Here is a 72089-nt window from a genome sequence, read left to right as displayed (position 1 = left end):
GTGTAAAAGAGAGACAATCAATCAGTAACTTCAACATGTTGGACTGTGTAACAGAGAGACAATCAATCAGTAACTTCAACATGTTGGACTGTTTAACAGAGAGACAATCAATCAGTAACTTCAACATGTTGGACTGTGTAACAGAGAGACAATCAATCAGTAACTTCAACATGTTGGACTGTGTAACAGAGAGACAATCAATCAGTAACTTCAACATGTTGGACTGTGTAACAGAGAGACAATCAATCAGTAACTTCAACATGTTGGACTGTTTAACAGAGAGACAATCAATCAGTAACTTCAACATGTTGGACTGTGTAACAGAGAGACAATCAATCAGTAACTTCAACATGTTGGACTGTGTAACAGAGAGACAATCAATCAGTAACTTCAACATGTTGGACTGTGTAACAGAGAGACAATCAATCAGTAACTTCAACATGTTGGACTGTTTAACAGAGAGACAATCAATCAGTAACTTCAACATGTTGGACTGTGTAACAGAGAGACAATCAATCAGTAACTTCCACATGTGATACAAAATATTGTAGGTTGTAAAGCTCCCACTTTACAATAAGCACCCCTCATACCTGTGTAATAAAATGGCAGTTACGCAGGAATGTACAGCGTCATTACAATAATTACATAGTACTTAAAACTGGTATACCTGTTCAAATGGCTTTCATGCTATTGTGATGTCATTTGCAAATCTTTAACATTTTGCAAATCAAAACCAGGTATTACATGTTGTTACACTGCACCCCTGTATGTAACTACCAGGTATTACACTGTACCCCTGTATGGAACTACCAGGTATTACATGTTGTTACACTGTACCCCTGTATGGAACTACCAGGTATTACACTGTACCCCTGTATGGAACTGCCAGGTATTACACTGTACCCCTGTATGGATCTACCAGGTATTACATGTTGTTACACTGTACCCCTGTATGTAACTACCAGGTATTACACTGTACCCCTGTATGGAACTACCAGGTATTACACTGTACCCCTGTATGGAACTACCAGGTATTACACTGTACCCCTGTATGGAACTACCAGGTATTACACTGTACCCCTGAATGCAACTACCAGGTATTAAATGTTGTTACACTGTACCCTTGTATGTAACTACCAGGTATTACACTGTACCCCTGTATGGATCTACCAGGTATTACATGTTGTTACACTGTACCCCTGTATGGAACTACCTGGTATTACACTGTACCCCTGTATGTAACTACCAGGTATTACACTGTACCCCTGTATGTAACTACCAGGCATTACACTGTACCCCTATATGGAACTACCAGGTATTACACTGTACCCCTGTATGGAACTACCAGGTATTACACTGCACCCCTGTATGGATCTACCAGGTATTACATGTTGTTACACTGTACCCCTGTATGTAACTACCAGGTATTACACTGTACCCCTGTATGCAACTACCAGGTATTACACTGTACCCCTGTATGCAACTACCAGGTATTACACTGTACCCCTGTATGGAACTACCAGGTATTACACTGTACCCCTGTATGCAACTACCAGGTATTACACTGTACCCCTGTATGCAACTACCAGGTATTACACTGTACCCCTGTATGGAACTACCAGGTATTACACTGTACCCCTGTATGCAACTACCAGGTATTACACTGTACCCCTGTATGGAACTACCAGGTATTACACTGTAACCCTGTATGGAACTACCAGGTGTTACACTGTAACCCTGTATGTAACTACCAGGTATTACACTGTACCCCTGTATGTAACTACCAGGTATTACACTGTACCCCTGTATGCAACTACCAGGTATTACACTGTACCCCTGTATGGAACTACCAGGTATTACACTGTACCCCTGTATGCAACTACCAGGTATTACATGTTGTTACACTGTACCCTTGTATATAACTACCAGGTATTATACTATACCCCTGTATGGAACTACCAGGTATTACATGTTGTTACACTGTACCCCTGTATGGAACTACCAGGTATTACATGTTGTTACACTGTACCCCTGTATGTAACTACCAGGTATTACACTGTACCCCTGTATGCAACTACCAGGTATTACACTGTACCCCTGTATGGAACTACCAGGTATTACACTGTACCCCTGTATGTAACTACCAGGTATTACACTGTACCCCTGTATGGAACTACCAGGTGTTACACTGTACCCCTGTATGGAACTACCAGGTATTACACTGTACCCCTGTATGTAACTACCAGGTATTACACTGTACCCTTGTATGGAACTACCAGGTATTACACTGTACCCCTGTATGGAACTACCAGGTATTACACTGTACCCCTGTATGGAACTACCAGGTATTACACTGTACCCCTGTATGGAACTACCAGGTATTACACTGTACCCCTGTATGTAACTACCAGGTATTACACTGTACCCCTGTATGGAACTACCAGTTATTACACTGTACCCCTGTATGGAACTACCAGGTATTACAAAAGTAGACCTGCTATAATACTTTGCTGTTACTGTCTACATGCATGTAGCTTACAGGCACAGCAAGCTGTCTACAGCAGTGGCTATGATCATACAACAATGTAGCAGTTGTATGAAGCTGGTTGAAGCGAGGGGGGAAGGTTGAGCAGGCTGCAGAGCTGTGTGGTGCACAGAGGCTGGCGTCACGTCACATTTACATTTTCATCATTTAGCAGACTCTTATCCAGAGCGACTTATATACATTTTCATACTAGTTCCCGTGGGAATCGAACCCACAACCCTGGTGTTGCAAGCGCCATGCTCTACCAACTGAGCTACACGGGACTACATCACTGTTATGGATAGCATACAACACAGCTGTGTGGGCACCAAGACAGCAGGCTTTAGTGTTGTGAACAGGCCTACCTGCACACTTTGGACCCTGAGCTTGTGGGCTCGCTGACGTGGATGGGACGGGGATGAGGAGAACATGGAAGTGGTGTAAATACAATGTGGTTGATGAGGGGTTGAGGTTGAGTGACGATCAGCGGGATGCAACATTCTGTACGTCTGCTCTAAGTGATCTGAACGTTCTGTAAAGTTGCACCCTGCTGAATGTGACCCAGGCATGTACTTATTTTGCGTTGTGACAGAATGCAAGTGCTAGTATCTCACAGAGACATTGCAATGTTTGGAGCTCACCTATTCGGAGCAGCAGTCATCACCACTCTCTGAAATAAAAACAGAATCCATTGATAAATAAAGCTTCTCAATCACATACCAATAAACTACACACACTTGTACACACACACGCATACTCACACAAATCAATATCCGTAATGTTTTACATATCAAATTGTACAAAATTCTCACTCACAGCCCTAACAAGAGAGACGTGCTCCTCTGATCGGCTGAAGTTGCTGCCGATCTCCATCACACTGACGGCTCCATCCTGACATAAGTTAACCCAGGCCTGGTACTCGTCTCTCTCAGGTAGACGGTCCCAGAAGATCTTGAACGCCTCCCATACAGTCTCCTGACACACTGGGCAGCACACAGACACAGGACTGGGTCAGAGACTAGCGTTCACACCCGGACTTTTTTGGTGTACTTCCTGATTGGACAGAATTTCAATGGAATTGACCCCAACCCTGATTGACACAGAGACATGTGACACAGAGGTCGCACTCTGTGACACAGATGGATGTAGAAGAAGACCCGCTTTACGTATATGAATATTCAATCTAGATTTAAATAATACCGTGTACTACAAGGACATGGAAATCAAAACAAACATTGCCATTTAGCTGACATTTAGCCAGCGATCCTGACAGGAAAAATCTCTCCAATGGACAGCTATGAAAAATGAAGGCAATAAGGGAAATGTGAGGTCATTTTTTGATCCATACACACATACACTCCCACGTTCCAGACAGCATCACCATTTCACCACCACTGCTGACATTGAAATTACTTCTCAGTTCAAGACATGTGGTATTGCACGTAATTTTCACAATGTACCAGTACCTCTGCTTTGGAACAAAAAAAGCTGGCAAAAAACGTTAACCCCCTTTCTTTTTCTCTCAATCTGTGGCCACATCTGTAGGCTACATTTCAGGTTTGGAGACTGAGGACAACCAGAAATCCCTTGGTAGAGGAGCTAGCGGGAGCAGGCCTGAGGGCTCTCATATTTTCCTGGCAGCATGGCTCATCTGATCAATGTCTAGAGGACTACTATTTCGGTAGCGAGGCAGGGTTCAGACCGAGGACCGGGGCTTTCTCTCTAAGCTTCCCCAGGTGGAGCACCACGTGTTCGGGTTGACCTAACAGAAGGTCACCCTGGTGCAAGGCTGTCTGGTGCCTGGCTCTCTGCCTGGCCTCATCTGAAATCTGTCCCTTACCTGTATCAATCAGTCTATACCAAAATGAGGTTGGACGTTTGACCTTAAACGTTTCTCAGCCTCCATGACTGACTACTATAACTATAGCCCTTGAATCATGATAGATTAGTTACTGTTGTTGATTGACTTCTAGTAATTTCCCTTGAGTTCCAACAAGGTTCTGAACCATTGTTTCAAACAAACCACTGATAACACAGGGTAACATAGGGCTATATTTCAACGGCTGAAGTCATGCACGTGGACGACCATAGGGCTTTAATAAAGAGGCTGGAAAAGTACTGGTTACTGCATGGTTCATGTTGGAGGTGATTAAAGAGCACACATTTACATGATAAACATCTATTTATCTTCCCCACCTGTCCATTCCCAATTAAATATGAGATCATCACAGAAAGTTGTACTCACTTTGATGGTATATAATAGTTGTGTTATTACAATAAATGCATATAAAATCTGTAATAAGTCATAGACGGCCATATGATAAAAGGAGTGAGCGTAGCCTACTGTTACCTCCTCTCTTAGAAAAAAAGCCGCTATCTAGAACCTAGAAGGGTTCTTCGGCTGTCCCCATAGGAGAACCTTTTGAGGAACCCTTTTTGGTTCCCGGTAGACCCCTTTTGTTTCCGGGTAGAACCCTTTTGGGTTCCACGTAAAACCATTTCCACAGAGGGTTCTACAAGGAGCCCAAAAAGGTTCTACCTGGAACCCAAAAGGGTTTTACCTGGAACCAAAAGGGTTATTCTATGGGGACAGCCGAAGAACACTTTTGAAACACTTTTGCATAAGAGTGTACGCATCACAGGAATTAAATTAATTTGGCTGAACAACAAAGATTGTAGATGAATAGACTCCAGGTCATAATGAATCCCCAGTGCCCATGAGCTACAGTAGTGAAAAAGCTTACCTCGCTGGTGAAAGTACTTCAGGTGGTTTTCTATCGCTTGGTCTACAGTCTCTTGAGAACAAAGCTTCACTCCACTGGGAAAAAGAATATTCCGCTTTCTTCTAGAAATAGCACCCTTTCCTTTGTATGTCTTGAGGGTCAAAGCTTCCAGACCTTCATCTGACTCCAGTTGGCTTGAAATCCCAGAGGGGTCTTGAGATTTCAAGTGTTTCACTACCAAACCACTATCCATAGCAACCCCGTGCGAAGCATCTGTAAAAGTACATGAGACAGTTATATATGTGATCAGAAGTCAAACAGTCATCATTAAATCCTCTACTGTACCTACCCGTGTCAAAGTATCCTGTCAGAAGGATGGCAGACACAACCCAAAAAACACAGTTCCTTGTTAGCCCCGGCATTTCTGAAAGAGCCAAGATCCAAGACGCAGCTCCAGTCTAGATGAAATCTTCTCAATCCTTCTCAGTTCATCAACAAGAGGGTTTTGTATGCTGTCCATCCACTTGATAGCATTGTGTAAAAATAGGGCTATTCCTCTGGTTATTCCTCATGGGGCTAGGCTATCCCCCCAGTGTAACGTGATGTGGTTACAGTGCTGAAGACAGCTCCCCAGCCTTACTCAGGTAAGCAGATGGGACTTTGGCAAGAGATTTTTTTCTGCTTCCTAATCCTATTTGATAAGCTTTAGTGGTGCCTCTGCAAGACTTTAGTCTAACAGTGCATGGTTGTTTAACTTGTGAATAATCTGTGTAGGCCAATGTGGGGAATAGGGATAGTGATGGTCCTTTTATTTTTTACATAATTGCATATTTTCGCAGCTGCAAAACATGCAATAACAACTTATCCTACTTGGACACACTTTATATCCTATAAGTTGCTAATGTAAGTGATATGATTGGCTTGGTCTGCTTATTAAATTATTAAAACATTAATTCATTACTTACTCATTCCTTTTATATTTACAGTATGGGAGAGATTCACACTGTGAAATGTGATTCTCACGGTGACATTATCAACAAATGTGAAATGCATTCAAAATCACCACAAATTGATTGTGGCCTTCATTTAAGCTAGAGAGTCTGTGAATGTGTCCTTTGTCTCTGTCTTTCATGGCAATCTTGAAACCTCTCTGCCCAATGCCATTACACACAGCAGTAAGTATAGGTAGGTCAGTATAAAATTCAGGTGAGTACAGATGTAGGATCTTAATTTGATCACTCTTTTGTTGCTGAGAATTTTTCCACGCAGCAGGAAATGCAAACTTGTAGTTTATTCAAGTTTTAAAAAGGCTTCTAAAGTTCATAATTTCCACTTTAAAATGTATCGAACCCTACAAGAAATGTCCATTCATTATAATCCACATAATTCAAATGTCCTGTTTCTCCAGGATTATTTTCCTGCTGTAGCAAACTGGCTCCAATTAAGATATTACATCTGTATGTGTAGGTGAGTCAGTAGAGGTCAGTGTTTGTGGAACCTGCTGTACCACAACACAGACATACAATCTTCCCGGCAGGCTGATTTGGTGGTGAGTAATGAACATTGCTGCCAATAAGCTCGTCTGACCTGTAGCAGGACAGTGCAGCTCAGGGGGGTAGACCCAGGTGACTAGATGCTACTTATCCTTTCTGACAGGAAAGGTGCTTATTCCCTTCAGGACCGAGGAAATCAGAACAGAACAGCAAACGGAATTGTCCGTCTGTCTATTGTATTCACAACGTGTAACATTGTTGTGGCAGACAATTGACATCTGTAAATAGGACTTCAAATAAGGGTAAGTGTTTGGAATAGAGCATTGGATTCATTCCAGTATCAATCAAATGTATTGTGAGCGGACCAAGTCATTTGGTGTCACTCTGAAGTGGAAAGGTGGAATAAACGAGTCCAGAGTAGGTTATCTTGATTCAACACAGTTCTCTATTGAGGGATTTCTGACAATACAAACACTCCAACACAGTCAATGAGAATCTCCAAAGGAACAACATACATCTTCTTTAGATGACACAGGATCACATTACGATTATCTTCAAACTATAACAACAATCACATATTCGTCACCGTCTTAATGGCTCTTCATGGATAGCACCTCGCTCTCCGTAGCCATTCTCCAGAGATAGTTTATCTTCCCCCTTTTCTTGCTGGTTCCATCCTCTCTCTTGTAGGGGAAAGAGAATCTCTCATTAGTACCGTCAGCTGTGCTTAATTGACTCTGGTTACCTGGTCTCACATGCCTTGTTGGGCTACTATCAGTGAGCCCAGCCTGCCCTCTGGTGGTCCTTCCACATACCTCCCCCCTCAGGACCGGACCGGAGGGTCGGGCGCCAGACGCACCGTCTTGGTCGCGTCGGGACAGCGCGTCTGCATTCCCGTTCCTCGATCCGGCCCTTTGGATGACATGGAAAGAGAACGGTTGTAAAGCAAGAAACCATCTGGCTATTCGGTTGTTATTGTTTCTCTTACCAGCCATCCACGTGAGGGGCGCATGGTCCGTAACTAATGCAAACCTCCGACCCAGTAGGTAGTACCGGAGATAATCGAGGGCCCACTTAATGGCTAGGGCCTCTTTCTCTACGGTAGCATATCTCTGTTCCCGATCGCTGAGCTTTCTACTTATAAAGAGAATCGGCCTCTCAGCTTCGCCTTCACCCTGAGCTAGTACAGCCCCGAGCCCCGTATCCGAGGCGTCTACCTGTACAATGAACTCTTGTGAGAAGTCCGGAGCCTGTAGGACGGGATCAGAACACAGGCCCTCTTTTAGCAATTGAAAGGCCTCCTCCACCTCATCTTTCCACTCTGAGGTTTGTGAGGGGGTTGGCAATGGTTGCATATCCAGGGATAAAACGGCGATAATATCCCGTTATCCCTAAGAAGTCCCGAACGTCCCGCTTGGTCTGGGGTCGAGGCCAGTCCCGAATTGCCCTGGTCTTCTCTGCCTGTGGGCGTATTTTCCCATTCCCCACGGTGTACCCCAGGTATTCCGCTTCGGACAGACCCAGGCAGCATTTTTTTGGATTGGCCGTCAACCCTGTGGCTTCCAGACTCATGAGCACCGCCCGTAGTCGTAGGAGGTGACTATCCCAGTCCTCGCTGTGGATGACCACATCGTCTATGTACGCCGCTGCGTACTCTTGATGGGGCCGTAGAATGGCATCCATGAGGCGTTGGAAAGTTGCAGCAGCACCATGCAGTCCAAAGGGCATCCTCACATACTGAAAGAGCCCCTCCGGTGTGGCGAAGGCGGTCTTTGGGCGGTCCTCTGGAGCCACCGGCACTTGCCAATATCCCTTCGTCAAATCCAGGGTGGTGATGAACTTGGCCTTTCCTAAGCGCTCCAAGAGTTCATCCACGCGGGGCCTGGGATATGCGTCGAATGTAGAGATTGCATTCACGCTCCTAAAGTCGTTGCAGAGTCTCATACTACCATCGGGTTTGGGGACCAGGACTATGGGACTGGACCACTCACTCGTCGATGGCTCGATCACACCCATCCTCAGCATCTCCCTTACCTCGTTCTTGGCGATGACTCGGCGGGCCTCAGGAATCCTGTAAGGACGGATATGCACCTTCTTGCCGGGTTCAGTGTGGATATGGTGGAACAAGACATCTGTTTGTCCTGGGAATGGAGAGAATACCCAGCCGAAGTGAATAATCAGCTTGTCTAGCTGTCTCGACTGTTCCGGCAAGAGAGTTTGGCCATGGCGCACCTGTGGTAGAACCTCCTCTTTTCCTTGGCCCTCCATGGCCATCAAAGCCACCTCCTCCTCTCTTCCATGGTACTTCTTCAACAGGTTTATGTGATAGAGTTGGACCTTCTTCCTCCTGTCGGGTTTTTTCTTCTTTCCTGTCCCCCTTCTTCCCATGCATAACGTCATCTGCCGCAGCTCTTTATATAGAGGACAGTCTCTCCCTATCAATAATGGCACCTTCAGCTGGGGTACTTTCCCTGCCCTGACTGTACACCTTCCTTTCGGAGTGAGAATAGACAGATTCACGGTGGGGTAATAGTGGGTGTCTCCATGGATACAGGACACGGCTACTTTGTCTGGTAGCAGTGTTGCTGAAGTCACCATCCGCTCCTCTACTAACGTAACCATACTTCCCGAGTCGAGAATGGCTACCACATCTTGTCCTTCTACTCGAACCGGAATCTCTGGGGCTGGGGCTATTTCTGTTAACCAACAGTGTTGATCATGTCCTCTCGAACCGGGATGCGTGGGGATGGGCAGCGATGACTCCGTGACCATGGACTCGTCCTTGCTAGGACATTGTGAGGCATAATGGTCTGGAGACTGACATTTATAACACCGACCCTGCTGTGTGGGGGATGACTTCTCCCACCTCCGGAGGGGGTTTGGAGGTTTCGGTGGCGGACGTGCCGGGGCGAGTCGTGGTACGGGATTTGCAGAATCCTTCCGTTCCTTCTTGTCCCCTTTTAACAACTCCCCTGTAGATCGGTATGTTTCCACCGCCTGGGCTATGTCGTCGGCTGACAACGGGTTGGTTTGACCCACAACCCTTTTTAAGTCACTGGGTAATTCCCTCAATATCTTGTCCACAACGAGGGTCTCTATTACATGTCCTACTCCCTTTCCGGGTTCCAGCCACTGTTTCATCAGTCGTATTAGAGCGAAGATCTGGGCACGGACAGGTTGGTCAGCCATATAGGTCCACTGATGGAACTTCACAGCTCTATCTCTGGCAGTCAGCTGGTACCGGGACAGGATCTCGGTTTTTAGTCGGCCATAGTCCGCAGCTTCGCGGGAATCCAGGTCAAAATAGGCTTCCTGGGCCACCACGGTCAAAAGAGGGGCTAATACGCTCGCCCATTCTGTGGGCAGCCACTCTTCCAAGGTGGCCGTCCTTTCGAAGGTCATGAGGAAGGCCTCGATATCATCCTCCTTGGAGAGACGAGGTAAGATGGCATGAGCAGCCGCTCTAGGCTTCACTCTAGGTTCTTCTCGCCCACTCAGCTGTCGTTGCAGGAGTTCTATGGTTGTCTGCTGTGCCGTGATCAACTGTTGTAGTAGGGCGTTGTCCATCGTTCTTGAATGGTTCCTCTGTCTACTGGAAGAATCTTGATTTACTCACTTATCCTTGTGTCACTCGTCCACCTAGTGCCCACATTCTCCACCAATGTGAGCGGACCAAGTCATTTGGTGTCATTCTGAAGTGGAAAGGTGGAATAAACGAGTCCAGAGTAGGTTATCTTGATTCAACACAGTTCTCTATTGAGGGATTTCTGACAATACAAACACTCCAACACAGTCAATGAGAATCTCCAAAGGAACAACATACATCTTCTTTAGATGACACAGGATCACATTACGCTTATCTTCAAACTATAACAACAATCACATATTCGTCACCGTCTTAATGGCTCTTCATGGATAGCACCTCGCCCTCTGTAGCCATTCTCCAGAGATAGTTTATCTTCCCCCTTTTCTTGCTGGTTCCATCCTCTCTCTTGTAGGGGAAAGAGAATCTCTCATTAGTACCGTCAGCTGTGCTTAATTGACTCTGGTTACCTGGTCTCACATGCCTTGTTGGGCTACTATCCGTGAGCCCAGCCTGCCCTCTGGTGGTCCTTCCACAGTATTTATAAAGCCCTTCTTACATCAGCTGATGTCACAAAGTAATGTACATGTATATACCCAGCCTAAAACCACAAACAGCAAGCAATGCAGGTGTAGAAGCACGGTGGCTAGGAAAAACTCCCTAGAAAGGCCAGAACCCAGGAAGAAACCTAGAGAGGAACCAGGCTATGAGGGGTGGCCAGTCCTCTTCTGGCTGTGCCGGGTAGAGATTATAACAGAACATGAGTTATAGATCTGTCATTCTCTTGGAAAGAAAGTCTAAGAAGTGGTAGATCTGTTCTGCGTGTGCTATTTTTATGCTTCCTATTCTTAAGTTTAGGTTTTGCATCTTTTACTTTCGGTTTTGCACACCAGCTTCAAACAGATATTTCAACAGCGGTTTAGATGGTACAATGATTCTCTACACTATACTTGCTTGTTTTGTCACATAAACTGAAATTAGGCAAACTATTAGAACTTTAGCAACCAGGAAATGGAGCGATTTCTGCATAGTGCAACTTTAAACTAACACTTCTTTATTATAAAGACCTCTTGTCACTCCACTATGTCTTCCTGTGTTTCAAAACACAAGGAGAAGAAAACAGGAAGTGATCTGGCCCATCAGAGGGATGATTCACTTATCTATTGGCGTCATGGCATTCACATCATTGGAGAAGTACTGCATGATCACATCATTGGAGAAGCACTACATGATCAGATTTGAGCTACACCCGATGACCTTTCCATTAGTCCTGAATCCCAAGCAAATGCACAGCTGGTTGATAAATCTCCTCTTTGCATGGTAACATAACTGGCGTGCATGTAGTTCAGTGACTCGACTGTGTCCTAACTGGGACCCCTTAGTAAGACTGGATAGCACTGTTTTCTATCGGTGCTATGGATACTTAGAGACTATGCGTGGGGGGAGCTGTTATTAAAGCCATTGTGGTTTTGGAAGTAGAATGGCATAGCTAGCATATCATCCAGTGGAAGTCATTTTCTATGTCATTGGGGAGTCCATTGAATATGCCGTAATTTTCCTGTCCACGCATGGGTTCACTTGTCTGAAGGTTCCATAAATGATCTAGACAAGAAGTTGACACCCAATAGTGCCGTCGTACAGAGAAGAAGAAGAAATCAGAGGGTTATCCTTGTTTCCAGGGGGGTGGAGTAAAACCACTGAAAGATCTCAGAGGGGATATGGGTGTTCCATTCAAGGGTTAGGGTTGAGCTAGGGTTAGGGTTATGGGTATGGTTGAGGCTAGGATTGAACAGGATGTGGACATGAAGCTAGGGTTAGGGTTGAACCAGAATGTGGACATGAAGCTAGGTTTAGGGTTGAACCAGGATGTGGACATGAAGCTAGGGTTAGGGTTGAACCAGGATGTGGGCATAAAGCTAGGGTTAGGGTTAGAGGTAGGGTTAGAGGTAGGGTTAGAGGTAGGGTTAGATGTAGGGGTAGGGTTAGAGGTAGAAGTAGGGTTAGGGTTAGAGGTAGGGTTCAATCAATCACATTTATTTTTAAAGCCCTTCTTACATCAGCTGATGTCACAAAGTGCTGTACAGAAACCCAGCCTAAAACCCCAAACAGCAAGCAATGCAGGTGTAGAAGCACGGTGGCTAGGAAAAACTCCCTAGAAAGGCTAGAACCTAGGAAGAAGCCTAGAGAGGAACCAGGCTATGAGGCGTGGCCAGTCCTCTTCTGGCTGTGCCAGGTGGAGATTATAACAGAACATGGCCAAGATGTTCAAATGTTCATAAATGACCAGCATGGTCAAATAATAATAATCACAGTAGTTGTCGAGGGTGCAACAAGTCAGCACCACAAGAGTAAATGTCAGTTGGCTTTTCATAGCCGATCATTGAGAGTATCTCTACCGCTCCTGCTGTCTCTAGAGAGTTGAAAACAGCAGGTCTGGGACAGTTAGCACGTCCAGTGAACAGGTCAGGGTTCCATAGCCGCAGGCAGAACAGTTGAATCTGGAGCAGCAGCACGGCCAGGTGGACTTGGAGACAGCAAGGAGTCATCATGTCAGGTAGTCCTGAGGCATGGTCCTAGGGCTCAGGTCCTCCAAGAGAGAGAAAGAAAGAAAGAGAGAAAGAGAGAATTAGAGAGAGCATACTTAACTTTTAAGGTATAGGGGGCAGTATTTTCATTTTCGGATGAAAAGCGTGCCCAGAGTAAACTGCCTAATACTCAGGCCCATTAGTAGATTACTGCCTAATACTCAGGCATATTATTAGTAGATTTGGATAGAAAACACTCTGAAGTTTCTAAAACTGTTTGAATGATGTCTGTGAGTATAACAGAATTCATATGGCAGGCAACAACCTGAGAAAAATCCAACCAGGAAGTGGGAAATCTGAGAATTGTAGTTCTTCTTTGAATCGCTATCGAAACTACAGTGTCTGTGGGGTCACGTTGCACTTCCTAAGGCTTCCATTGGCTGTCAACAGCCTTTAGAAACGTGTTTCATCCTTCTCCTGTTACTGGGCAGAAAATAGGAGCTCAGTCAATGAGGTGACTGCCTATGGACAAAGGACTTAGTGATGCGAAGCCCGCCAGCGTGCCCCTCCTTCTTTTTCTTCTTGAATGAATACGCTATTGTCCGGTTGGAATATTATCGACATTTTATGTTAAAATGACCCTAAGGATTGATTGTAAACAACGTTTGATATGTTTCTACGAACGGTAATGGAACTATTTGACTTTCGTGTCTGGATTTACGCTCGTGCGTTATGCCTTTGGATAGTGATCTGAACGCACAAACAAAATGGAGGTATTTGGACATAAATATGGAGTATTTCGAACAAAAATAACATTTCTTGTGGAAGTAGGATTCCTGGTAGTGCATTCTGACAAAGATCAGCAAATGTAAGAGAATATTTATAATACTATTTCTGAGTTTAGTTGACCCCAGAACTTGGCGGGTATCTGTATAGCTTGCTTTGATGGTTGAGCTATGTACTCAGAATATAGAAAAATGTGCTTTCTCCGTAAAGCTATTTTAAAATCTGACACAGCGGTTGCATTAAGAAGAAGTATATCTATAATTCTTTCAATAACTGTTGTACATTTTATTAACGTTTATGATGAGTATTTTTGTAAATTGATGTGCACATTCACCGGAAGTTTTGGTGGGAATACATTTTCTGAACATCACGCGCCAATGTAAAATGGGGTTTTTGGATATAAATATGAACTTTATCGAGCAAAACATACATGTATTGTGTAACATGAAGTCCTATGAGTGCCATCTGATGAAGATCATCAAAGGTTAGTGAATATTTTAGCTGTATTTCTGGGGTTTTGTGATGCATGTCCTTGTTTGGAAAATGGCTGTGTGGTTTTTCTTGTGAAGTTTATGTCCTAACAATCTAATTTTATGCTTTCGCCGTAAAGCCTTTTTGAAATCCGACAATGTGGTTAGATTAACGAGAAGTTTATCTTTAAAATGGTGTAAAATAGTTGATTGTTTGAGAAAATGAAATTATGAGATCTTTGCTGTTTTGTATTTCGCTCCATGCTATTTCACTGGCTGTTGAATAGTGTGTCCCGCAGGTGGGACGGTCACGTCCCACCTAGCCCATAGAAGTTAAATTCACACAGGACACCAGATAAGACAGGAAAAATACTCCAGATATAACAGACTGACCCTAGCCCCCCGACACATAAACTACTGCAGCATAAATACTGGAGGCTGAGACAGGAGGGGTCAGGAGACACTGTGGCCCCATCCGATGATACCCCCGGACAGTGCCAAACAGGAAGGATATAACCCCACCCACTTTGCCAAAGCACAGCCCCCACACCACTAGAGGGATTACTTCAACCACCAACTTACCATCCTGAGACAAGGCCAAGTATAGCCCACAAAGATCTCTGCCACGGCACAACCCAAGGGGGGGCAGTATACACAGAATATATGCTATAATTAAATAATCTATTGGTTTTCGTTGCCTTGCCATTAGTCTCTTGCCAGACTACAGTTGGACACTCACTCAGCTGATGACGGTGACGTTACGGCAACGGTGAATCAACAATGGTAACATGGTTTATTGGATAATGTGATCAGCAGATGGGCCAGTGTCTTCGTTAGGTCTGGGCTCCTGTCCAGATATCAAGATGATACCACTGTCCTGCAAGGCAAAGAAAAACAACACCCTCTGATTAGACCTGTAATACTAACCTCACAATGAGATATTCACACCGGTCAATGAGTTAATGGAAACCAGTAAGGACATGTAAGGACAAAGTCAAACATAAACATACAAGATTACAACACACCATGGCACGTATTATTGGAGTGCTGATCTAGGATCAGTTTTTGCCTTGTAGATTATAATGAATGGACAGGGTGGACCTAATCAAAAGGTGTCTCTCACCGTGTGAATACTGTATTACCAGCAGCCTTTGACAAATATTGTAATGTAGCAAGGTGAATTATAAAGTTGCCTAAGGTCAACGAGTCTGGACCCCTGCAGAAATGCTTGGATTGGAAGCTGGTTTTCTATGAAGACACTACAGAAGAACAGGAGGGGGGGGGGGCATCGTGTCCAAAGAACTAGCTAAATCTGTCTAATCCAGCAGTCCGGCTCAGATTAGCTTTCCTGTGGCCCCTAGTGGAGCACAGTTACCTCATCATGGCCTAGCCTACTGTCTACAAGACAGAGTATGCATCCCAAATGGTACCCTATCCCCTATATAGTGCTCTGGTCAAAAGTTATCTACTATATAGGGAATAGGGTGTCATTTGGGACGTAGACAGACAGACAAGGCCAAGCCCAGAGAACTGGACTACTACACGTCAACAGTGATTAACGGAAATGCGCCCAATCCTAGCTCAGTGGCTTTTGGCCACAGACCCAACCTCCATTCCATTCAGTCTGTAACTATGGTGACTCACAGTAAGCAAGGACACAGTTGAGAGTGTGAGGCATACTCTTCATAACAATGCTGTCATTAATACTAAATAACAGCAGCTCAAGTCAAATGAATACTTATCAATCAAATGAATGTCATTGATGCCGACAAGGCACCACAAGTAATTTGAAAATTACACAGTTAAATTGTGCTTCTATTCTTTTAAACATAGACTATAATTTACTGTACAAAATCCTCTTAATGAACACTTCCTTTCAGCAAGCGACCCCACTGACCCACCATCTAATGAAATGAGTAGCATTCTTATACAGGCAATGACCTGTAATCCTGCTTGGCCCCAGCAGGGACCCTGCTAATTACCTGGGGATGAACCTCTCCTTCAGCAAGTGTATTCCAAATGGCACCCTATTCCCTTGATAGTGCACCACTTTTGACAAGGGCACATAGGGCTCTGGTCAAGAATAGTGCACTGCATAGGGAGTAGGGTACAATTTTGGACGCCGGTCAAAAGAATGAAGGCCAGAGCCAATAGCAGAGCTCCTCAGTCCCCCAATCCTCTTGCCATCAGAGGTCCCATATGCTCGGTGTTTCTGTGGTTCCCATCTTTGTTGACATGGTTGGTAGGTTCCCGGCTGTTCGCCCCACATGGTCGCACCCCCGACGTCCTGACCTCGGGAAAATAACAGCAGCAGACGACCACCCCCCTTTCAGAGATATCTGGGGTTAAACGTCTTCTACAGCAACCTAATAACCTTTGACCTTGACCACCTGCTGAGGTGGCCAAGATGACAAGATACATGGTTCTTTTGGCCAACACGTCATTGTGTTTTCATCTAAACATGCAAGTTAACAATTATTGTTCACAATGAAGACTTTCACTCAGTCATTTGATGGAGTTTCTTTATTGTCATTACAAAGTAGATTTGATGTAAGCCCATTTAAATGAGTTAAACTATCTGTAAATAAAAACAAAACTAACTTCAAACTGCTTTAACACGGTTCTCTATAAACACGTCTCCAGACTACCTGTTGACTATCTGGACCGGTCTATTGGAAGGACATTGATCTCAGTCCTGATCTCCAGACTACCTGTTGACTATCTGGACCGGTCTATTGGAAGGACATTGATCTCAGTCCTGATCTCCAGACCCTAAACCAATGCATCAGTAGGCTGGAAGGTGTAAGACGAGTTAAGCAGTATGGATGTCCTTGGTTCATTCTATGGAACCATTGAACCCAGCCGTAAAGCCCATCCATAGTGAACCAGTCAACCTATGGCTACCTTAACAGCACAAATGAAATCTTCAAACCGGCTACTGCATTTGACTATACGGCTTTAACTGAACTATAAGACAGAATTAAAGCCAACATAATTATAGTATTAGGATAACAATATGGAAGAATTGATAAACACTCGTTTTTATACTGTAGTAGTGGGGCCATTTTCTGACAGTGGCTAAATCAATGGAGTAGAGATTTGGATGGGGCGAATAGGAAAAGGGTAGCCCAACTAATTTGGGAGGTGTGGGGAGGTGACCTTTACCCTTCCAACAGCAGTAGGGGTGGAGGAGGAGAGCTCTGTCCTGTCTAAGAGGGCTCTGTCTGGGGCCCACATGCTGTGAGAGGCTGCACCAAAGACACCAATTATCTAAAAACGGTCATTCTACCAACTTAACCCAATTAAGTACATATGGTTAAGCACATATCCTATCAGACTTAGTGTTAACGACCCAAACTGAAAAACCTATTAACCGTGCCCGTGTGAAAAACACAATAACAACTTAAAGGTAATATCTGGAATTCTCGCTCTACAATATTGTGATGGTGACAGAAGAGAGTTCTGTCAAGCTGTTGCTAGGTAGACTTGGGGGCATGTTTAATCCAGGAATATACCACATTATAAATACATCATTATAAATATATAATTATATTATAAACATGCCATTAACAAATCAACGTTTACACCATGAAAACAAACAGAAACCCAAATGGAAACCCTTACTGTGTGGGGAGAATGTTATTTCTGTTTCTTATGACAGAGTGAGTCAGGTCCCTAGACTTTCATACAGCACAAACTTAGAGGGGAATTTAGTTCTGCCTGTAAACAGAACAGGGGAGAGGTGCTGTTCTAATCATCATATTACAAGTGGTCATTGTGTAAGCTTACTCGGTGTTCCCCACTGGAACATTGGGTTTTTCTTACGAACTAAGCAGCTACAACATGAGGAGCCAAAACTAAAACACTGCCAACATGTGGACTTGTCTGTAGTGATAACACTATTGTTTAGCAGCTGCAAACAATCATGTGCATATTGAGTCCTCTATGACTGATGGTCAGAAACAACAGCCTGAACAGGAATAACTGAGTAATATTGACTTTAATATTTATAGTGGTTTTAAGTGTGAGTCATTTGAAAAAGAAACCTGTTCTGAGTACATGAGTTACACTTTTGCTCAGCAAACTAGATGTGTGTTCACTCATATTCTTGTGTAATAATGTCCATTCCAAATGCTCTCTTCTATAACATAAAAACTAAACATTACAAATGAACAATTTTATTCAATTTTATGATCCTATTATTTTGTACATTCACATTACATACAAGTGAGAAACAAACATCCTGTGACATTCTATAAAAAAAATAGTAATACAAAAATAGTATAAATATTACATGTATTGTACATTTAAAAAAAAAAAGTCCTTCACAGTTTAGGGGTATTGTAGTAGTAGTGCATTGCTGGTTAGGTACCTTGGCTACCTGCAGCTGCTCCCACCATTGCCATGACGACCGTGCAACTCCATCACCAGGGTCCGGATCTCCTCCCTCTTCCTCCACACCTGTTGCCGTGGAAACCAGCGCTCCAAACGCAGGGGGAGGTCAAAGTGCACCACTGGGTTCTGGAGAAAGTCAGTGAGTCAACCAGAGGTTTGGATTAAGGTGTGATGTCATGCATGGGACAGGCAGTTATCATTTCAGATCAAGCGTTTTAGACAGTGTAGTGGAGTCAGAAAAATGCCAATGAAATGGATGGTCGATGTCAGCTTGTTGTTAAGCGTGGGAGGTTAGAGGGGGAGGGCCGTACCTGCAGAAAGCTCTCCACGTACTGCAGGAGGTAGAGGCCACAGTCGCTGCTGTTGTCCTGTAGAGGGACTGTACAGTGGGAAGCCTTCATACTGTCTACAGTGAAGTCTCTGCGTGTTCCTCTACGCACCTCCCACTCTACATGTAGGTAACTGGAGAGGACAGACGGGAGAGATTGAAACTAGTCTACACACACATATGAACCACACACACACACACACACACACACACACACACACACAAAACAATGCAAGTGCGACAGACACACACAGAGAGTACTCACTCCCGCAAGAGCTTATAGATGCTCTCATGGTAAGAGATCTTCAGGGAGTCCATGATGAGAATGCAGGGTCTACAGAGAGAAGACAACCCAGTGACATTACACACACTGTTATAGATGGAGGAAGTACAGCCAGTTAACTCACAGTTAATGCACTCACTTCTTAATGATGGTCTCCCTCTGACAACCATCTTGGGTACACGCCTTCAAAATTGAGATAATGTCATTTAGAATGGTGCACACATGCTCAAAACATCTGATATTTTTTGTGATTTTTTTATTGTTTTACAAAAGAGGGTGATATTTACTGGTGGGTTGTGGGGCCTCAATGTAGGTGTCCCACTGGCTCCCCCTGAAGTACGTACGTACACACACACACACACACACACACACACACACACACACACACACACACACACACACACACACACCCCTTTTAAATCAGCAGCAAATGTTTAGTTACTTTGATTTTGTTCTGTGGTGTTATGGCCAAATGTGCATGCTCCGTTTCTCAGTGTTTCTTGGCTGGGTATGGAGGGCACGCTAGACCTGCACTATAGCCACCAGGCCAACCAAATAATTCCATCTACAGTTGGGATTCAATTACACACACGCATGAACATGCACACATAACACAAACATCACATCCAGGTATGGCTAGAACCGTTTGTTTTAGAGAGAGCTCATTTTCAGAGGTCTGCAGTTGTATATAACAACATAAGCCCTAACATAGGGTTTTAACGGGGAGTTAGGGACTGACATCGCAGCCTAAACAGCCCCCTAGCTACCTTCCAACAATATCGAGGCAAAATAAAAACGATCGAACCCAACGTTAATTTGATCATTAAAGTTAAACAAAGCGTGTGAACACAACCCGGGCGGATTAGAAACGCTGTTACAGGGCCCTGGTGAGAGAAGTGAGATTCTGCCAAGGTAAATATCACAAACACACAATGCATCGGCGCTGTCCAAACGCACCTGCTCCGTTCTGCAGTTTGGGGTTGCTGGCCTCTGGAGAAGGCCCAGTTGAAGCCTGGGGCTGGCATTTCCTCTTCCCCCCGTTGGCCTCCGCTCCAGCTGGGCCAGACCACTCCTCATGCTGGGCCTGCTCCAGGCCAGGGAAACAGATCACCACAAGGTACCAGTGGGCTCTGGGGAATCAGACACAAGGGAATGTGCAATGTATCATGAATGTGGCTATATGAGAAGTGTTCAATGTGTATGATAAGGGTTACAATGATGTACAGTGTCTATTTTGTATACAGCAGTACTGTGTCTAAGACAATCTTTCCCTCGGGCACATTACAGTTCATCTAATCCTATCCTAGGAGAGAAAGCGTAATGGACTGGGGATACAGAGATCTGTGTTACCATATCTACATTCTCATCTAGATATCTAGACGGATTTGATCATTGCAATACAGAGCAACCGGCAGTATGTGCTGTTTCAATGTGTAAAGATAGAAACCTGTCAGTCTAGTGGAGTAAATGGCATTCACAAGACACTATAGGGAACAGCCGTGTCCCCTGTCCTAGCCTGGCCGTGGCCCCTGTCCTAGCCTGGCCGTGGCCCCTGTCCTAGCCTGGCCGTGGCCCCTGTCCTAGCCTGGCCGTGGCCCCTGTCCTAGCCGGGTCCCCTGTTCCCTGTCCTGGCCGTGGCCCCTGTCCTAGCCTGGCCGTGGCCCCTGTCCTAGCCTGGCCGTGGGCCCTGTCCTAGCCTGGCCGTGGGCCCTGTCCTAGCCGGGTCCCCTGTTCCCTGTCCTGGCCGGGGCCCCTGTCCTAGCCTGGCCGGGGCTCTTGTCCTAGCCTGGCCGGGGCCCCTGTCCTAGCCTGGCCGGGGCCCCTGTCCTAGCCTCGCCTGATTGTCTTGTATAGGAACATACTGGAACATACCGTGTCAGAATATAAATCCGTATCTGGAGCTTAGCCCATTTTCCAGCTACACGTCAGTCGGGAGGTATTGTCATTGATGCTTTTCTATTGAAAACCCATTAAGATATGTACAATAGGTCTGTAGTTGTATATAATAATATATGCCATTTAGCAGGCACAGATATCCAAAGCGACTTAGTGTCATGCCTGCAGACATTTTCCGTATGGGTGGAATTGAACCTACAGCACTTGGCATTGCAAGAGCCACACTCCACGGACTGAGCCAGGGTTCTAAATCATTGTGCCGGGGACAAAGGTACAGTATGTAGACTAAAACCCTTCTACTGTGGTCCTAAAGTGAAGTGGGGAGTTGAGGGAACAGGGAACATGACGCTGTGCAGCACCCCATCCAGACCGTCATCAACCCACAGCCATATGAATGAAGGTACGCACATCCGGCCCTGTCTCTGTCAGGCGTGACAGAGGCTGTTTCAACACCACTGCAGCCTTGAGACTAGTACACAGACAGAGATAGACAGAGAGAGACAGAGAGACAGACAGACAGAGAGAGACAGAGACAGACAGAGAGAGACAGACAGAGAGAGACAAACAGAGACAGAGACAGAGAGAGACAGAGACAGAGAGAGACAGAGAGAGACAGAGAGACAGACAGAGACAGACAGAGACAGACAGAGACAGACAGAGACAGACAGAGACAGACAGAGACAGACAGAGACAGACAGAGACAGACAGAGACAGACAGAGACAGACAGAGACAGACAGAGACAGACAGAGACAGACAGACTACAGCTCAGGCCACATCTCCACTATGCTGGAGCCCTGCCCTGCCTGGACACTGCCTCCACTCCAGTTTAATGTCCCTGTTTTCATGTCTCCTTGTCAGAGCCATGACAGCTAGAGGGAAGGATGAAGAAAAGAGCACCGTTTTCCCCAATCAAGGGAGTGTGGTGTCATGACATGTAGTGTACAGCAGAGTAGTGTAGTGTAGTATAGAGTAGTGTAGTATACAGTAGTGTAGAGTAGAGTAGTGCACAGTAGAGTAGTGTAGAGTAAAGTAGTGTAGTGTTGAGTAGTGTAGAGTTGAGTGGAGTAGAGTAGAGTAGCGTAGCGTAGTATAGTGTAGTATAGGGCAGTGTAGTATAGTGTAGGGTAAGGCAGTGCAGTGTAGGGCGGGGTAAGGCGAGGCAGTGTAGTATAGTGTAGTGCAGAGTAGGGTAGAGTAGAGTGGTGTATTCTGTAGAGTAGTAGTATTCTGTTCCGCTTTGTGAGGTCGACAGAAATGGTGTCGTTATTGGTCCAAGTCTTGGCTCTACCCTCTCTCTGTGTGTGTGTGTGTGTGTGTGTGTGTGTGTGTGTGTGTGTGTGTGTGTGTGTGTGCGAGCTGTGTGCGCGTGTGTGTGTGCGTGAGAGAGAGTGTGTGAGAGTGTGTGTGTGAGAGAGTGTGTGTGAGTGCATGCGTGTCTATGATTCTCACTCACTTGTGATTGACAGGCACAAACAGGTAGTCCTTGTTGAAGATGTCAACATGGCGGGTCCACGTCCTCACCCTCTGGTGCCTCCTGTCCCGGGCCCTGAGAGGAAGGAAAGGGGAAACACTTCACAGCAACGCATACTACTCCTTCCATCACAATCCAGGTAGAATATCTCTTAACAATACTCTTAACAAGAGTAAAATGCTCCTTAACTTCTCTGTCAATACCATCATTAACATCGTTAGCATGTGACTAAGCCACCAGCACACATAGAGCACGCCACCAGGAGCCTAAGGCCAAACATGAGCTCCCCGCGGGGCACCATGTGACGCGCGGTCGAGCCGCCCACTAAGCTGTTAAAAGACACTGAGTGCTGATCTCCTTACGGGATGGCAGCCTCCTCCTCCAGAGACGTGTCCCGGCGGGTCAGCTGCTTGTAGAAGAAGCTGCTGAAGACATGACATCTCTCTGCCAGAGGCCCTGGGGCCCGCTCCAGGAGAAGATACCTGAGGGGACAGGAAGATTCTGAGGTTTTGCTGTACTGTCACATGCTGTGTGGCTGGGCTAAACTAAGGGGACGTGGCTGATTTCCATATATGTTAAATGAAGCTAATGTTAGGGTTTGGTTATGATAATGGTCAGTTTTAGGTTTTGGCTAGCCTGTCAATGGGATGCTGGTCGGAAAAGTCCCCTCAGTCTTGCTTCACTGTACTTAGTTGTGGTTTGAACCAATCAGCATTCAGGATTAGACCCCCCCGTTGTATAATCACAGGTTACACGTCTGCCAGCTGGCTAAGATGTTCACATGACAGGAGAAAACATTGGTCCACAGGCAGATCACTAGAACTCACTTAAGGTAGAAGTCGATGATGACATCATTGAGGAACTGGCCACTGTCCAAACAGTCTAGGTCCTCTGCTGTCACGGTAATTCCTCCTTTAGAAGGGAGGGGTGGGTACTGGATCAACCTGATGATGAAGAGATACAATAGTTCATGTGTAAACAACAACAACTAATACAACAACAACTAATACATACAACAACTAATGTATATTCTACATTGAAAACCATCCATAACAATAAACTGGTGAGCAGCAAGATGTACTGCCCTCACCTGGTGGGCAGCAGGCCCTTGAGTCTGGAGTAAGGCTCTCTGCTTCTGTGGTTCCCTCTGGTCCGACTGGGGCTCCCCTGATCGGAACAAGAACAGAACAGAAAAACATTACAGAATCACCCGTCAGAAGTCATCACCCCAGTCAAACACCTCAGACTTTACTCTACAGATTCATCTGACTGCATGGGGGATTTTCCTCAAATGTATTTTGGACAAGGGGAACAGGTGATCAAATTCAACGTTTTGGTGAGTGATGAGAATGAGGGGGATGGAGATGATAAAGTCAAGGTCTGCTCTGATGATGAACAGCAGAGAGGAAGAGGATGACGCCACTCACTGTGTGTGTGTTGGCCAGACATGCTGCAGACCTGCCAATTCTGTCCAACTTTTTAGAGTACCAGACGCGCGCTGCAAATTGGAGATTCAACTCGCGAGCATAGCACAGCCGAATTGGGGTTTTCTTTCCCCACACGCGCGCTGTTTGTGAGTCTGATCTAAATTATAGAATTGTACCAAATCAAGTCTATAAAAGGTTGGAATACGTTCTTTCTTGACAGCATTCCATTTAATGCCAATATGTTTATATTTATTTTTTATTATACTTTTTTAATGCTTTTTGTGACGTGGATCATAATTAAAGTTAGTCTATCAGGTTGCGTGATCCTCGTAATGTTACGTGAAAATACAACTAATTGGACGCAGAATTAAATGTATATCACAATCGCACATATGCGACTAGTTATTTTTCGTATTTGCATTTAATTTCTTTCACTAGCAAATGCGAGTGAATTGCTGGCACTTTAGAGCCCACTGAATGTCCATCTTATGTTCGCTAACGTTAGCTTGAAACAATTAATGTTTACCTTTCCACAACACACGGAGTTGAAAATGGATTTGTCCAAGTGTTTACCTACACAGTCGGATAACTCAGCATCACAACAAATAGGAGGGGCAGACACCGGGTAGCTGCGTCGAATAATTATGCATTAATCTCCATATCCGTTGACACAAACTCCGTACATGTCTGTGTGTTGCAGCTCGAGAATCGGGATGTTAGATTTACTCAGTGGATTTCTTTTAAATTAAAATGTTAAAAATAAAAATATCGGGCCCTATTCATTTCTTCGTACTTTTAACTGGGATCTTGTACCTGCGTACATGGACAGAGAATTGTGTAGTTGGTACGCAAAATGCTTGCATGTTGCTGCGTCCACAGAGGAGGTCAAGGGAGCCAGCTCATAAAGACCCCAACGAGGTGGCCTACTTTGGTCTATGCCAGCTGGCCCCAAAAACCCTGACGTTCCTGGGCCCTCCCTGGAACAGACACACCACACACACACACACACACACACACAACCCCCTGCCACACACACAACCCCCGTCACACACACAACCCCCGCCAATCACATATCACCCCTGCGGAACTCATCATCCCCACCACACACACACCTTCGCCCACCCAGATCCCTTCTAACTGCCTGTGTAATTCCTCCATCCTTCTAGGACCTGTGAGGCAGTAGAGACCAAGCTCACTTCTGCAGCTGGTTGGGTGTGATCCTACCCCCCCCCTAACTCTGTCCAACAAGCCATCTCCACTAGAGGTCGACCGATTATGATTTTTCAACGCCGATACCAATTATTGGAGGGCCAAGAAAATGCCGATACCGATTAATTGGCCGATTTATTTATTTTTATATATATATATATATATATATATATATATATATATATATATATATATATATATATATATATATATATTTGTGATAATGACAATTACAACAATCCTGAATGAACAATTATTTTAACCTAATATAATACATCAATAAAATCAATTTAGTCTCAAATAAATAATGAAGCATGTTCAATTTGGTTTAAATAATGCAAAAACAAAGTGTTGGAGAAGAAAGAAAATGTGAAATATCTGCCATGTAAAAAAGCTAACGTTTAAGTTCCTTGCTCAGAACATATGAAAGCTGGTGGTTCCTTTTAACATGAGTCTTCAATATTCCCAGGTAAGAAGTTTTAGGTTGTAGTTATTATAGGACTATTTCTCTCTATACCATTTGTATTTCATATACCTTTGACTATTGGATGTTCTAATAAGTACTTTAGTATTGCCAGCCTAATCTCGGGAGTTGATAAGCTTGAAGTCATAAACAGCGCAATGCTTGAAGCACAGAGAAGAGCTGCTGGCAAATGCAGGAAAGTGCTGTTTGAATGAATGCTTACGAGCCGCCTATCACCGCTCAGTCAGACTGCTCTATGAAATCATAGACTTAATTATAATATAATAAACACACAGAAATATGAGCCTTAGGTCATTAATACGGTCAAATCCAGAAACTATCATTTCGAAAACCAAACGTTTATTATTTCAGTGAAATACGGAACCGTTCCGTATTTTATCTAACGGATGGCATCCCTAAGTCTAAATATTCCTGTTACATTGTACAACCTTCAATGTTATGTCATAATTATGTACAATTCTGGCAAATTAATTACGGTCTTTGTTAGGAATAAATGGTCCTCACGCAGTTCGCAACGAGCCAGGCGGCCCAAACCGCTGCCTATACCCAGACTGCTTGCACGGAACGCAAGAGAAGTGACACAATTTCCCTAGTTAAAATAAATTCATCTTATCAGGTAATATTAACTAAATATGCAGGTTTAAAAATATATACTTGTGTATTGATTTTAAAGAAAGGCATTGATGTTTATGGTTAGGTACATTGGTGCAGCGACAGTGCTTTTTTCACGAATGCGCTTGTTAAATCACCCGTTTGGCAAAGTAGGCTGTGATTCAATGATAAATTAACAGGCACCGCATCGATTATATGCAACGCAGGACAAGTAATATCATCAACCATGTGTAGTTAACTAGTGATTATGTTAAGATTGATTGTTTTTTTATAAGATACGTTTAATGCTAGCTAGCACCTTACCTTGGCTCCTTGCTGCACTCGCATAACAGGTAGTCAGCCTGCCACGCAGTCTCCTCGTGCAGTGCAATCGGCCATAATCGGTTTCCAAAAATGCCGATTACCAATTGTTATGAAAACTTGAAATGGGCCCTAATTAATCGGCCATTACGATTAATTGGTCGACCTCTAATCTCCACCACTCAGTCTCACCATCTCTACATCTCCACCCCTCAGTCTCCCCATCTCCATCCATCCATCAATCTCCCCATCTCCATCCATCCAATTTCCCCATCCCTCCATCTCTCCCCTCACTGGACACTGTCACTTCATCAAAACTGAGTCAGGGGCCACTCACACTGTGTGTGTGCGTGCGTGCTGACAGGGCCACTTCTTCTAGCTGGCGCCACTAACTGGCCTTCATGGAACCTGTTGTTATGTTGTGCACCCAGACCTCACAGTGGATTGAATAACACAGACATTATTATAACAGGTTTATCAATTTATACCTCTGAGGCCGAGCCTGCATCTTAAGGCAGAGGGATGGAGAGTTGGGGGGGACAGGGGACGAAAGAGCACAGAGGTATATACACAATGTCAAGCACATAAACACACACAGACACACAGACATATTCACACAGTTCTGAGCTCCTGAGTGACTATACTGACCTTTGCTGTCCCCAGGCCGGGGTCTGCCACCAGGCTCTGCCCCAGCAGGGTGAGGAGGTGGGCGTCCTGGGGACAGCTGTGTATCAGTGCCAGGCCGTCTGCCCAGGACAGGGGGCTCTTCAGGTCGTAGGAGCGGCCCTGACGGAAGGCCTCTACATCCAGCATGGAGGCTAGCAGAGCAGCCTGCAGATCACCCAGCTGTTCTCTTAGGACCAGGAGGAGGAATGGACAGGCCTGACCTATATAGCCACAATAGGAGGGAACACACACACACACACACACATTAACACACGGACAGATGCACACACAGAGACACACAATGTTCCACACGTTGGCAGGTGATGACTTTCCTCTAGAAAGTGTGGTTGAGTCATGACGGTGTGCTGCGTTGTGATCCGCCCACTAACACTCACTAACTGGCCCACATTAAGGACAACACACCACTTCTACACTTTCTTGTCTTTCTTTAGGTTTTAGGAGGCAAAATCTTGGGAAGTTTGTTTTCCTGTTGACCTTCACAGCTTGATTGAACCTTTACTCAATTAATCCACCTCTGGATCGGACGGAACACCAGTCCTAATTTATCCCGCCTCATGCATCAAATTCTCTGCATCTGGTGAAAATATGTTGACCCACTATTCATATTACTATAGATGTATTTATCCTCCATTTAACCAGGGAAGTCACATTGAGATTGACGTCTCTTTTTCAAGTGAGCTCTTTTAAAGTTAACATGTACTCTCAAGTGTCGTCTTAATTCTCCCAGTTGGTACGGTAGTCTTACCAGGCAGTGTAACGGGGTGGAGGGCTGAGAGCTCTGTCTGCACCAGGTTGGCCTGGGCCTCAGACACCCAGAGGAAGAGCAGGGAGGGGGCCGCTCGGCTGGGACAACCCTGGAAGAGACTCCCGTCTTGGGCTAGACCCCCGTCCCACACCGCGTACCCCCTGAGCTGAGACGCCACCAGGCTCACCGACACCCCCCCCTCCTCCTCGGATGACACCCTGGAATCTGTTGGAAAAGGGGGGGGGTGTAATAATTCTGTTTTGATCATACTGGATATCTGATGACAGGGAAGTCTTTTTTGTTGGATTATTTCTATCATTTATTTAAGGGTCTTATACAGTATTTTGGTGAAGTCAGAAAGACTGTCTAATACACTGACTATCAGGGGTTACGACTCCAAGACCCTGGAGTTACTAGCACCATGCTCTCACTAACTGACCACCTCCTGCTCAACATAAGCGTCTTAGGACACTAGTAAGATCCACAGATGCAACCGGAGTCAAGTGGGGTGAAAAAGTTGTGCAAACCAGTATGGCCTACCGTCCCCAAACGTAAATAGAACCCTAAGCTGAGCTTCTTAACCCTAACCCAGTCCAGAGAAAAACAGGTAAGTGTGTAGAGGTGTGTGTGTGTTCAGGTGTAAGTGTGTGTATGGGGGCACGTGTGTGTGACCCTCACAGGGTCACAGACAGTTGACCAGGGTCGTTACATGCTCACCTACAGTAAACAACAGGGTAAGCCATGGGACAATAACAAGAGTAACCGTAATGAGATTTATATAAAGGATTAAAGATGGGTTATCTAAGGGAACGTCAAGCTGGAATTAAATCATTATACATAATTAATATTACAAACTGGGTGGGTCGAGCCCTGAATGCTGATTGGCTGACAGCCGTGGTATATTTCACCATATACCACAGGTATAACAAAACATTTATTTTTATTGCTATAATTACGTTGGTAACCAGTTTATAACAGCAATAAGGCACATCAGGGGGTTGTGGTATATGGCCAATATACCATGGCCTAAGGGCTGTATACATGCACTCCGCGTTGCGTCGTGCTTAAGAACAGAACTTAGCCGGGGTATACAATTGTTTGGCCATATACCACACCTCCTCTGGCCTTATTGCTTAAATATAGAATAGGTTGATCTGATCCTTCTACATGTATATAATACCTGTAAATCATTAACTACAGTTTTTTTGCATCGTACTGGCCGCCTACCTTTCCTTCCTGGACAATGGGTTTCAGCACTACACTTTCAGAACAGAAGTGTGTTTGCCAGTCTGACTTCACTAGCCTGGTTCCAGATCTGTTTGTGCTCTTGCCAACTCATTTGCTTATTGTCAAGCCAAACATGTTTAGCATGACAATGAGGGCCAAGGAGTTGGCACGATGGCACAAACAGACTGCCACTCATGTGCCCGCTGCCCTCCTCATCTGAATACCTTGACCTAAGTCTCATTACAAAGACACCGAGGCCACAATCTATGACGCCAGGCCGCAATCTATGACGGCAGCAGGAAGATGGTGGGTCAGGGAGGCTATGGAGCCCATATGATCCCCCTGGGGAAGGGAAGGACCCTGCATGTGTTGCAGTAAAGACTAAAACACACAGTGACTTCACCCTCTGAGGCTTATTGAGACCTTTTTATCATCTTTCCCCATCTGATCATTAGGCTAGGTCATACTCCACCACACACCTGCAATGTCAAGCTGTCAGTGATTACCTTTCAGCGGTAGAGTGATGCCATCATCTGTTACCTATAAAAAGAGGAGGGAGATGAAATATATTAGGAGGAAAATGCTGACATGTTGTCATTACGGTATGTAATAAGAGGAAGGGAGGATGAATAAAATAGCTAATTAGAGAAGAGATAAAGGAGGAGAAGAGATTGAAGACAGGTGGAGGGAAATTATAAAGCATCCTGTTGGGTTTATATACTAAGGAGGGTAGACTGACCCCTGACCCTCAGTCTTGACCAACCCCTAGATCCTTATTCCCCTAGGCCCTTATTCCCCTAGGCCCTTATTCCCCTAGGCCCTTATTCCCCTAGGCCCTTATTCCCCTAGCCCAGACGCACTTGTATAGATCTGAAAGGATTGAATAGGTATTCACATTGGACATATTTAGCATGGATGCTATGGAAACAATACCAATCATAACAGAATAATACATATTCTGTTTAAAGGGGTTGTCAATAAAAAAAGACCATGCCTCGTTCAACAACAGAAGGAAAGTTTCCAGACATGACAAAAGCAGCTAAATAAATCAATAAATAAAATAGGCAATGGGACTTCCCTGTTGTTTTGCTGATCTCACAGTGGAAAACAACAACAGTTTGACACAGTAATCTATTGACCACAAGGCAACTGCTGCAGACTCACTGACCACGGTTTAATTCACCCCGGGACTCTGTCATTAGCACCACACTATTTCTTAATTGCTTGTTAAAGGATTTTATGGCCCTTGAATGGACTTGATGGGAGTTTGGAGAACACCTGGTGATAAACTGCCGATGTTTCGCCAGTTATAGTCTTGAGTTGCTTATCATGTTATTGTTCCAGCAAGAGACTGGCATGTGGGTTTTTCAGACTGCCAGTGAAGGTTGTGTTCGAAGTGTTCAAAGTAGCGACACATATTTGATCTTCTATTTTATTACAGCTCTCTCCATCCGTCCCATCAGTGTAATATGTAAGCCCTATTTTGTGAGGGCTGGCCCATTAAGACGTTGGACAACACATGTCCTTTATTCAAATATAAACCAGGAACAAAAACTAGTGATGGGCCAATCACATTAAGGGGGAAGCAATCTGGAAGAGAGCATGGAAAGAAAGAAAGAAAGAAAGAAAGAAAGAAAGAGAGAAAGAATGAAAGAAAGAAAGAAAGAAAGAAAGAAAGAGAGAAAGAAAGAAAGAAAGAAAGAAGAAAGAAAGAGAGAAAGAAAGAAAGAAAGAAAGAAAGAGAGAAAGAAAGAAAGAAAGAAAGAAAGAAAGAGAGAAAGAAAGAAAGAAAGAAAGAAAGAAAGAGAGAAAGAAAGAAAGAAAGAAAGAGAGAAAGAAAAAAGAAAGAAAGAGAGAAAGAAAGAAAGAAAGAAAGAGAGAAAGAAAGAAAGAAAGAAAAGAAAGAGAGAAAGAAAGAAAGAAAGAAAGAGAGAAAGAAAGAAAGAAAGAAAGAAAAAAAGAGAAAGAAAGAAAGAAAGAAAGAAAGAAAGAAAGAAAGAAAGAAAGAAAGAAAGAAAGAAAGAAAGAAAGAAAAAGAAGCTGGGTAAATATTGATGTGAAATCAGGACAGTGAGGAGAGAACCTGATTGTTTCTGTCTTACATTCATACAGGCTTCAACTGAGACACACATTTGGAACGCACGTGTATTATGCACAACTAATTTGAATGTGGAGCATAAGCACGCACCTATGTGTACACAAAGAAAGAGTGACCTACACACACACCACTAGCCAAAGTGTCTTACCACCAGGTTTCCATTGGCCTGTGCTCGCACCACCCCAGCGTGCAGTGTAGAGAAGGACAGTTCCATGATAGGAGGCAGTGGCTGTGTGCTGCCAGGTTGGTGCGCCGATACGCTCTGTGACCCCGTGACCTTCTCTCCGACCACAGCCTGCCAATCACAACACAGAGGCACCGGCACACGTTGAGATAATTCACAGCATTGCATAAAACACCTCATATCCACCTTAACTGCTTAAATAGATTTCTTCCCAGGCATGAAACAAAGGACCTCCTGGAAGCAAATGCTTTAAATCGACCACGATTTCCTAGAATGTTTTCAATTGGTGATGTCTTGTCTTTTAGTTGCAACAAGTTACAGTGGATGGAGTTTAAGGTGGAGGCCCTTCAGCTAGGCCCCTCCAGCTACAGTAATGGTAGAAGAGACACTGCACTGAGCAACATAGAAATCCTAGAACAGTAATGGGAAGCTCTGTTCAAGATGCTCAACAACAGGGGTTACATCTGTTCCTCTACAGCGTCTCGAAACACAATAACAAACATGTTGGATCTTAACCAGAGTTACCCGCTTCTACTACTAATTATCTCCCAGCACCAGACTGGTTTCTTTTATTACTTACACATTCCCAGTCCCCACTGTCTGTTAGCTAAACCTCTACATGTGTTACAGACAGGCAGTTAGCTGACAAGAGCTGGCAAACCTCACCTCAGTCGTGATATAGGCTACAATGTTGTCTTCTCCAAGTCTGACCTCTCAATCCAAGTCTGAAATAGCTGGCATCTCTGAGTACTGCATATACAAATGTCCATCTTGATTTGTTTGCTTGAGTTGATGCTCTCTGACTGTCAAATGCTCTAATATTTTTCAAAACCAGACAATATGTTATTTGTCCAGGCAACCATAGAATTAGAACCATATCATTAGAATTCTACTCAATTAAAGTGAATAGGCCTCTGACATGTGATGACGTACCATGATCATTAGAGACACATGCCCCCCCCCCTCATCCCTCCTACCTGTTCCTCTGGGGTGGGTTGGCCTTGCCTGGGGCTCTGTTGTGGGGTCTTCAGCCTGGGGCACTCTTCTTCATCGTCCATGTCCTCCTCATCCTCACTGGAAAGCACAACTGACACACAGACACACTCAACTTAGTATGGTGATTATACACTGTCGTTATACAAACAACGGGAACTGATAATATTACAGGCCAGCGGTCTGTTGCAGCAGCTGGGCGTAAAATGTTGGGCTTAAATGATAAGCAGAAGATAGCTACACCCAGAATATACAAGCCTTTCTTTCAAAATGAGGGAAGAGAGAGAGAAAGAGAAAGAAAGAGAGGAGAAAGAGAGAGGAGAGAGAGACAGAGAGACAGGTGTATACACCAGTCTGTAGGTGAGGGGATTGTACTGTATATAGTAATGTGCCTACACACACTATGGCCGGTCCATGCAAAGGCTGGGGTTGGTGGGCCCAGGGTAATAGGCTTGCCAGGGAGTAATCTGGAGTGTGACGCTCAGCGCTGAGCTAGCCAGAACTGGAGCACCTTGTCCTGCTGTACCACCCATAACTGTTGTATATCTATGGCGCCACCTACTGAGACTGACACCTTGAAGTGACACTGACACCGTTAGTTAGTGTGTCAATGGGGTGGCTTCACGAAGGACTTGCTGGCACACTGACTGTCACTGAAGTTGAGAGCAGGAGGTCCTTTCTGTGCTCTACCACCGACTGAGACTGTCACTTTCAAGTCAGTGTGTTAATGAGTGTGTTAATGAGTGTGTCAGATGCTGGCACACTAACAGTCAGTGAAGGACTTAAGAGGATTGGAGTGGTATCAATTTGTATTCAAGATGATTATGATGAATAATTAGCTAATAAACTGTAGGGAGGATGAGCATTGCAATGGGCCATTATCACAATTTTTAAAGCCCCCAAGCAGTCTTTGTAATCTTATTTTTAAATCACTGTATGTCTAATAAATCAGTTTATTTATTTAATGAAAATAACTCCAACATATATATTTTTTATAATTTACACTGAGTAGACCAAACATCAGGAACTGAGTGCATTTCCCTGAGCCTCCTTCCGCCCTTCAAACACTGTCTGATCATGTGGGCGTTAGGAAACAAATGTGAAGATATTTACATAGACAGCCCTGATTGGCTGATAGGATGGTCTAGAGTCCATCCCCTTACCCAGAAGAACAGTCATTGCTCTATTATAATCAGATCACATTGTGATGTCATGTGGGCCTGAACAAGCTGAAATTCAAGGCATTGTTTTCTAACATCTCTTACACAAAAAGGGCATTATCATCATTATCTTAATTTCAGTGATATTACAACAGTGTGAAAATAGCATCATATTTTTTAAGAATAATCACGTTTTTAACTGCACCTCCCCTTTTACTATATCACATTGATTATGATGAAGTACGCAGCATTAGCCTATATCCTGTTGTTTACCAATACCTTTGACATAAATACAGATTAGTCTACATTGTCCAGGTCCTGACATAGGACCACGGACCTAGCTGGAGATGGCTGTTAGCTGCTCACGCAAAGTCAATGGTTTAATTTATAGGGGGACAAGAAGCTCCTGGTAGCAGCGGAAGGACCCAGAGTCGGAGGGGGAAGTGGAGGGGGGAAGGGGATTGGGTCAGTGAGGGTCAAGTGCCAGTAGACAGACACAGGACTAATGGGCTTTATAGGGAGCTTTGGCTATCCACAGTAATCTGGGTGACTACTTGTCTCCCTCTCCCTCCTCCCCACAACCCTGGTGTTGCAGCACCATGCTCTACCAACTGATCCACACGGGACCTACATATTCCTCTCCCTCCTCCTCCTCCCCACAACCCTGGTGTTGCAGCACCATGCTCTACCAACTGATCCACATGGGACCTACACATTCCTCTCCCTCCTCCCCACAACCCTGGTGTTGCAGCGCCATGCTCTACCAACTGATCCACACATTCCTCTCCCTCCTCCCCACAACCCTGGTGTTGCAGCACCATGCTCTACCAACTGATCCACACATTCCTCTCCCTCTCCCTCCTCCCCACAACCCTGGTGTTGCAGCGCCATGCTCTACCAACTGATCCACACGGGACCTACATATTCCTGTCCCTCCTCCTCCTCCCCTCCTGTCTCATCCCTCTTCTCTCCTCCTCCTCCCACTTCCTGCCGTTTCCCTATCCCTGCCTCCTCCCTCTCCCTGCCTGCCTCCCTCTCCCCGCCTGCCTCCTCCCTCTCCCTGCCTGCCTCCTCCCTCCCTCCCTCTCCCTGCCTGCCTCCTCCCTCCCTCTCCCTGCCTCCTCCCTCCCTCTCCCTGCCTCCTCCCTGCCTTTCCCTGCCTGCCTCCTCCCTCCCTCTCCCTGCCTGCCTCCTCCCTCCCTCCCTCCCTCTCTCCCTCTCCCTGCCTGCCTCCTCCCTCCCTCCCTCCCTCCCTCCCTCCCTCCCTCCCTCCCTCCCTCCCTCTCCCTGCCTGCCTCCTCCCTCCCTCCCTCCCTCCCTCTCCCTGCCTGCCTCCTCCCTCCCTCTCCCTGCCTGCCTCCTCCCTCCCTCTCCCTGCCTGCCTCCTCCCTCTCCCTGCCTGCCTCCTCCCTCATGCATGGAATATTAAAATGTAGGGACAAAGGGGACTGAGAATAACCAATTCTGCTCTCGTTATCACTATGGTCTTTTCCTTGTCAGCACTTTGAGTGCACGTGAAGACACACACACACACACACACACACACACACACACACACACACACACACACACACCTCAAAAACAGTGAGCCACCCCTCTGCGGTGGAGGCAGGCATTAATCTCTCAGCACCGCTGACGGTTTCCCATGCCCGCCTCTGGCTACACATCTCTGACCACAAAGAGCTTGTAAAGCTGGAACTAGGACCCATTAGGAGAAGAGAGAACAAATGCAGACCAGATGAGGATCCTCATCGGATGTTGTGTCCTCATCATTCCCCTGGTGATGCCCCAGCCCCATGTTGACAAAAATATATTTTAATGGCAAATATTGCCTGTACCAAAAATTACAAACCCAAGCTTGAGTTTCCTCTCTCTTCCAACTGCTTCTTGGCTCCCCAGCTCCCCATGTCGTCATCATTATGAAGGCTCCTGTACTCGTTACTACCTAATCACTGGGGATTTGAAGGGCCAAGACTCCACTAGAGAGAGGAAGCCCATGGGTCTCTGCTAGAAGAGGTCCACAGATCCAATCAGTGGCTATGGGCGTGGCTTAGTTGCATAGAAGTTAAGGTTAGTGTTGGTTATAGGGGTGGAGCTTAGGTCCTTCCAGAGGATCCATTCTAATGCCACGGTGTGGTGCACCTTGCCAACAGAGGGAGCTTCCCTGTAAATTGCTTCCAGTGTGTCAGAATGTGCTCTGGGTTGTTTGTAAATTCAGAGTTTTTCGCTCTCGGGAGCGTTCAGATTGTACACTGGACGCTCTGGCCGAGGAGAAAGGTTGATCCGAGCGTTCTGTAGCATGCTAGCTACTTCCAGACATAAATGAGAGAACACCTCACTCTGACCATGTTACTCACCCTAGCAGAGCTGGTTAGGCTGTTTTCATGTTATCCAGAGCATTGGTGACTAACTGTGATTCTGGCAACAATTTAGTTGTTTTTTTGACAACGTTTTCTGACACCGGTAATATTCAACAGGTGTTGCGCGTTTGTAAATTCATCAGTTTTTAATCTGCTGTAGCCAGAGTGAATTTACGAACACACCCTTAGTCTCCCTCGCCTCCAGTCTGGTTTGCATAGCCACAAAGTCAGATTCCACAGCCACCTTCTGCCTTGCAAATGACCTCATTACTTTCTTAAAGAGACACCGCACACTTTGATAAAATATATTGCTTCTTCTATGCAAATATTGATCAGTACAATAAAATATGTTCTAACAGTTGCCAATAAAATAAGTCCTAAATAGAAAGGATTGTTTATCATCTGTAGCTCCATAATATCAGCTAAAACAAGCTCAATAACTCCCTGCACGCACACACTCCTGTTGAATAATATGCATTCACCTGTATTGTGACTAGACCTAGGCTACATCTTGATTTACCCGGTTTATCAACGCAGATTTACCATTCAAATAAATGACCATTATGTTGTTTGGTACTTAGATTAGTAAAAGAAAGTCAAACTGATTGCATAATAGTAGCTGAGTTTATCTGTCTGGATCAAGTGCCATTCTGGGAATTTGGCTAATACGCCTTCTTTCTGTTGTTGTTGTTGTGGTAACGTTTTAGTATCGAGTATGGTGATACTAGCCAGCCTGTTATGTAATGGCCCTGAACCCCACTAAGACATACAGCTGAAGCCGCTTCCTCGCCTGTTCATCCATTGGTGTCGGACGATATTCTATACTGACGCCACTGGGTGAGGAGGGCATTTTGCTTCGTTTAGAATGTTGGTTCAGTGTAACAACACTCATATTACAGAGTAGTATGTGACGTCAAACCGCCAGTCTATGCGTGATGTGGTATGTTCTGATCAATATGCTATGAAGGGTTCAACAGTGGGTCAACTTACTAGGTTCTGTGGAGGTGGGCTTGGGCCTCCTCAGCCTGAGATGGAGGGAGAGACACTTGGTTGGAGGTCTCCTCTCTCTGTCTGTGAGGTTAGCCCGGAGGGGAGGCCTGCTAAAGGAAAAACGCTTCTCCTGTGTGGCCTGGGTCACTGAAGCCACAGCAGAGAGGGGGTGTCTCGGGGACCCTGTGGATGCACCTCTGGCCCCTGACGTCAAGGGGCGGTCGGGAGGGTCGTCACTATCTGGGCTCTGGCTTCGGTGGCCTGCTGGGACAGGGACACTTCCCCTGGGGCCCGTCCCTGGTGAACCACTAGTCCTCTTGATCTGGTTCTGCAGTGATCCTGAGCTCCCCTTCCTCTCCTTCTGAAAGCACACCAGGTAGGACTACTAGTCACAGGGGTTAACCTAACAGAAATTCCCCTAGAAATGATTACGATCAACTAGAAAAATAAATCCTAAACGAAAACGTATGAGCCTGCATATGCCCCTACACTAACCAGTTTGTTCTCATATAGTTCTCTACACTTTACAAGACTCTATACTATTCTATAGACCAAGCTACCCTGGGGTGTTATCCTGTAGCAAGATATGGAGCTACCAGCTCCGCTGAATCAGGACTATCTGTATAGGGTGGAAGTTAAGCAACTTGGCTGTTCACTGTTGTCATTTCACTGTGAGGAATAGACCTAGCAACACTGAGTTAGCCAACACTAACAAACAATGCCTGAAAAAGCTAGCCAACGCTCAACCTAGCTAGCTAACAAGTATGGTTACGACCAATAACCATGTACCAGACTAGTTAGTAAGTATAAGGAATTGTTTTCTACTAGACATATATTTATGTGAGTCCTGAGGCCAGTCAACTGTATGCGTCCCAAATGGCATCCTATTAACTATAGTGCACTATCTAGGGAAGAGGGTCCCACTTGAGACACAGCTATAGTCCTACCTCTGTGTTTTGTGGAGGAGATCCATTCATTCCAGAGTCATGTCTCCTCCATGTTGAGTCTCCCGGGGAGACAGAGCGCCTGTCGTCCGTCTTTGAGGAAGTGTCCACCTCTCTTTCTGGAGACGGTTCTGATGCAGAATCCTGCTCCGACTCCACTGGGCTGCATCTCACAGACATTTGGGAATCTCCTGAGGAAGAAAAAGAATAATAAAATATATGCCACTTAGCAGACACTTTTATCCAAAGTGACTTTGATTAATGTTTTTGTATGGGTGGCCCCAGCGGGAACCGAAACAACGAAATAAGCTAGTAAAACACAACAGTTCCATTTTGACCCTTGTTGAAGAGACAGTAGCCTGGGTGTCTACATGTATGACATGACAGCGATAGCCACAGGAGTTGGCTAAAGCACACAGCTAAATGTGACGTCTCCTGAACGAGAAAGAGTTAAAAGAAAAGCAGTCTAACGGCAAGAGAATGTTTACTGCAGGCATTTTTAACAAGGACATAAAGTTAAGCATTTGTTTATCCAACCAGGAAAATGGTCAGGCTTGCCAACACAATATAGAAGAAGAGGGAAACGCAAGGGGAGGTTTGGTTAGACACAGCAACACCTGCTAAATGTTAACCCCACTGCTCATGCTTCAAGAGGGCCACCATTGTTCCTGTTCCCAAGAAAGCTAAGGTAACTGAGCTAAATGACTACCACCCTGTAGCACTCACTTCGGTCATCATGAAGTGCTTTGAGAGACGAGTCAAGGACCATATCACCTCCACCCTACCTGACACCCTAGACCCACTCCAATTTGCTTACCGCCCCAATAGGTCCACAGACGACGTAATCGCAATCACACTGCACTCTGCCCTAACCCATCTGGACAAGAGGAATACCTATGTAAGAATGCTGTTCATCGATTACAGCTCAGCATTTAACACCATAGTACCCTCCAAACTCGTCATTAAGCTCGAGACCCTGGGTCTCGACCCTTCTGTCGGAACTAGAAACACAAGCATTTCGCTACACTCGCATTAACATCTGCTAACCATGTGTATGTGACCAATAAAATTTGATTTGAAACTCCAACAAAACACTTAACGAGGAAAACTCCTGATTACACAAGTATGTTTGAACCTTAATTGGTTAGGCCCATGTAGATATAAGTGGCCTCCAACTGCTGTGGATCTACAGCCTAGACTGAGCACCAAGATTAAAGACATGTTTTTAGACAAATAATACATTTTCACAAAAATAGCGTAGCATCCACAGGTGTAGATTGTCTTCATCAGGCCTCCCTAAGCTGAGCACATTGTCTAGGGATTGTTTTGGACTGTGTGAGAAAGATCGAACGGTAGGCTAGGATTTCACCTCAATGAACTCTCTCTGTGTGTGTGTGTGTGTGTGTGTGTGTGTGTGTGTGTGTGTGTGAGAGAGAGACACACTGACCACTGAACTCTGCACGGCGCGTCTTGAGCAGTGGCGATACACACCCCGTCTCTTGATTCTTGTTCCGGCACAGTGTGTCTGATGCCCTCTTAGGACGCCATCTAGTGGAGGACAATGGTACAGTCAGTTCAAATGATTCCAAGCAGATTTCTATTGTCGGTGTCACTTCTAGTTCTGACAGAGTGACAGATACCAGAACAAGTGTGAACCGAACAAGCAGAATCAGACGTCAATTCACATTTAAAAAATCAACTACGTTCTAATTCCTAGACTTAAAGTTTTCAGTTTTTCAGTTATCAATCTATTACATTGTAATTTTATTTACATTTATCCATATCGACTTACAGGAGCAATTAGGGTTAAGTGCCTTGCTCAAGGGCACATTAGCAGATTTTTCACATAGTCTGCTCTGGGATTCAAAACAGCGACCTTTCGATTACTGGCCCAACGCTCTTAACCGCTAGGCAACGTGCCCCGCCCTGATGACATACCCATTTTTGAAGCAGGGAGGAGAGGCTGCTGGGAGTCTTTGTTCAGCTTTGTGTGTTGATGATGTCACAGGGCTTGATTGGATGTGAGGTGGCTTCTTATGAGTCAGAGACTCTGTCTGCTTCCTAGGTGTTCTGTTGACTGCTAGCTGACAGCGAGGGGGTGATCTCCACAGTGTGCTGGGCATGTGGGTCTCTCTCCATTTGCTGTGCTCCGGGGAATTCCCTCTTTGGCTGGCAACTGGACGGTGTTCTGGGGTCTGAGCTGGTCTCTGGAAGCCTGTTGACTGGCTGGAGGTCCATTTGTCTGATTGGCCAGGTCCAAGACGCGCTTCACAGACATCCCTCAGAACTAGCCGGTTAGGAGTGCTGCAAATAATGATCAAAGTCTCAGAAAAGTCTATCTAACATCCCAGGAACTACATCAATACCATATACAGTTGAAGTCAGACGTTTACATACACTTAGGTTGGAGTTATTAAAACTCGCTTTTCAACCATTCCACACATTTCTTGTTAACAAACTATAGTTTGAGCAAGTCAATAAGAACATCTACTTTGTCCATGACACAAGTCATTTTTCCAACAATTGTTTACAGACAGATTAGTTAACGTGCCCAGCACGTAGCCTAGCGGTTAATTCACTGAATCACAATTCCAGTGGGTCAGAAGTTTACATACACTAAGTTGACTGTGCCTTTAAACATCTTGGAAAATTCCAGAAAATTATGTCATGGCTTTAGAAGCTTCTAATAGGCTAATTGACATCATTTGAGTCAATTGGAGGTGTACCTGTGGATGTATTTCAAGGTCTACCTTCAAACTCAGTGCCTCTTTGCTTGACATCATGGGAAAATGTAAAGAAATCAGCCAAGACCTCATAAAAAAATTGTAGACCTCCACAAGTCTGGTTCATCCTTGGGAACAATTTCCAAACGCCTGAAGGTACCACGTTCATCTGTACAAACAATAGTACGCAAGTATACACACCATGGGACCACGCAGCCATCATACCGCTCAGGAAGGAGACGCGTTCTGTCTCCTAGGGATGAACGTACTTTGGTGCGAAACGTGCAAATCAATCTCAGAACAACAGCAAAGGACCTTGTGAAGATGCTGGAGGAAACCAGTACAAAAGTATCTATATCCACAGTAAAACGAGTCCTATATCGACATAACCTGAAAGGTCACTTACCAAGGAAGAAGCCACTGCTCCAAAACCGCCATAAGAAAGCCAGACTACGGTTTGCAACGGCACATGGGGACAAAGATTGTACTTTTTGGAGAAATGTCCTCTGGTCTGATGAAACAAAAATAGAACTGTTTGACCATAATGACCATCGTTATGTTAGGAGGAAAAAGGGGGACGCTTGCAAGCCGAAGAACACCATCCCAACCGTGAAGCACGGGAGTGGCAGCATCATGTTGTGGTGGTGCTTTGCTGCAGGAGGGACTGGTGCACTTCACAAAATAGATGGCATCATGAGGAGGGGAAATTATGTGGATATATTGAAGCAACATCTCAAGACATCAGTCAGGAAGTTAAAGCTTGGGCGCAAATGGGTCTTCCAAATGGACAATGACCCCAAGCATACTTTCAAAGTTGTGGCAAAATGGCTTAAGGACAACAAAGTCAAGGTATTGGAGTGGCCATCACAAAGCCTTGACCTCAATCCCATAGAAAATTTGTGGGAAGAACTGATAAAGTGTGTGTGAGCATGGAGGCCTACAAACCATACTCAGTTACACCAGCTCTGTCAGGAGGATTGGGACAAAATTCACCCAACTTATTGTCGGAACCTTGTGGAAGGCTACCCAAAACGTTTGACCCAAGTTAAACAATTTAAAGACAATGCTTCCAAATACTAATTGAGTGCATGTAAACTTCTGACCCACTGGGAATGTGATGAAAGAAATAAAAGCTGAAGTAAATCATTCTTTCTACTATTATTCTGACATTTCACATTCTTAAAATAAAGTTTTGATCCTAACTGACCTAAGACAGGGAATTTTTACTAGTATTAAATGTCAGTAATTGTGAATTGTTTAAATGTATTTGGCTATGGTGTATGTAAACTTCCGACTTCAACTGTAACGGTAATATCATCTGTGTAATATAACCTGCACTTTTTTTGTCATCATGATTTCCAGCTATACACACTGTACTAGACATTTTGACCAGGTACATTTAACTGGTTGAAGAGCACCATCTACTGAAAATAGTAAGCACTGCAGATATCCATGACCACTGCATCCTGGCAACAAAATAACCAACAAAAACCAGGCATGAGGCGAAAGCGCAGAAAAGTGGTGGAGAGTGTCCTGGTTGACACATTATGCTCCCAACGGGGTCAAGAGGTGAGACAAGTAAGTCACTTAGTAGAGATAATTGACATTTTTAATTCAGCAGCACTGTCCAAATAAGCTCTGGTCCAGTGCGTCACGTCACGATGCTGTTCATTAATCTCAGCAGCATGAATGCTATGGACCAGAGCTATGTACAGATCATTTCTATACATACCTCTCTTTCTCTGCTCTGGAGATGTGTCCATTCAGAGAGCCAACCTGTTCAGGCCTTTTTCCATTTGAAGAGCCATTGCACCAGCTTGTCTGAAATGACGCACAATGTTGTTTCATCTTAACTATTAACCCATAGGCTACATAGTACATTGACCTACAGCTTTTAAAGTGTCTTGAGAGTGATAGGTCTAAATTAGTCTGGGGTTGGGTCGCAAATGGCACCCTATTCCAGAGGAGGCTGGTAGGAGGCACTATAGGAGGATGGGCTCCTTGCAATGGCTGGAATGGAATTAATAGAACCGAGTCAAATGTGGTTTTCATATGTTTGATACCGTTCCATTAATTCCATTCCAGCCATTAAAATGAGCCCATCGTCCTATAGCTCCTCCCACCAGCCTCCTCTGCCATTGTCCCCATTGTGCACTAGCCACCCTGTGGGTTTTGGTCAAAAGTAGTGCATTGATTATATAGGAAATAGGGTGCCATTTCAAAATCAAATCAAATTTTATTAGTCACATGCACCGAATACAACAGGTGTAGACCTTACAGTGAAATGCTTACTTACAATCCCCTAACCAACAATGCAGTGAAATAAAAAGGAACAAGTAATTAAAGAGCAGCAATAAAATAACAATAGTGAGATTATATACAGGGGGTACATAGCCTTCCCTGTGGCTCAGTTGGTAGAGCAGAGTGTGTGCAATGCCAGGGTTGTGGGTTCGATTCCCACGGGGGGCCAGTAAACAAAAAAAAATAATGCATGAAATGAAATGTATGCATTCACTACTGTAAGCCACTCTGGATAAGAGTGTCTGCTAAATTACTCAAATGTAAATGTACCGGTACAGAGTCAATGTGCAGGGGCACCAGTTAGTCGAGGTAATATGTACATGTAGGTAGAGTTATTTGGGCAGCACTTTGGGAGGTTTCATTAGCATGACATATAATATTATTATTAACACCTAATATTGAGTTGCGCCCTCAGAACAGCCTCAATTCATTGGTGTCGAAAGTGTTCCACAGGGATGCTGGCCCATGTTGACTCCAATACTTCCCACAGTTGGGTCAAGTTGGCTGGATGTCCTTTGGGTGGTGGACCATTCTTGATACACACGGGAAACTGTCGAGTGTGAAAAACCCAGCAGCGTTGCAGTCCGACACTCAAACCAGTGCGCCTGGCATCTACTACCATACCCCATTCAAAGGCACTTAAATCTTTTGTTTTGACCATTCACCCTCTGAATGGCACACACACAATCCATGTCATAATTGTCTCAAGGCTTAAAAATTCACCATGAGCGAATATAAGCACAATATTCATTCACAAATAATGAGTCACTGTGTGAAAATGCAGTTCATTGGGGCCATGTCCACTTCAAATGGAAATTATACGGGATACCTCGAATGGGCTGGAGGTATCCTGGAGACGTGAGAGAGGGGACTGCATGTGCATGTTGTCAGCTTCTGGTGGCTGTTTTCTCTTGGGGATTTTGAAGGGAACTGCCATCTGAAATGAAGAATTACTGTATTACGGTGGTGCCACTTACGCTGACCTGCTTGTAGCTAACTATGCTGTAGCTCTGGTCCAGGCCGTTAGTGCGCATCCGTCCACTAACGTTACTGGACCAGAACTAGCTATTTTCCAACACCTCATAATCAAATTAGCCTGAACAACAATGCACAGGTTATGTTCAGAAAGATGTGACACAGTTAGCTAGATACCTGTAATATGAAAAGCCTTTGGTTAGCCAACATAGCTAGCTAAGTTAGCTAACAAGCCAACTTACTTAACTGTCAAGGGTGCTGAATCAGAAGGAGAGATGGCTAAAGAACGAAAACAAGAAGCATTGTAAAGACGCCATTACGTTGTCATTTGCAACCAATTAAATGGTATCATATTGGCTAGCAAGCAAGGGATGACTGCTTCCAGTAAAATGCTACATCAATCTAGCAGCAGGAAGCCATCAACAACAGATGCGCCTCTAGCGTTAACAGGAAGTTGTTGAAAGCATGTTCTCGCGCAACCTGTTTGCACTCTTAAAGCCCAAACAGGTCTGGTAGGTTTATTACTAGACCTAAAGTTGGTGTGTCATGTGTAGGCAAAGGCAATAAAGCCACAAAAGCATTATTTATGGGTCAGCTCTGGTGATACATAAGAGGTTTATGAATTGCAAATGTGTACAATGCACAATAAAATATACTAGTAGTGGGACTGCGTAATGCTACGGTTGCGCAGTGCAAGACTTCCGTATCTAGCTATCTACTGTAAATAACGTTACAACAAATAGCTTTCTAGCACATGTAGTAACTACTAGACAATTTAGCACCTAGAACGTGTCGTATACGAAAGGCTAAGAAGAAATTGATACAATTTGAATTTATTTGTGCGATCGACCGTTTGTGTTGAACTAACCACGTACTATTAGCTACCAGTTAAACAGACGCTGTTGCTAGCAGCTAGCTAGCTTTGTGTTAGATCCAGGCTAGCTAGCTAATTATCAACATTTTAGGCCTGCTTTTGTTTTCATCTGATATGGACTTGAGAAACTAGCTAACTTTTTTGCATTCAAATAACTTCAAATATTATTTGGTTTTCTGAGAGGTATTCAAAATATATAAAAATATTATTTGGTTTTCTGAGACCTGTATTTGAATATCAAAGAAAATATATATTTTTGAAACTCTAACCTAAAGTGAAAAGTTGGTATTTTCAAATAAACTACAAATACAACTATTTCCTGGCCAGGTCTGGACAGAATGTGAGCTTCCCCTTATCCCACTTTATCCCTCTTCCTACTTATGTAAATAATACCTATGGTAAAAACGTTTTTCACATTTTCTTTATAGATGGTTTTTTAAATCATGGTTTACACCCTGCTGTATCCTGTGCATATGGCAAATAATATTTGATTGGATTTGGCACGTCAACATGTGACATGTCCCTGAAAAATAAAGCAAAAGGAGCACTCTGTGTCTGCATAGATGTTTAGAAGAAGTGCAATATCATTCCTTGAGCAATACATATGTAGCAGACATGAGTCTGGCTCAAGTTCTGGTGATGTGAGAGCCCTCCTCTTGGTCTAATGGTCAAGACGTTGGAGACCAGGATTCAGATCTCTCCCACGACACATACACTGTATCATAGGAATCAAGTAAGCTACAGTACATGCATCTGAAAATGGCATTGTTCCATTGTTTACGCATTTGTTGGTGCCACACTTTTTGAACTCCCACCTTCATTCTTTATTGTTTCATATACGTATTTTAAAGTATTTAGCACTAGAGCTCTGGCATTGCATTCCGTCATTCTCCATGCACCCCAACATACTGTACAAAGGTCACACAAGTGTCAATCAGACACACACATGTTACACATCCATAATCAGGGGTTAGATCATGTGGTTAGCACTTGCACAGTGTGTTCAGTCAGACGTCTGCCTTAGGAGGAAGTCAGTTCTGTCTCAAAGATCACAGCTCTGAGGATATTACATATTGTTGCCAGTGTATTCTGTAAGATATTTACTTTTTATGTGGATTGTCATGTTCATTTAACGTATTAAGTGAAGTGTTTCATGGATTCTTCTGTTCTTAGGTGTCTTAAAACTGTTGGAGCTGAGGCTTTGACAGACACACTGGTGGAACTTGGACACAATGTGACTATAAATTGTACTTTTCCACCCACTAGTGCAGAAAATACATACCGGTACATACAGCGGCAGCCACAGCCTCCACTGGCCATATTCTGTGTGAGTTCTCATGGTACTTATTTCCATGATACATTATGTTAAAACCGACATATTTATTCCAAACAGAATTTAGAGTGGTCATACAGAATGTAACAGAAGATGATTGTGGAGAGTACTACTGTGCAATGAAAGAAAAACAACAGTTCCTGTTCAACAATGGCAACAGATTCATCACCATTAGTAAGCGCACATAGTATTCAATGATAACATTTTGTCTGTAAAATATTTTTAATAGGCCCTTTTTCATGTTTATAATGCACACAAACCAGCAAGGACTGAAGTCAGAGTGCAGTATAACTGCAATATGCTGCAAATACTGCATCCAAAATAACACTTTTTTTACTGCAGTAGTTTTGCAGTGTAACTGCAGTTAGAGTGCATTATATTCTGCAATTACTGGGTCCGAAATACCACAGAGGACTGCAGTTACTGCAGTTTCAAAAGTGCAATCTTTTTTTGTAAGGGTTGATGATGCGGCGACATAAATGTTATAACACACTGAAATTGTAGTGACAAGAAATTGTATACATTGAGAAAAACGTGTACACTCTAGTAGGGACAGGATGTTTTCACTCATTTCCATATTGTTTTTCAGTATGGCGTGATACAGCTGGTACCCCCACCAAGAGGACCAAGGCCCGACTACATAGCCTCAACTATTTACTCCAGAGTCCAGTTTTCAAATCCTGAACTCACAACTACTGCTTAATAAGGTGCCCTATCTGTATGTACCCTTCCTTTTCAAATCATACCTGGGCTAATGCTAGTCGGGGTACCAGTCTCTTTAGATATCATTCTACTCCTTACCTGGGTACCAGTCTCTTTAGATATCATTCTACTCCTTACCTGGGTACCAGTCTCTTTAGCTGTCATTCTACTCCTTGCCTGCGTACCAGTCTCTTTAGATATCATTCTACTCCTTGCCTGGGTACCAGTCTCTTTAGCTATTGTTCTACTCCTTGCCTGGGTACCAGTCTCTTTAGCTATCATTCTACTCCTTACCTGGGTACCAGTCTCTTTAGCTATCATTCTACTCCTTGCCTGGGTACCAGTCTCTTTAGCTATCATTCTACTCCTTACCTGGGTACCAGTCTCTTTAGCTATCATTCTACTCCTTACCTGGGTACCAGTCTCTTTAGATATCATTCTACTCCTTGCCTGGGTACCAGTCTCTTTAGCTATCATTCTACTCCTTGCCTGGGTACCAGTCTCTTTAGATATCATTCTACTCCTTGCCTGGGTACCAGTCTCTTTAGATATCATTCTACTCCTTGTCTGGGTACCAGTCTCTTTAGATATCATTCTACTCCTTACCTGGGTACCAGTCTCTTTAGCTATCATTCTACTCCTTGCCTGGGTACCAGTCTATTTAGCTATCATTCTACTCCTTACCTGGGTACCAGTCTCTTTAGCTGTCATTCTACTCCTTGCCTGGGTCCATTAGTGAAACTATCTTTTAGTAAAATGTCATGATTACAGTTCAGCTGCTTAATTTCCTTTTTGTTATAAAGCTGTGACTTCTGTGGAAATTGTCATTGAAATTGCAGTGGAGATCACAGGAACAAAAGAAACGTATGACTCATGACCAACTCAGCAGAAGTTGTGAGAAAGATTTTGCACAGTGGAAAGTAACACATTTCACCACAACACAAACAGCTCATGTAAATGGTCACAGGCTGTGGTTTTATAACAATATTTGTTCCAGTGATGCTTGTGAAGGAATTTGTCTGGCAAGAGGTTGTCTGTTGAAATACACTTTTATAATGAATGCCTTCACAGGAATTCTTACCCTGCCTTAACAAAGTTGTCTTGAAAAAAACAAAAACAACTTTGAGATAAGGTATAGCCTACACATGTCCAGTAAATCATGAATAAGGATTTAGCCATAGCTTCTGGACCAATGATAAAATATTCACAAAACTCTTCAGAGTGTCTGTCCTTGATGACACTTCATTTTCCCGGTTGTGGCAGGGCAAGGTGTGTGTGTGTGTGTGTGTGTGTGTGTGTGTGTGTGTGTGTGTGTGTGTGTGTGTGTGTGTGTGTGTGTGTGTGTGTGTGTGTGTGTGTGTGTGTGTGTGTGTGTGTGTGTGTGTGTGTGTGTGTGTGTGTGTGTGTTATGACAGGGTACAGGTGTTAGTTAAGGCAGGTTCCAGGGCCTGGCAAACAGCCTGTGGCAAGATTTAGATACAGATAACTGGAAATGCCATGATAAGGACCATTCCTCTACAGCTACAAAAGCACCTTGCATGTTCTCTATGACATAAGGAGTATTCCTTCCCCTTTTCCAAATTGCACCATCATTTGCGTATAAGGCCGCCCCAAACCCTGTCCAAATATCCCCAAACATATCATCCATCATCAACGTGAATAAGAGAGGACTAAAAGCACTACCTGTGGAGTTCCATTTTCCACCTCATATTCTCTTGATAACTCCGATCCCACCCTTACCTGGAAGATTGGGTCAAACAAGAAATCCATAATCCAGTTGGACATTCTCCCACTGCCCACTAATACCCATTCCATTCAATTTAATCAGTAAACCTTCCCCTCACATTGTATCATATGCTTTTTAAATGTGAAAATATACTATTGACGTCACTTCCTTTCCAATGCTTTGGTCACTTCACTACAAACTGTAAACAATGTTTCAAGGGTAGTCCTTCCTTTTCTGAATCCACTCTGGTATGGACTCAATAGACCCCTATGTTCCAGATGATACATCAATCTACCTACAATCAAGTTGTCCATTAATTTACAGAGATTTGATGCAAGTGCAATAGGTCTATACCCTTGCAGGACTTGATGGATCTTTACCAGGCTTCACAAAAGGCTACACCACAGCACGTTTCTATCCTGATGGCAGCACTCCTGTCCTCCATATTTTGTTAAATAAACTCAATCTTTCCAAAAACTTCTGTAGGCAGATGTGTAAACATAATGTTGCATAGTCGATCCTCTCCTGGAGCAGGGCAATCACACCCCACCCAAAGTCCTCGTTATTTCAAACACAGTGAATTTAGCTTTTCTTACTTACGTCTTTTACGTTCATTACCTAGAGTTCTCTCTAGTATTTGTTTTTTAATTAAAACTCTTGCTTTGTAAAAAGACTGATAAAAAAAATGGTGATACCCTCAATTAAAATAATGTTTGTCTGCCATTGTTAGCTCCCTCTGTAGATGCCTACTGGACAACTTATTTGTATTGCTTTTAAATCTTTTTAATGAACTTTTATCTTATTAACACTTTGTGATAGCTATTTGTGTGGGTAGCTATCAAGTAAACACAACAACACTAAAGTTCTTCACAAAAATGATTTGAATGCATTTTAATGGTTTGAAACTTGTCTGCCTGTTGAACACACATCCTCAGCCTTTGCCACTTTCTATAGGAATTTAACGACTGCATAGGGCTATGTATTGGATGACTGGCTGCGAATGTTTATTGAATTGTTTTATTTCTGCCTTTCCTAGTCCAGACATTCTGAAATTCACTAAAGCATCCCATGTATGTAACTTTAGTCTTTCACTTTTCATTGAAAAGCTTTTGTCAAAAGTGACTTTTCGCAGCAAGTTTAGGAGAAGTTACACAGTAGGTTAGGATAATGAACGTAGCAGGTTAGGAGAATTAGGTTAAGGTTAGAAAAGAGGTTAGGGTTAGCTAAAATGCAAAAAAATAATATATATATATATATATTTGACTAAAGCTCTATGCTTTCGAGACATGACCCCTCATTACGAGAGTAAGGATGAATTAAATGTGGTGGCAGGTGCAGTGACGACTGTAGAAAAGAAGTTGAATGTAGAGGGAAGTAGTGAGGTCAGGAACATGTGCATCAAGTGTAAAAACAGGGATGTGCTCCAGTAGTTCAGTGATGGAACTTGTTGAGAGTGAGGGTGAAGTACCTGCAGTGAGGAACGCTGAGTTTGGGCCTTGTCCCAAGGATGATAAGGATGATTTTGGTCCAGTAGAAGTGAGATATGTAGAAAGAATGGATTCTTGCATTTTTGTTGATCCATATGTGATGTCAGGTTGGGTGGAGGAGGTTGGGGACTGTTGAGTTGGTGAAGGTAACTTGGAGTGGACTGGTGATGATTTGTTGTGTTTCCTCCACCCAGAGGGAGCAGGAGCTCCGGATTACGAGATTAGGGACAAGAATTGTGACGTGCTTTACTCTCCGGAGCAGGGTGTTGTTGAATGGAGTGATAACAGGGGTGGCATTAAGTGTTGAGGAGGGGCAGCTGAAATGGAAGATTCCCAGTGTACCGAGGTAAAGACAGTTTCAAGATGGATTTTCGCGCTTTCAAACCTCAATAGCTTTCAAACCACTTGAGCCACAGACTCCAAATAAGTGTCATGATGTTGGAAAAATTGCGATTTTCACGATTTGGACATTCATTCACTTTCAAAAGCTAATAAACATGTGGAAATGTGAGCAGCATTTTGTATTCCAAGTACAAACCTTTTTTACATTCAAATTTCAATAGATCCTTGGTCATGTGACTTCAAACAAGGTTCAGAATGTCCACTCAGTGGCCCTACACATTGCACATCCTTTAGTTTGTCCATTTGTGTCTCACATGGTTTTACATGCATTTTTCAAAATGTAGAATTTCAATAGCTCCTTGGTCATGTGACCTAGTGACTTCAAACAAGGTTCAGAATATCCACTGACTATACCTTCATATCGCACACTCTGATGTTTGTCTACTTTCATCTCATGCTATTAGACTTAAATCTGTAAGCTTTGCACGCCTTCATTTTACATGGGTGTTAAAAAAAAATGTTTTAAGTCAACAAATATTCCATCCTCGCAATAACTGTCTTTCACATGGACACAAGATCAGCAAACGGCTGTATGTGGCATGGATCAAGGACAGGAGAGGTGTTCAAACAGAGGTTCTTAATGGACGGCGCACAGCTAGGCCTCATGAAAAACAATGTTTCATATGCTCTTTTTAGTCACAGTAATAGGCAGTGATTTGTCAGTCACAGTGAGCTTGATAACGCGAAAGAATCCTTTTCATAGAATCACTTTCATATACACTGCGTGCACAATTATTAGGCAAGTGAGTATTCTGATCTTATCATTGTTTCTATTCACATTTTCAAACTCCAAACCATATAAACTTGAATGCTTATTGGATTTAATCATTTTCAGGTGATATGTATTTGTGTAATGAGAGAGGGTGTGGCGAAAGTGAATAACACCTTATATCAAGGTGTGCATAATTATTAGGCAGCCTCATTACCTCAGGTAAAATGGGCCAAAAAAGAGATTTAACTGACACTGAAAAGCCAAAAATGTAAAATGCCTTTCAGACGGATGCGACACTCTTTAAATAGCTAAACTATTGAGGTGTGACCACCGGACATTCAAACGTTTTGTTGCGAATAGTCAACTGGGGCGCAAAAAACGCATGGGGAAGAAAAGGCGCAAATTAACTGCAAAAGACTTGAGAAGAATTAAACGTCAAACTACCAGGAACTCATTATCCTCCAGCGCCACCGTATTCCAGAACTGCAACCTACCTGGAGTGTTCAGAAGTACAAGGTGTCAAGTGCTCAGAGACATGGCCAAGGTCAAGAAGACTGAAACAAGATCACCACTGAATAAGATTCACAAGTTGAAGTGTCAAGATTGGGTAAAGAAATACCTGAAGACAGATTTTTCAAAGGTTTTATGGACAAATTAAATGAAAGGGACTCTTGATGGACCAAATGGATGGGCCCGTGGCTGGATCAGTAATGGACACAGGGCACCACTTTGAGTCAGGTGCCAGCAAGGTGAAGGAGGGGTACTGGTATGGGCTGCTATCATTGAGGATGAGGTAGTTGGACCTTTTCGGGTTGAAGATGGACTGAAACTCAACTCCCAAACCTACTGCCAGTTTCTGGAAGATTCTTTCGTCAAACAGTGGTACAGGAAGAAGTCCTCAGCATTCTAGAAGGCCATGATCTTTATGCAGGACAATGCTCCATCACATACATCCAAGTACTCCACTGCTTGGCTAGCCAGCAAGGGCCTCAAAGATGCCTGAATAATGACCTGGCCCCCTTCCTCACCTGACTTAAATCCTATTGAGAACTTGTGGGCCCTTCTCAAACGTGAGATTTACAGTGATGGAAGACAATACACCTTTTTGAACAGCATTTGGGAGGCTGTGGTTGCTGCTTCAGTGAAAATTGATTGTGAACAGATCAAGAAACTGACAGACTCCATGGATGGAAGGCTCATGGCAGTTATTGAAAATAAGGGTGGCTATATTGGTCACTGAATATTTTTGAAAGGTCAAAAATGTTATATCATTGTCATTTTGTGTTACTTATCTGTTACACTTACTCTAAAAATTGAGAATAAACAAGTGAGTTGAGAGAAATTATTTTTGTAATTTAGTTGCCTAATAATTCTGCACATTAATAGTTGCCTAATAATTGTGCACACTTATATATTTCCCTGAGAAAGACAAAACTCACTTTTCCTTTATTAAACATTCAGGTTTGAGGTTCAATAACATTTTGGATTGACTGAGAGCATTGTGTTTGTTCAACAATAAAATTAATCCCGAGGAATACAATTTGCCAAATAATTGTGCACGCATTGTACTGTACATTAAGACAAATCCTTCTACGTTGAGTATTAGAACACAGTTTACATAACCTGATAAGGACTTGATATTTGAGCACATTCACAATGAGCCACCTGCAGACAACTTACAAAATGCAATATTGCATTTGAGGGTTAATTTTTCTGATGAAAATAGTTATTTGATGCATGGCCTGCTATTTCTAACTGAGAAAATAAATTCCTTCGTCTTTTGTGAGTAAAATCCTTTTTCCAAAATTGATTTAGGTACATTTTTGTGAAGAGGTATGAGGGTTGTGATATGGGTCATTTAATAGTAAAATCATTTAAGGGATCAATACATTTCTATTTTGCTTCCCCAGTATCTGCATGAACCATCAGGCCAAGTGTTTTTGGTTGACCCTGCTGGACAGAAAGAGAAGGAGGAATCGGAACACGCTGCATTCAAATTCAGGTCTTAGTTATTCCATTGTACTGGATCTAATACATATTAGCATTTTACATACATTCATAAGGGTAATACTTTTTTATGACATACTGTGAAAAACTCTCTTGGCTGCTGGCTCTGTCACTTTCAGACATGCGCAGAGCAGACTTGAACCACAGGGGTTCTCTGTAAAGAGAGAGTAATCCAAAAGGCACAGACACACCCCTTGACTTTCTATTGGCACCGTTGACCTGTATGTATTCTCTCCTGATTGGCTCTGTGGTGCACAGTCTGGCAGTCTGACTAAAGTGCCAGAGGTATGAGGAGAGACATCCTCCTTTGTATTTATGGGAACAAATATTTCCTAACACTTTGGATCCTATTCTTGGACAGTTAGAAGACACAATGCATCAATGCAAAAAAAATGTATGACTAATTACTGTCCATGAGTAACCTCAACCTAGTGGGTCAATGGGTGTTTGGGCCAATAAAGTGCCAACTCAATTCTACCACTGACTAGTCTCTCATGCCCCTATGAACGGGGACACAGGGAAATAGTTTTTAATATAAACCAGCCCTTTTATACTGGAGTACATTAACCCCTAATTGGGGCTCTTTTCTTGACACATAGTAGCAGTTTACCAGATAACAAGTCAAGAAGAACAAAAAGTAGATTGTTGTAAGGGTGTATTACATCCTGTGCTGGCCCCATTGTCATATCCATTCTGAATTCTGAGTGGTAAAATCATAGCTGAAAAATGCCTTAAGTATGTGTATACATTTTCCGCCAAGACAGAACTGCCAAAGGGGGTGGAGTTGCAATCTACTGCAGAGACAGCCTGCAGAGTTCTGTCATGCTATCCAGGTCTGTGCCCAAACAGTTCGAGCTTCTACTTTTAAAAATCCACCTTTCCAGAAATAAGTCTCTCCCTCAGCCCCCAGCTGCGCCCTGGACACCATATGTGAATTAATTGCCCCCCATTTATCTTCAGAGTTCGTAATGTTAGGTGACCTAAACTGGGATATGCTTAACACCCGTCCTACAATCTAAGCTAGATGCCCTCAATCTCACCCAAATTATCATGGAACCTACAAGTTACAACCCCAAATCTGTAAACTCGGGCACCCTCATAGATATTATCCTGACCAACCTGTCCTCTAAATACACCTCTGCTGTCTTCAACCAGGATCTCAGCGATCACTGCCTCATTGCCTGCGCTAGTAATGAGTCCACGGTCAAACGACCACCCCTGATCACAGTCAAACGCTCCCTAAAACACTTCAGCGAGCAGGCCTTTCTAATCGACCTGGCCCGGGTATCCTGGAAAGATATTGACCTCATTCCGTCAGTAGAGGATGCCTGGTTATTCTTTAAAAGAGCTTTCCTCACCATCTTAAATAAGCATGCCCTGTTCAAAAAATGTAGAACCAGGAACAGATATAGCCCTTGGTTCACTCCAGACCTGACTGCCCTTGACCAGCACAAAAACATCCTGTGGCGTACTGCATTAGCATCGAATAGCCCCCGTGATATGCAACTTTTCAGGGAAGTTAGGAACCAATATACACAGGCAGTTAGGAAAGCAAAGGCTAGCTTTTTCAAACAGAAATTTACATCCTGTAGCACAAACTCCAAAAAGTTCTGGGACACTGTAAAGTCCATGGAGAATAAGAGCACCTCCTCCCAGCTGCCCACTGCACTGAGGCTAGGAAACACTGTCACCACCGATACATCTACAATAATCAAGAATTTCAATAAGCATTTTTCTAAGGCTGGGCTTGCTTTCCACCTGGCTACCCCTACCCCGGTCAACAGCTCTGCACCCCCCACAGCAACTTGCCCAAGCCTCCCCCATTTCTCCTTCACCCAAATCCAGATAGCTGATGTTCTGAAAGAGCTGCAAAATCTGGACCCCTACAAATCAGCTGGGCTAGACAATCTGGACCCTTTCTTTCTAAAATGATCCACCGCAATTGTTGCAACCCTTATTACTAGCCTGTTCAACCTCGCTTTCGTATCGTCTGAGATCACCAAAGATTGGAAAGCTGCCGCGGTCATCCCTCTCTTCAAAGGGGGAGACACTCTAGACCCAAACTGTTACAGACCTGTCCTACCCTGCCTTTCTAAGGTCTTCAAAAGCCAAGTTAACAAACAGATCCCCGACCATTTAGAATCCCACAATACCTTCTCCGCTATACAATCTGGTTTCCCGAGCTGGTCATGGGTGCACCTCAGCCACGCTCAAGGACCTAAACGATATCATAATCGCCATCGACAAAAGACAATACTGTGCAGCCGTATCCATCGACCTGGCCAAGGCTTTCAACTCTGTCAATCACCACATTCTTTTTGGCAGACTCAACAGCCTTGGTTTCTCAAATGACTGTCTCGCCTGGTTCACCAACTACTTCTCAGACAGAGTTCAGTGTGTCAAATGGGAGGGCCTGTTGTCCGGACCTCTGCCAGTCTCTATGGGGGTGCCACAGGGTTCAATTCTCGGGCCGACTCTTTTCTCTGTATACATCAATGATGTCGCTCTTGCGGCTGGTGATTCTCTGATCCACCTCTATGCAAACGACACCATTCTGTATACTTCTGGCCCTTCTTTGGACACTGTGTTAACAAACCTCCAGACGAGCTTCAATGCCATACAGCTCTCCTTCCGTGGCCTCCAACTGCTCTTAAATGCAAGTAAAACTAAATGCATGCTCTTCAACCAATCGCTGCCCGCATCTGCCCACCCGCCTAGCATCACTTCTCTGGACGGTTCTGACTTAGAATATGTGGACAACTACAAAAAAATTACATCTAGAATCGGCTTCCTATTTTGCAATAAAGCATCCTTCACTCATGCTGCCAAACATACCCTCGTGAAACTGACTATCCTACCGATCCTCGACTTCGGCGATGCCATTTACAAAATAGCCTCCAACACTCTACTCAGCAAATTGGATGCAGTCTATCACAGTGCCATCCGTTTCATCATCAAAGCCCCATATGCTACCCACCACTGCGACCTGTATGCTCTCATTGGCTGGCCCTCGCTTCATATTCGTCACCAAACCCACTGGCTCCAAGTCATCTATAAGTCCTTGCTAGCTTAAGCCCCGCCTTGTCTCAGCTCACTGGTCACCATAGCAGCACCCACCCGTAGCACGCGCTCCAGCAGGTATATTTCACTGGTCACCCCCAAAGCCAATTCCTCCTTTGGCCGCCTTTCCTTCCAGTTCTCTGCTGCCAATGACTGGAGTGAATTGCAAAAATCACTGAAGCTGGAGACTGATATCTCCCTCACTATCTTTAAGCATCAGCTATCAGAGCAGCTTACAGATCTTTGCACCTGTACGTAGCCTATCTGTAAATAGCCCATCCAACTACCTCATCCCCATATTGTTATTTATTTTATTTATATATCTTTTTTTGCTCCTTTGCACCACAGTATCTCTACTTGCACATTCATCTTCTGCACATCTCACTCCAGTGTTTATTTGCGAAATTGTAATTATTTCGCCACTACGGGCTATTTATTGCCTTACCTCCCTAATCTTACTTCATTTGCAAACACTGTATATAGACTTTTGTATTGTGTTATTGACTGTACATTTGTTTATTTTATGTGTAACTCTGTGTTGTTTTTTGTGTCACACTGCTTTGCTTTATCTTGGCCAGGTCGCAGTTGTAAATGAGAACTTGTTCTCATCTGGCTTAACTGGTTGAATAAAGGTGAAATAAAAAATATGAAAAAATACTGTATGTGTCACGTTCTGACCTTATAATGAGGTCATTTTTCCATAGTAGATTGGTCAGGGCATGACAGGGGGGTGTTTTTGTCTATGTATTTTGGGTTTTCTGTTTTCTATGTGGGTTGGCTAGATCGTCGTTCTATGTTGTATTTTCTATGTTGTGGCCGGGTATGGTTTCCAATCAGAGGCAGGTGTTTTTTGTAGTCTTTGATTGGAGGCCATACTTAGGCAGCCTGTTTTTCATGGGGTTTTGTGGGTGGTTGTTTTCCGTTTCGTTGTTTGTACCTGACAGGACTGTTGGTCGTTTTGTTATTTTGCAAAGTGTTTTCATTAAAAGAAATATGAGCACTTCACACGCCACATTTTGGTCTCCTTCAGACGACCCTTATTACAGTATGTGGGAATGTCTTATGTCCGTCCTACATGTAGTGTTGGTACATGGAATATTCTTGAACTGCATATATCATAAATTGCTATTGCAAATAGAAGTATTATGTTCAACAACTGACATTTTCAGATATTATTTTGACACACACACTTTGGTGCTTACAATTCATTCTCTATTGTCATAGATTTGGTGGGCACTGTCATCTGTGATCTTTGTGATATGACTTTCTTTAAGCACGTACTGATGAAACTGTCAGTTAATATTTTTTTCTTGAAGTCTACAAACGCTCTACAGTCGTGGCCAAAAGTTTTGAGAATGACACAAATATTAATTTCCACAAAGTTTGCTGCTTCAGTGTCTTTAGATATTTTTGTCAAATGTTACTATGGAATACTGAAGTATAATTACAAGCATTTCATAAGTGTCAAAGGCTTTTATTGACAATTACAGGAAGTTGATGCAAAGAGTCAATATTTGCAGTGTTGACCCTTCTTTTTCAAGAACTCTGCAGTCCGCCCTGGCATGCTGTCAATTAACTTCTGAGCCACATCTTGACTGATGGCAGCCCATTCTTGCATAATCAATGCTTGGAGTTTGTCAGAATTTGTAGGGTTTTATTTGTCCACCCGCCTCTTGAGGATTGACCACAAATTCTCAATGGGATTAAGGTCTGGGGAGTTTCCTGGCCATGGACCCAAAATATCGATGTTTTGTTCCCCGAGCCACTTAGTTATCACTTTTGCCTTATGGCAAGGTACTCCATCATGCTGGAAAAGGCATTGTTCGTCACCAAACTGTTCCTGGATGGTTGGGAGAAGTTGCTCTCGGAGGATGTGTTGGTACCATTCTTTATTCATGGGTGTGTTCTTAGGCAAAATTGTGAGTGAGTCCACTCCCTTGGCTGAGACATGAATGGTCTCAGGATGCTTTACTGTTGGCATGACACAGGACTGATGGTAGCACTCACCTTGTCTTTTCCGGACAAGCTTTTTTCCAGATGACCCAAACAATCGGAAAGGGGATTCATCAGAGAAAATGACAGTACCCCGGTCCTCAGCAGGCCAATCCTTGTACCTTTTGCAGAATATCAGTCTGTCCCTGATGTTTTACCTGGAGAGAAGTGGCTTCTTTGCTGCTCTTCTTGACACCAGGCCATCCTCCAAAAGTCTTTGCCTCACTGTGCGTGCAGATGCACTCACACCTGCCTGCTGCCATTCCTGAGCAAGCTCTGTACTGGTGGTGCCCCGATCCCGCAGCTGAATCAACTTTAGGAGATGGTCCTGGCGCTTACTGGACTTTCTTGGGCGCCCTGAAGCCTTCTTCACAACAATTGAAACGCTCTCCTTGAAGTTCTTGATGATCCAATAAATGGTTGATTTAGGTGCAATCTTACTGGCAGCAATATCCTTGCCTGTAAAGCCCTGTTAATGCAAAGCAATGATGACGGCACGTGTTTCCTTGCAGGTAACCATGATTGACAGAGGAAGAACAATGATTCCAAGCACCACCCTTCTTTTGAAGCTTCCAGTCTGTTATTCGAACTCAATCAGCATGACAGAGTGATCTCCAGCCTTGTCCTCGTCAACACTCACACCTGTGTTAACGAGAGAATCACTGACATGATGTCAGCTGGTCCTTTTGTGGCAGGCCTGAAATGCAGTGGAAATGTTTTTTTGGGAATCAGTTCATTTGCATGGCAAAGAGGGACTTTGCAATTAATTGCAATTCATCTGATCACTCTTCATAATATTCTGGAGTATATGCAAATTGCCATCATACAAACTGAGGCAGCAGACTTTGTGAAAATTAATATTTGTGTCATTCTCAAAACTTTTGGCCACGACTGTACATTTATTCACTCTGTGGTAGGGTTGGATCCTATATGCTACTTTTATTGTCTTGTAAATGGTTCAGTGCCTATAATTTAGGCTGTGTGTAGAATGGGGCATAAAGGAAATTACCTCTACCAATAAATTACTACTAGATTATAGTGATAAGGAAAACAGCATACAAATTTGGCTTGTGTATTCATTTGCCTATAACTAATCATAATTCCCTTATTTTTACATAAAAAAGAGAATACATCAAAATGAGAGGATCCTGCCATGGAAAAGACGACTGGGCGGACATAAAGTGTAAAGGAGGGGAAATAACTCACACCATGCAGCAGGACACCTTCAGCTGTGGGGTCTTTGTAATGCAGGATTGATAGTTATATTTTCAATAATGAATGGTTAGCTGTTATGTGACAATTACGTCAAAAACTGTATTTTATTTATTGGTGTAGATCGCCAAGGAAGTTGCACAGAACATCCCCAACATCCCCTCCCAAATTGATATGGAACCTTCAAAAACACATGGAGCAACTGCGAAAAGAAATGGCTGAGGATATACTAAAAATGTCTGGTATGTAATGACATTTAATTCAAAGTAAATTCTTTATTTTTATGTAATCGCGTGGGACAGCCATATGTTCAATTCATACCTATGATTTCAGAGTTCAACAAGGCCAACAACTGCTTCATGTGTGCCACTGATAAAGAACCTGGATGTGGCCCAAAGACTGACTGGGTTAGTAACTTTATTTAACATGTTTATAATCTTTTGACAACAGTGACGGCATGTAAGACAATTTATGATATAACACAATAGATGGCTAATTCATCATTCGTCATACTGCATTGATATTTGATATTATTTATAACGTGTTACGCTTTGTTTTGTTTTGATTGAATGTTTTGCATGCCAACGGTGGTTCCATGTGCTGTAACTAGGAATGAAGACAAAAGAGTTCAACAGAGTAAAGAACACACACTGGAAGTGCAGTCTTTGTTGTTGAAAATGTATGCTATTGTAACGGCTGTCTGTGGAAGTAGATCAAGGTGCAGCGGAGTTAGTGTTCATCTTGAGTTTTAATTTACGAACGAACAAACAAACAAACAAACAAACACGATACAACAAAACCGACAGCCAAACAGTACTGTCAAGTGCAAGACACTAAACAGAAACAATCCCCCACAAAACCCAAAGGAAAAACAGGCTCCTTATGTGTGACTCCCAATCAGCAACAACGAACTACAGCTGTGCCTGATTGGGAGCCACACACGGCCCAAAACAAAGAAATACAAAAACATAGAAAAATGAACATAGAACGCCCACCCAATGTAACACCCTGGCCTAACCAAAATAAAGATCAAAAACCCCTCTCTATGGCCAGGGCGTTACAGCTATACCCTATCCACACTGAAGAGGCTCTGAAATGTACATCAACCAGGGATAAAGAGAAAGTTAACACTGTGAAATGTTTCATACTTAATTGAAGTTAAGTGTCTGTTGACATTTTGGAAAAGATTAAAGGTCTACAATTTGTTTAATTTCTCAATATTACATTTTTATTCATTGATTTACTGGCCACCATTACTGTGGTTACATGTTCAGCATATGTATTGACCAGCAAACCCATTGCAGCCTGCCTCACTAGCACACTCTCCATCCTTGCTTTGGACAATTAATCGCATGACTCTCGTACTTTGCCCTTTTCCTTTATGGTTGATATTAACGAAGAAAGGAGATATTATCTGTCTCTCTCCTATTGTGTACCACTGTTAAATACTGTGGAAAAATAAAAAACAGGGAAAATAAGTACTTAGACCTACCAATTATTGTAGATAAATATTAAAGAAAAGGGTAAACACAACACTGGACTGAACCAACTAATTATCAAACTAATAATAATGTACAACAATATAGAAGATACATGACTAGAGGTTATGCAATATGGGTGTATATCCACTGCATGCTTCTTAGGTGTGTAATTGACATGACCAAGGAGCTATTGCAAATTTGAAACTATAAAAAATGTACGTTACACCATGTGATTTTACAGTTAACAACCAAGAGTGTGCAATATAGAAGGGTAGTCAGCAGGACATTAGGTCACATGACCAAGGAGCTATTGAAATTCTAAATGTTGAAAAATTAATGTAAAACCATGTGAGATGAAAATAGACAAACTAAAGGGTGTGCAATGTGTAGGTCCACTGAGTGGACATTCTGAACCTTGTTTGAAGTCACTAGGTCACATGACCAAGGAGGTATTGAAATTCTACATTTGGAAAAATTCATGTAACTCCATGTGAGATGAAAATAGACAAACTAAAGGGTGTGCAATGTGTGTCTATGCCATCGGGTTAGCTTCAACCAGTTTTGAAAATGTTAGGAGTAATGGTTAAAGAGCTATTGAAATTTGAAAAATGTGATTTTACACTATGTTGACGGTTCCTAACTGCTGTTGGTGGACGTAAGGAAAACTACAGGCGAATATCTGTCGAATATCTAACCTGAAACTGTCTTTACCTCGGTTCCCGGTGTCTGTGACGCCTGCCGTTTGGTGAGCCGTAGATCCGGTGGGATACGGAAAAGACATCTGTCATGCTGAGTTTTGATGCAGAGTCGTTACCAGATAAGGTCAAGGTAGGATCTGTCAGTTATCCCGTGAGAGTTTATGTTCCAAAAATATTACAGTGTTTTAGGTGTCAAGTTTATGGGCATATTGCAGTGGTGTGTTGGAGTGAGATGCCTAGATGTGAGAAGTGTGCAGGAGGACATGAGATGAAGGAATGTGTAGTATCAGTGGAGAAAGTTGTTTGTGTTGGTTGTGGGGGTGATCATGAGGCCGGAGATCGGAGGTGTCCGGTGAGAGAAAGGCAGGTTGAGGTTGCCAGGGTCAGAGTTGTACAGAAAGTGTTGTATGCCGTAACAGTGAAGAGAGTGGTAGAGGAAGATGGTACAGGGTGAGGGATCCTGAGAGGATTCATATGAGTAGGCAGAGATCAAGAGAGAGTGATGGGAATAATATGTGCTTCAGTAAAGTGGGATCTTTAGCATTTATAACCATGGTTGTTCATTGCACTGTAGAAATGGATTGAAAGTCACAGAACATAGAGGTTGTGGTGGCAGCTGCAGGGGGTGTTGAGTGGTAGTGATATTCCTCTAAAACCGTTGGTCTGGAGTAGGACTAGATAGGGTTAAATAGTGCAATGGGTGGTGCATTTCTAGGGATAATAGGCGATATGGCAATTTACCTTTTCCCAATTTTGTATTATTGTATCAAAGAATATAATGTCGGTAGGCCGTGAATGGCCTCACACACCAGTACAGTAGGTGGCGCTGCATGTACCTAAAAGTTGGATGTGATCCGCCAACCAAATCCCAAAGAAGAAGAAAAAGAAGAAGAAAACAAAATAAGAAATTGGTGAAAGCGTGTTCATTCTCATCCTGTTTGCACTCTTGCGAAAAACAGGTCTGGTATATTTATTAATAGGCAAAGCCAATTAAGCCACATTTAATTATGGATCAGCGCTGGTGTTTGTTGATACATAAGTGGATAATGAATTACAAACGTGTACACTGGACAATTAAAGATAATACGTTCAATTGGATGACATAGGTTATGTGGTTGAGATGCGCAAGACTTCTGTATCTATACTGGCCTAAGTTAACGTTACAACAAATAGCTATCACAATTAGAAACTGCTAGCTTGCTAATTTAGCACATATAATGTGTTGTATACATAAGGTTAAGAAGAAATGGATAAAAGTTAGATTTATTTGTACGATTGGTGTTGTGAACTAACCACGTAGGTAGCTAGCTAACGTTACCTACCAGTTAAACAGATGCTGTTGCTAGAAAACGTTATATTGCGTTGGCTACAAGACACCCTTACTCACCTACTGCTGCTCTTTTGACCCTATGATCACTCGACTACTCAGCTGATGCCCCCTGGACTGTTTCAATAACATGGTACCTCATTTTATTTACCTGTCAGCCCCAGCCTCGAACTCAGGTCCTGTATGTACCGAACTGACCCGCTCTGCCCATTCATCGCTATTTACCTGTTGTTGTCTTAGCTCTTCTGATCAACACCTGTGATTGCTTTATGCCTCTCTCTAATGTAAATATGCCTTGTCTACTGCTGTCTTGGCTAGCTCTTATTGTTTTATTTCACTGTAGAGCCCTCAGTCCCGCTCAAAATGCCTTAGATAGCTCTTTTGTCCCACCCCACACACATGCGGAGACCTCACTAAGCTTAACTGGTGCCTCCAGAGACGAAACCTCTCTCTCGAAACCTCTTTCCGTGTAGCCCCCAGTGCCACTCCTATTCCCCAGGCGCTATCATTTGTTGCCTTCTGTAACCGTAAAAACCTTGGTTTCATGCATGTTAACATCAGAAGTCTCCTGAAGTCTCCAGAAACCTCCAGACGAGCTTCAATGCCATACAACACTCTTTCCGTGGCCTCCAACTGCTCTTAAATGCAAGTAAAACTAAATGCATGCTCTTCAACCGATCACTGCCCGCACCCGCCCATCCGTCTAGCATCACTACTCTGGACGGTTCTGACTTAGAATATGTGGACAACTACAAATACCTTGGTGTCTGGATAGACTGTAAACTCTCCTTCCAGACTCACATTAAGCATCTCCAATCCAAAATTAAATATTCCTATTTCGCAACAAAGCATCCTTCACTCATGCCGCCAAACACATCCTCGTAAAACTGACTATCCTACCGATCCTTGACTTCGGCGATGTCATTTACAAAATAGCCTCCAACACTACTCAGCAAATTGGACATGACATTCCACTTTGAGCCAGGAGAGATTGACATGCACATCATTGTTAGCTCTCCGTGTACTTTTAAGGGACAGCCGTGCTGCCCTGTTCTGAGCCAACTGCAATTGTCCTAAGTCCCTCTTTGTGGCACCTGACCACACTACTGAATAATAGTCCAGGTGCGACAAAACTAGGGCCTGTAGGACCTGCCTTGTTGATAGTGTCGTTAAGAAGGCAGAGGAGCGCTGTATTATGGACAGACTTCTCCCCATCTCAGCTACTGTTGTATCAATATGTTTTGATCATGACAGTTTACAATCCAGGGTTACTCCAAGCAGTTTAGTCACCTTAACTTGCTTAATTTCCACATTATTCATTACGAGATGTAGTTGAGCGTTAGGGTTTAGTAAATGATTTGTCCCAAATAAAATGCTTTTAGTTTGGGAAATATTTAGGACTAACTTATTCCTTGCCACCCATTCTGAAACTAACTGCAGGTCTTTGTTAAGTGTTGCAGTCATTTCAGTTGCTGTAGTAGCTGACGTGTATTGTGTTGAGTCATCAGCTTTACTCAAAGCCAGTGGCATGTCGTTAGTAAAGATTGAAAAAGTAAGGGGCCTAAACAACTATGATAACTCTCAGGAAAATGTCCCTCTATATTTTACAGAGAAACTGCTCCTGAGCCTAAAGGTGATTATAATAGCAGCAGCATGAGCATCAGAAGACAGAACTTTAGCCCCTTCCTGTTACTCCTCCTCAGTCCAACTCTCCACTTCCTTTGACTTACAGCACAGAAATTGGAATGTATGTAATAGAAGACTGCTAATATAGCTCTTGCTACAACCACCTTTCTAGAGGTGAGGAAAAAAGCTATTCCAAATTGCCTGTAGCCACGGTGTGTTTACTGATAGGACCACTTGAATTTCTGCACTTTAGCAACAGCTAATGGGGATCCAAATAAAATACCCCAAACTTGTATTTTTTTTAATACAATATTTGTTGCTGAGTCAATGCATAAAGTTTTTTTAAACCAGGGCCGTCTGTAAAGTCAAAATTGGAAATAGGATTGAAATAGCATTGAGTCAGTGTGTCCCTCCTGTCAACAAGATGCAGCTTTACTTACTTAGATTTTGAAATATTTCAAGATTAGTTATTAATATTGTACTACCAAATGACAGACGTTTTGTTGAGAACTTGAGATTGAACATGTGGTGCACAGTCAACTTTTCAATTAGAAAGTTATTTACTTTGACACCAGTGATATTGTCACGACGGTTGAAAGGAGAGGACCAAGGTGCAGCGTGGTGAGCGTACATATTATTTTTATTTGAAAAGACGCCGAACAAAACAATAAACACTACCAAACAAACCGTGAAGCTAAAGACTAGGTGCCATAAACAAAGTCAACTTCCCACAACACAAGGAGGGAAAAGGGCTACCTAAGTATGGTTCCCAATCAGAGACAACAATGTCCCTGATTGAGAACCATACCCGGCCAAAACATAGAAAATAAAGAACATAGAAAAAGGAACATAGAATGCCCACCCTAGTCACACCCTGGCCTACCCAAAATAGAGAATAAAAAACCTCTCTATGGCCAGGGCGTGACAGATATTAAAGGAAACATTCACTTCCTCAATGCTTTTTATTAAAGAGTTTCTTATAGCTTTTTGCAAACTATGGTTTGATCATGTGGTCGCACAGTGTGTTCAGTCAGATGTCTGTTAGAAGGAGGAAGTCAGTTCAGTCTCAAAGATTTATCACAGCTCTGAGGATGTCATGGATTGTTGCCTGTCTGTTCTGTAAGACCATTTATGTTTCTTATTTATTTTACTTTCATTTGACAATAAATGAAGTGTCTCATGGATTCTTCTGTTCTTAGGTGTCTTAAGACTGTGTGTTGGAACTGAGGCTTTGACAGAGACACTGGTAGAACTTGGACACAATGCAACCCTGAACTGTTCTCTTATTGTAACTGATGCACACTGGTACCTACATCGCCACCCACAGCCTCCACTGGCCATACTCCGCTCTTTCTCTAGTAGTAGTCCTGCTGCTTTTTATTACAATAATAATTATAGACAGAAATATTCATTACTAACAGAATATAGATTGTTCATACAGAATGTAACAGTAGATGATTGTGGAGTGTTCTACTGTGCGAAGAAAGAAAATGATAATCTCCTATTCAGCAATGGCACCAGACTCATGACCACTGGTAAGTGCACATTTCATTCAATCATCAACATTCTCTATTTTGTCTAAAATATACTTTTGAAAAGTGTTTTTGTTCATGTTTAACGCAGCTAGGTGCAAGACCACTACAGAAATGTTACGTCCACTTTGAGTACCATAACTCAAAGTGGATGTAGGCTATACATGTTTTCCTTAACCCTGCAGGACTTGAATCAATCAATGAAACAACAAACAAAAGTGTGAAGCTCCATAAGTGATTATGTGTTTGCAATTTTTCTACTGATTTAATAGTGACTTTAATAGTCTGGAAAGTATTTTAATGATTGTAAACATATTGTGCTTATTTAGTCTATCACATTGAAATAAAATGCAGAAATGTTAAATAAGTATATTTGCCAATTTCAGTTTATCCTGAAGCTTCAGAGCAACCGAGAGCCGTCAACACAACATGGCTAAAGGGTCTTCTCATTGGATCCGGGGTCTTAAATGCAGTGCTCATTTTATTGCTGTCAGGTGTGTTTCTACACTCTTAAAATGGGGTTTGTTAGTAACCTAGTAACATCTGGGTGGTATGGTGTGTTTCTACACTCTTAAAATGGGGTTTGTTAGTAACCTAGTAACATCTGGGTGGTATGGTGTGTTTCTACACTCTTAAAATGGGGTTTGTTAGTAACCTAGTAACATCTGGGTGGTATGGTGTGTTTCTACACTCTTAAAATGGGGTTTGTTAGTAACCTAGTAACATCTGGGTGGTATGGTGTGGCTCAGTTCGTAGAACATGGCACTTGCGCTGCCAGGGTTGTGGGTTTGATTCCCGGTGCCACCCATATGTAAAATGTATGCACGCATGATTATAAGTCACTTTGGATAAAAGTGTCTGCTAAATGGCATATTGTTATAATTTTTTAAAATCTTTCTAAGACTTTTCTTTAGACTGGATACCAGGCTAACCTTTTCTGCTTTTACAAGCAATGTTAGATCAATCTGTTGCTGTACTTTTGACTGCATTCAGACCCAAAACCCACTGCAATACACAAAATATTACTCAGTGACGTGTGATCACAATAGTATATTCTAATTCCATCTATATGGGTCATCTTAGCCATTTCAGTGCTGTGGAAGAGAGCTGCTTGCCAGAAGAACCATGACTCTCCTCCAACCCCTGAACCACCTGAAAGGGCAGACAGTCTAGAGGTCAGTATCTGTAGTAGGAATATGGATTTATATACGGTATATGAATTTTATATCATATTTATCTTCATGATGGATGTTTTCACTCATCCACATTGTTTTTCAGTATGAAGTGATACAGCTGGTTCAGACACCAAGAGGATCAAGGCCCGACCGCATAGCCTCAACCATTTACTCCAGAGTCCAGTTTCCAAATCATGAACTCACAACTACTGCTTAATAAGGTGCCACATCTTGACTTTGGTGGATAATGTGAATCTACTCTGAATATTCCTATATTTGTATAATGTATTTAGTGGTGCTCTTCGTCACTATTGTCTATATTCCAGTCATCAATATCTTTGAAGGAACTTGTTACTTTTGTGTCTTGATTCATGTTTTTCATTGTTCATTGCTGGAAATACATGTTCATTTGTGCCTGTCTTAAAAGTAAATTGTTGCTTTTTTTGTGAAGCAGTTAGGAAGAGGTTTGTGTATTCCTGTAGAAAAAGCCCCTAAGCTATTTGTAGTGTATTGATGCTGCATCTGTCACGCCCTGACTTGAGAGACGGTTTATTTCTCTATTTTGTTAGGTCAGGGTGTGGGGTGGGCATTCTATGTTTTGTATTTCTTTGTGTTGGGCCGAGTATGGTTCCTAATCAGAGGCAGCTGTCTATTGTTGTCTCTGATTAGGAATCATACTTAGGCAGCCTTTTCCCACCTGTGTTTTGTGGGTAGTTGTTTTGTGTTTTACCTGACAGAACTGTGCGCTTTCGTTTCCTTTGTTTAAGTGTTCTGAGTAAAAATAAATATCAAGATGAACACTTACCATGCTGCACCTTGGTCCCCTTATTGCGACGGTCATTACAGCATCAACCACACATATCCTGTTCGAGAGCTTAAAGCTTACTGAGCAGCATGCATGTCCCAATTACTGTACAATTTACAATTTTTAATAATGACTTCTTCAAACATTAAACTAGAGTTTTGAATTTGAAGTTCATTAGAAAACCTACTGCATGTTCACCATAACACCTTTGTGAGTAGAATGTAGTGGTTTGCATATTTTAGTTTAAGTTCAGACCACTATAAGAAATGTAATGTCAGTGTATTGCACTTTTTTCAAACATTATCTCAGTGTTCCCTCTTCATTGAAATAAAATCTCTGTTTTGGAATCAACCACTTCTTATCTGAGGTACTCTACCTACATTGCCTTCAAAGTAAGAGTGTCCACAAAGCTTTTATAAACAGCATGTTGTAATGGCAGTGGTACCAGTCACCTATCACTAAATGGTCATCAAGGTGTCTTAAAGCTAGAATCCTTAATTGAAACAATAACAAAGTGGACACCCCGTCTCAATTTTGTTGAAAAGCTGAGGGATGGGCCTGGAGATATGTAACCACTTTGCACAGACTTGTGCTTCATGTGGAAACTTTAAGCAAGTTAACAATGACCTTACACATTGGTTTTTTTTTTCATCACTTTTTGAAGTTTTAACTTATTTAACTTGAGTACTTAAGTTAGGTGTTCCACTAGTAATGTAAGCTGAAAGCTAACTTACCATAAAGAAATGCCTATATGAAAGGGGGAGGGGGGTCAATCAAATGAATTGCTATTCAATTCAGGACTTGAATTGAAATTCAGTTATTGGATTGAATAACTGTCAAAGGAAATAATGTTTCCCTGCAAGGAGTAAGTCTATAGGAAAAGTGGGATTGACTATGATTGGTCTGACCTCTAGAATGTAACAGTAGATGATTGTGGAGGTTTCTACTGTGCACAGAAAGAAGACCAGGGTCTACTATTCAGCAATGGCACCAGACTCATAACCACCAGTGCAGATTCAGTTAAATTACAAATATATTTCATCAAAATACACACCTTTATTTAAATATATCACATTTTGAGTATTTATCCTGTCACAACATATGTTGAATGTGGGATGCAAAACATTTTTGACATCCTGTTTATTACGGTCTTCCTTGTTCTGTTACACATGTGTGATGTCTTGTAAAAGTGGATAAGAAAAACTCAGGATATATAACATTGTGCGGAGTGGAACAGGGGAACCCAAGAGCAGACTCAGACGAGGAGACTGGGATGAAGTAACCAAGGTATTTATTTAAACACGGGGGAAGATGGAGTGCAGGCCAGGGGAAGTTTGGGTGGGTTGCAGGAAACCAGGTGCGGAGGCTGAGGCTGGAGCGAGAGGGGTTGGGACAGGGTAAGCAGGTCCGGAGGGGAATCCAAGGGAGTAGTAGAGTGGAGAATCCATTACAGAGTAGCAAGATGACGAGACATGGACCAGAGTCAGAGCGGGCGGAACTGTAGCGGAGAGGAAAACAGCATCACACATACAGTATTACCTAAGTTGTTTTTAAACTAACCGGTATTACGGTATGCATTTTTTCGCGGCAAGTTTAGGAGAACTTACGCAGCAGGTTAGGATAATTAGCATAGCAGGTTTGGAGAATTAGGTTAAGGTTAGGAAATGGGCTAGGGTTAGCTAAAATGCACAAAAAAAAATCTACTTTTCATGTCAATATGACAGAAGCTGTACCCTCTCTAGACAAGACCCCTCGCGCCGAGAGTGAGGATGAATTAAATGTGGTGGCAGGTGCAGTGATGACTGCTGAGAAGAAGTTGAGTGTAGAGGGAAGTAGTGAGGTGAGGAAGGTGGGCGTCAAGTGTAAAAACAGGGACGTGCTCCAGTAGTTCAGAGATGGAACTTGTTGAGAGTGAGGGTGAAGTACCTGCGGCAAGGACCGCCGAGTTCAGGCCTCGTCCAAAGGATGATTTTGGCCCAGTGGGAGTGAGATTTGTAGATAGAATGGATTCTTGCATTTTGGTTGATCCACATGTGGTGTCAGATTGGGTGGAGGAGGTTGGGGACTGTTGAGTTGGTGAAGGTAACTTGGAGTGGACTGGTGATGATTTGATGTGTTTCCTCCACCCAGAGGGAGCAGGAGCTCCGGATTACGAGATTAGGGACAAGAATTGTGACGTGCTTTGCTCTCCGGAGCAGGGCGCCGTTGAAAGGAGTGATAACGGGGGTGGCATTAATTAAGTGTTGAGGAAGAGCAGTTGAAATGGAAGATTCCCGGTGTCTGTGACGCCCGCAGTTTGGTGAGCCGTAAATCCTGAGAGGATTCATATGAGTAGGTAGAGATCAACAGAGTGTGATGGGAATAATATGTGCTTCAGTAAAGTGGGATCTTTAGCATTTATAACCATGGTTGTTCATTGCACTGTAGAAATGGATTGAAAGTCACAGAACATAGAGGTTGTGGTGGCAGCTGCAGGGGGTGTTGAGTGGTAGTGATATGTCCTCTAAGACCGTTGGTCTGGAGTAGGACTAGATAGGGTTAAATAGTGCAATGGGTGGTGCATTTCTAGGGATAATAGGCGATATGGCAATTTACCTTTTCCCAATTTTGTATTATTGTATCAAAGAATATAATGTCGGTAGGCCGTGAATGGCCTCACACACCAGTACAGTAGGTGGCGCTGCATGTACCTAAAAGTTGGATGCGATCCTCCAACCAAATCCCAAAAGAAGAAGAAGAAGAAGAAGAAGAAGAAATGACCCACTCCAGTGGTAACAGGAAATTGGTGAAAGCGTGTTCACTCTCAACCTGTTTGCACTCTTATTGCGAAAAACAGGTCTTCTATATTTATAGGCCTACAAGTGGCGTGCAGTGTAGGCAAAGCCACTTCACCCACAAAAACATTTAATTATGGATCAGCTCCGGTGTTTGGTGATATATAAGTGGATAATGAATTACAAACGTGTACACTGGACAATCAAAGAGAATACATTCAATAGAATGACGTAGGTTATGCGATTGTGCTGTGCCAGACTTCCGTATTTATAGCCTAAATTCACGTTACAACAAATAGCTATCACAATTAGAAACTGCTAGCGAGCTAGTTTAGCACGTACACCGTGTCATATACGTAAGGTTAAGAATAAATGAATAAAAGGTAGATTTATTTGTACGATTGGTGTTGTGAACTAACCACGTAGCTATACCAGTTAAACAGATGCTCTTGCTCGATAACGTTATAACGCGTTGGCTACAAGACCCAAATTAGGTTTGCAGAAGTGTTAGATCTAGGCTAGCTAACAAATTATCAAAATCATTAGTCCTGCTTTTATTTTAATCTGATAATATGGCTAATTTAGTTAACTGGCCATCTGCATTTATATATAAGAACATAACTATGTCGAATTATATTGCCAGGAGCTAGCTAGCTGAAGTAGCCTAAACGTGGCCAATTATTTAGCTAGCTACTAGTTCATATGGCTGTGAGAGGCCTGACCTTGGCCTGTTAGGCAGAGATGGATCCTAGCTAACCAAACATTAATCATTAGCTAGCTTGCCAACCCAACGAAGGCACATGCGATGAGTGTTGTCCCTCCCACGACGTTAGTCAACTCAACAAATGTAACTAGGTAGCCTAATGTTCAACATGTAGCAAGTAGACCTGTCTAGGTCGTGAGGAATGTCCCTGCAATCTCAAATAAGGTGGATAGACCTGTACTACAGAGACCTCTTACAGTGGGGGGGAGGGAAGTATTTGATCCCCTGCTGATTTTGTACGTTTGCCCACTTACAAATCATTTTATAACATTTTTGACATGCGTATTTCTGGATATTTTTGTTGTTATTCTGCCTCTCACTGTTCAAATAAACCTACCATTAAAATTATAGACTGACCCTTTCTTTATCAGTGGGCAAACGTACAAAATCAGCAGTACTTTTTTCCCCCAAAATCAAATCAAATGTATTTATATAGCCCTTCGTACATCAGCTGATATCTCAAAGTGCTGTACAGAAACCCAGCCTAAAACCCCAAACAGCACA

At 43.3% G+C, this 72089-nt stretch overlaps 2 protein-coding genes and 2 long non-coding RNA genes across 9 annotated transcripts in view; 2 read left to right on the top strand and 2 right to left on the bottom strand.

Moving 5' to 3' along the window:
- LOC115179154 (interphotoreceptor matrix proteoglycan 2) overlaps positions 1-6403 on the bottom strand; it is a 33602-nt gene extending 27199 nt beyond the window's left edge. Inside the window, exons 1-5 of the mRNA XM_029740463.1 lie at positions 5597-6403; positions 5269-5520; positions 3341-3507; positions 3166-3194; positions 2890-2922 (exon numbers count right to left, since the gene is read on the bottom strand). Coding sequence (XP_029596323.1) covers positions 2890-2922; positions 3166-3194; positions 3341-3507; positions 5269-5520; positions 5597-5669 — 554 coding nt within the window. The 5' untranslated portion in view covers positions 5670-6403. The remainder of the gene's footprint in view (positions 1-2889; positions 2923-3165; positions 3195-3340; positions 3508-5268; positions 5521-5596) is intronic.
- A 10209-nt stretch (positions 6404-16612) lies between these two features.
- Positions 16613-44343, bottom strand: LOC115179167 (sentrin-specific protease 7). 4 transcript variants are annotated; one of them, XR_003872865.1, is made up of 23 exons: positions 44140-44343; positions 43752-43859; positions 42354-42442; positions 39837-40202; positions 39346-39446; positions 37902-38089; positions 36955-37315; positions 32429-32538; positions 31416-31562; positions 29676-29709; positions 27943-28167; positions 27159-27397; positions 23569-23645; positions 23306-23422; positions 22841-22960; positions 22461-22553; positions 20068-20240; positions 19398-19441; positions 19250-19293; positions 19093-19161; positions 18811-18961; positions 16816-18625; positions 16613-16752 (listed from the first exon to the last, which is right to left on the bottom strand). XR_003872865.1 is itself a non-coding variant. In XM_029740524.1 (22 exons), exons 2-22 carry the CDS (start codon positions 43857-43859, stop codon positions 18482-18484), a joined length of 3000 nt encoding a protein of 999 aa, XP_029596384.1. In that variant the 5' UTR covers positions 44140-44343; the 3' UTR covers positions 16613-18481. The 4 variants fall into 4 exon arrangements, 3 of the variants coding, with proteins under 3 accessions (XP_029596384.1, XP_029596386.1, XP_029596385.1); XM_029740524.1 differs by having other exon boundaries at positions 16613-18625; XM_029740526.1 differs by having other exon boundaries at positions 16613-18625; positions 36955-37312.
- Positions 44344-44356: 13 nt separating this feature from the next.
- LOC115179172 (uncharacterized) lies at positions 44357-59989 on the top strand. The gene is made up of 4 exons (XR_003872872.1): positions 44357-46278; positions 46694-46811; positions 59528-59646; positions 59738-59989. It is a non-coding gene; the product is annotated as an uncharacterized LOC115179172 (long non-coding RNA).
- A 1439-nt stretch (positions 59990-61428) lies between these two features.
- On the top strand, positions 61429-67828 carry LOC115179170 (uncharacterized). 3 transcript variants are annotated; one of them, XR_003872869.1, is made up of 5 exons: positions 61429-61713; positions 65736-66071; positions 66455-66562; positions 67152-67243; positions 67347-67828. It is a non-coding gene; the product is annotated as an uncharacterized LOC115179170 (long non-coding RNA). The 3 variants fall into 3 exon arrangements; XR_003872868.1 differs by lacking the exon at positions 61429-61713 and adding an exon at positions 65405-65655; XR_003872867.1 differs by lacking the exon at positions 61429-61713 and having other exon boundaries at positions 65406-66071.
- The last annotated feature ends 4261 nt before the right edge of the window (positions 67829-72089 follow it).

This window comes from Salmo trutta, chromosome 39 (genome assembly GCF_901001165.1).
Source record: "Salmo trutta chromosome 39, fSalTru1.1, whole genome shotgun sequence".
NCBI lineage: Eukaryota > Metazoa > Chordata > Actinopteri > Salmoniformes > Salmonidae > Salmo > Salmo trutta.
This window is presented reverse-complemented; position numbering and strand designations above follow the sequence as displayed.

What these genes read in the sequence shown, in the direction of transcription:
- LOC115179167 (XM_029740524.1), bottom strand. Translation starts at nt 43,859, where the DNA reads ATGGCAGTTCCCTTCAAAATCCCCAAGAGAAAACAGCCACCAGAAGCT. An exon ending in GCCCACCTCCACAGAACCTA is followed by an intron (nt 32,539 to 36,954) that starts GTAAGTTGACCC and finishes TCTGTGTGTCAG; the next exon opens with TTGTGCTTTCCAGTGAGGAT. An exon ending in TTTGTGCCTGTCAATCACAA is followed by an intron (nt 20,241 to 22,460) that starts GTGAGTGAGAAT and finishes CTGATTCCCCAG; the next exon opens with AGCCCACTGGTACCTTGTGG.